The following is a 72,089-nucleotide window of genomic DNA, read 5'->3' as shown; positions in this document are numbered from 1 at the left end:
TAAAAATACAAAATATATATTTTTATATACCTTTTATTTAACTAGGCAAGTCAGTTAAGAACACATTCTTATTTTCAATGACGGCCTAGGAACTGTGGGTTAACTGCCTTGTTCAGGGACAGAACGATTTTACGTAATTAATGACATACATTGAAGGTTGTGCAATGTAACAAGAATATTTAGACTTCGGTATTTTATCTAACGAGTGGCATCCCTAACGGTTCCGTATTTCACTGAAATAAACGTTTTGTTTTCGAAATGATAGTTTCCGGATTTGATCATATTAATGACCAAAGGCTCGTATTTCTGTGTGTTATTATGTTATAATTAAGTCTGATTTGACAGAGCAGTCTGACTGAGCAGCAGCAGGTCCGTAATCATTCATTCAAACAGCACTTTCGTGCGTTTTGCCAGCAGCTCTTCGCAAGCACAGCGCTGTTTGACTTCAAGCCTATCAGCCTAATGGCTGGTGTAACCAATGTGAAATGGCTAGCTAGTTAGCTGGGTGTGCGCTAATACTGTTTCAAACTTCACGCGCTTTTAGATTTGGAGTAGGTATTCCCCTTGCGGCTTTTGTGGAGCGATGGTAACGATGCTTCGAGTGTGGCTGTTGTCGATGTGTTCCTGGTTCGAGCCCAGGTAGTGGCGAGGAGGGGGACGGAAGCTATACTGTTACACTGGCAATACTATAGTGCCTATAAGAACATCCCATAGTCAAAGGTATATGAAATACAAATGGTATAGAGAGAAATAGTCCTATAAATACTATATTAACTACAACCTAAAACCTCTTACCTTGGAATATTGAAGTCTCATGTTAAAAGGAACCACCAGCTTTCATATGTTCTCATGTTCTGAGCAAGGAACTTAAACGTTAGCTTTTTTACATGGCACACATTACTTTCTTCTCCCACACTTTGTTTTTGGATTATTTAAACCAAATTGAACATGTTTCATTATTTATTTGAGGCTAAATGGATTTTATTTATGTTTTATATTAAGTTAAAATAAGTGTTAATTCAGTATTGTTGTAATTGTCATTATTACAAATAAAAATAAAATAAAATTAAAAAAAAAATCGGCCGATTAATCGGTATCGGCTTTTTTGGTCCTCCAATCGGTATCGGCATTGAAAAATCATAATCGGTCGACCTCTAACACAGACAGTTGTGAAGAGGGCACGTCAGAGTAACTTCCCCCTTTGGCATGGGCCTTCAGATCTTCAAAAAGTTCTACAGCTGCAACATTGAGAGCATCTTGACAGGCTGCACCACATACAGCAACTGCAAAGCACCCGACCGCAAGGCACTATAGAGTCGACCGATTATGAATTTAACGCCGAAACCGATTATTGGAGGACCAAAAAAAGCTGATACCAATTAATTGGAAGATTTGTAATAATGACAATTACAACAATACTGAATGAACACTTGTTTTAACTTAATATAATACATCAATAAAATCAACTTAGTCTCAAATAAATAATGAAACATGTTCAATTTGGTTTAAATAACGCAAAAACAAAGTGTTAGAAAAGAAAGTAAAAGTGCAATGTTTCCCATGTAAAAAAGCTTATGTTTAAGTTCCTTGCTCAGAACATGAGAACATATGAAAGCTGGTGGTTCCTTTTAACATGAGTCTTCAATATTCCCAGGTAAGAAGTTTAATGTTGTAGTTATAGGACTATTTCTCTCTATACCAATTGTATTTCATATACCTTTGACTATTGGATGTTCTAATAGTACTTTAGTATTGCCAGCCTAATCTCGGGAGTTGATAGGCTTGAAGTCATAAACAGTGCAATGCTTGAAGCACAGCAAAGAGCTGCTGGCAAATGCAGGAAATTGCTGTTTGAATGAATGCTTGCCGAGACTGCTGCTGCTTACCACCGCTCAGTCAGACTGCTCGATCAAATCATAGACTTAATTATAATAACACAGAAATACGAGCCTTGGGTCATTAATATGGTCAAAACCAGAAATTATAATTTCAAAATCAAAACGTTTATTATTTCAGTGAAATACAGAACCGTTCCGTATTTCATCTAACGGGTGGCATTCCTAAGTCTAAATATTGCTGTTACATTGCACAACCTTCAATGTCAAAATTATGTACAATTCTGGCAAATTAATTACGGTCTTTGTTAGGAAGAATTGGTCTTCACACAGTTCGCAACGAGCCAGGCGGCCCAAACTGCTGCATTTACCCGGACTCTGCTTGCACAGAATGCAAGAGAAGTGACAATTTCCCTAGTTTAATTTATTTTATGTTAACAGGCAATATTAACTAAATATGCAGGTTTAAAAATATATACTTGTGTATTGATTTTAAGAAAGGCATTGATGTTAATGTTTAGGTACACAATGGTGCAACGACAGTGCTTTTTCCGCGGATGCGCTTGTTAAGTCACCCATTTGGCGAAGTAGGCTCTGATTCAATTATAAATTACCGCATCAATTATATGCAACGCAGGACCAGCTAGATAAACTAGTAATATCATCACCCATGTGTAGTAAACTAGTGATTATGTTAAGATTGATTGTTTTTTATAAGATAAGTTTAATGCTAGCTAGCACCTTAGCTCCTTGCTGCACTCGCATAACAGGTAGTCAGCCTGCCACGCAGTCTCCTCGTGGAGTGCAATGTAACCGGCCACAATCGGTGTCCAAAAATGCTGATTACCGATTGTTATGAAAACTTGAAATCGGCCCCAATTAATCAGCCATTCCGATGAATCGGTCGACCTCTACTATAGAGGGTACGGAGCACAGCCCAGTATATCACTAAGGCCAAGCTCCCTGTCATCCAGGACCTCTACACCAGGTGGTGTCAGATGAAGGCCCCCCAAAAAAAGTGTCCAAGAATCCAGTCACCCAAGCTACCGCACAACAAGCTGTACCAGTGCACAAAGTCTGGAACCAACAGGACCCTGAAAAGCTTCTAGCCTCAAGCCATAAGACTACTAAACAAGACTGCTAAATAGCTAATCAAATGGCTACCTGGACTTACCGTCTTTTGCACTAACTAGGAACACACACTGGACTCTACCCACACACTCACATATGCATACTGACGCCATACACACACCACATACGCTGCTCCTGTCTATTATTGATCCTGTTGCCTACTCACTTACCCCATAGCTATAGCTACCTCAATGACCTTTTACCCCCTACACATAGACTCGGTACTGGTACTCCCTGTGTACAGCCATGTTACATTTACTCGTTATGGTCTGTGTATTTAGTCACTATTTCTATTTATTCAACTCTGCATAGTTGGAAAAGGACCCATAAGTAAGCATCTCACTGTTAGTCTACACCTGTTGTTGACAAAGCATGTGACAGATCAAATTTGAACTTATCTTCAATGTATGAATCGTAATTAGCAAAAAGCCGGTATCACATTGATAGCTAACATCTTGAATTTCAGAATAGCAATATTCAGAGAACACCTGAGGAGCTCACCTGTTTGATTTCTTGCACAGATCTTAAATCAAGAATAATATATCCAACACACTCTTTCACAGATGTGGTTGTATCAACAGCATAGCACTGTAGTTTGATGGGTGTGCGCTGGAGTCTGGGGGTACAAAACATTGACATTACAATCTTCAGTTGCATGCATGTGTACTAGAAGTAGCCTTGTGCATCAGCAATCAAAGTGCATAACTGCAAGGAAATGAACCATCATGAAAGTAAAATTAAGTAACTGGGCATCAATAGTATCTAGAGAGAAGGTATGTAGTTATGAATGACCTGTGCTGGTGCAAGGTCCTGCGATCAAGTTCCCAGGCTAACTCTGTGCAGAACTGAGGCTGCTCCTTGTGATCAACAGGGTCTGTAGCCAACTGCTCTCCATCAAACTTTGCATGTACTATAAGGTTGTGGCGCTGGCTCTTTGGGAATTGACGACCTGGGTCGAGCAAAAAATATTTCAAACAGACATGCTTGTAGCTTCTAAGTGGCATACAAGAATGTGCTTAGCTAAATGTACACCATGGCTAGCCATCTAACCAACCACTTCAATAAAAAGCTTATCAGCTAGCAAAATGTAGCTAGCTAGATTTAACAGTTAACTAGCTGGCGTTAACTAAACATTACCGTAATGTGCTTGCTAACTAAAGTTACAAGATAGCTAACTAGCTAACGTTAGTTAGCTACGTTAACGTTGAAGAAACAAGTGAGAAAATTAGCTAGCTAGCTACCAGTATCTTTTGGCTGACGTTAGCTACAATACATACGCTTAGTGAATATTGCAGTACTAATGTTTAGATAAATAAAGAAAATACAAGACGGATTGACTTTGACCAAACGTTACCTTCAAGAATGGACACCACGATGAGAAGTTGGTCGGACTTCGATGCCATAATGGCATTTGTGTAAGTTAGACTGGCTAGCTAGCTTTATTTTTTAACAAAGTGTTTCTGGTTGTCTTGCTAGACTTATCTAGCAATGGCTGTCAGAAATATGTTTCACCAGGGAGTCTGCCCGTTGCATACCCCGCTTTGTTGTTATTATTTGCCGCCACCCCTTTCGTTCAAAATCGGAAGTTTCGAATGAGACCTCGGGTGTATTCATTACGCCGATTCTGTTGCAAATCGTTTCGTCTGTAGCAACCGTTTAACTCCAAACGGAAAACGTTTTGGAACGTTTATATTGGACACATTTAGGTAGGTCCTCCTCTGTTTCGTTACATTTGCAGAATCGCATAAAGCCTCATGTCCAGAAGTTGCACAAACTATGTGTTCCGGCTGAAGTCGTATTGTTAATGAAGCAGTCCGCAACGCTGGGTTGGTGATGCTGCGGTGCGTTCTGTATACCGCAAGAATTCAGTATTTTCAACTCGTGCGTTGTTACAGATGTTCATAAAACAGCCAAACCAGCTAACTACAAAGCTAACCACTTTGCTAGATCGTTTAGCTAATTGCCAGCACCTATCTTCCACTTTCCAGCTAATTCTTTCACATTCAACTAACCAGGTAATCCAATCATATTGGCAATGTGTCTCCATGCAACATTTTTAGCATGGAGATCCCGGTAGAAATCGACGCAGCGAAAATAACATTATCAATACTGCAAACGATTCTGCAGCCTTGCGAGACACATGTGCATCAAGGACGGATATATTCAACTTGTGGACATCGGGCATAAATTAGTTGAAACTAAAATATGCTGCTACTTCGCTTCGCTGATTGGTCAGTTCACAGCGCTGGTAAAGCCTCTTCTGATTGGCTCGCTTCACCAGCCTGTTGAGCCTGAAAGGGAATCACGCTGGTGGTGCGAAATAGATTTACCTCAAAAATACATTGAGATATATGCAGTGGCGATTTTAGTATGTAAATCTTGGTGGGGCAAACAAAAAAATGGGATGCATGCCAGCAAAGCCACAACACTAAACAATACATTAATTGCACTATAACGGTGACAGACGGTGCCTACATAAAGCTGTTCCAACAGCAGTCCCAACACCTTACCACTGCTACTGTTAATTCCGCCTCATTTTAATTGCATTCAAAAAAATAGCTAATATGGCTGACTTGCTTAAACAAATGTGGTTCCTACTACAATTGAGATGTACAAACTATGGCATAAGGGGACGACAAGCGGATAAGAGGCCATCCGTAATTTCGTTTCAGTCATTAATGAGCGAGAGACGACGGACAAAAGGGTGATACCTAGTCAGTTGTACAACTGAATGCATTCAACTAAAATCTGAATAAGAGAGGTGCGGGAGGCTGATCCACGTCTTCGGCGCCCGGGGAACACAGGGTACTTAAGGGGCAAAACAGCCCGGGCATTCGATCGAGCAACCTTTCGGTTACTGGCCCAACGCTCCAACCACTAGGCTACCTGCCCACACGTTATCAGTATAACAATTTGTTCAGAACTTTTGAAATGTACAGCGACAGAAGTCTGAACACGGGCCGTTCTTACATACAAACAGACAATGAAAGCTCTTACAATATGCGATGATTACATTTCTCTAAAACAGGTAATAGGTAAACAAGCACACACCAGCGACGAACGATGTGTTACAACAATACAACGTTGGTGAAAATAGACTAAATTATTAGGGTGAGGCACATGGGCTACGAACAGCTTACTACACAACATACACTTAGTATTACTTTCTCAGCTACAGTATACATATCTCCCTTGCATATTGCATAATTTATGCAGTAGCATACAATACATTTTTGGACTCACCTTGGCCCCTGCTGATTTTGTACGTTTGCCCACTGATAAAGAAATGATCCGTCTATAATTGTAATGATAGGTTTATTTGAACAGTGAGAGACAGAATAACAACAACAAAAATCCATAAAAATGCATGTAAAAAATGTTATAAATTGATTTGCATTTTAATGAGGGAAATAAGTATTTGACCCCCTCTTTCTAGCTCCCAGGGGTCTTGTATGCAGTTAGTTCTAAACTTGCGACTGCCTCCTGCCTACTCTTTACACCAGTAACAATAATGTAGATTAATAAACGCATAGACATTTGATTTACAGTCCTCACACAATTTTTTATTTATTTTACCTTTATTTAACTAGGCAAATCAGTTAAGAACAAATTCTTATTTCAATGACGGCCTAGGAACAGTGGGTTAACTGCCTTGATCAGGGGCAGAACAACAGATTTTTACCTTGTCAGCTCGGGGATTTGATCTTACAACAAACGCTGTGTCAGTGTTAACATTCTTGACCGCCTTTTTTCTCTGACTACCCTGCTGTGTTTTGTCCATGTATTCTCCATCTGTATGGATGTGGAGGTGTGATTCTGCGGGCTGATGCGCAAGAGGGAAATTTACCAAAGGCAATTATGTAGGCTCTCTCTACAGAGTTGCACAACTCTGTCTCCTGTACTGAGAAGAGGTGCTCCACTGGTGAAGCTCTGCAAGCATGGTCTGTGTGTCAGTATCTGTAGCAGTGGTCAGTGTGTGTAGCAGCGATGGGCATGTTGCTGAAAAATAAGTGCTTGGTGGTTCAGCTTCGATTGATGTAGCTACCTCATGCTCAGTTTGCTCCTCTGTTATCATGTGATAAACATTTTGACAGACACACTTTTGCCCAAAGCTACTGGTGTTACATGAACAATAACCATTTTCCATATTGACAACACCAGTACTACCTTCGTCCAAAAATACAGTTAAGACTGTTTCTATCAAGCAGGTCTGATTTCCTCTCCACTATCACCTGAGCAAGTTTTTGCCATGTTTCATTCACTGACTGACAACACTATGTTTGCAAAGTTTAAGTACTTGCACACATTTCCTGACTGAGAGGCTCTGCATTCACGTGTGAAGTTCACAAGATCAACAAGGTATGCCTAGTGGTTAGAGCATTGGGCCAGTAATCAAAAGGTTGCTAGATCAAATCCCAGAGCTGACAAGGTAAAAATCTGTCGTTCTGCCCCTGAACAAGGCAGTTAACCCACTGTTCCTAGGCCGTTATTGTAAATAATAATTTGTTCTTAACTGAAAACTTGCCTAGTTAAAAAGCTAAATACAGATGCTATTGCAGTCAATCACCAGGCCATCACCCACTACATTTCTCATCATCTTGGCAACTTCAGTGACAAAGGGGTCCTTCCTGGCAGGTTTCATGCGTCCGATAATTGTCAGGTGATCTAAGTTAATATGTCAAGAAGATGGTCCTCCCGAGTGACGCAGCGGTCTAAATGACAACAACTTTTTTTTGTTGCTTCCAGCCTACAGACAGAGACTAAAACAAGAAGCTCCCACACTCAGGTCTGTTCAACGCTGGTCCGACCAATCTGATTCCACGCTTCAAGACTGCTTCGATCACGTGGATTGGGATATGTTCCGCATTGCATCCAACAACAACATTGACGAATACGCTGATTCAGTGAGGGAGTTCATTAGAAAGTGCATCAGCGATGTTATACCCACAGCAACGAATAAAACATTCCCAAACCAGAAACCGTGGATTGATGGCAGCATTCGTGGGAAACTGAAAGCACGAACCACTGCTTTTAACCAGGGCAAGGTGACCGGAAATGACCGAATACAAAAAAGTGTAGCTATTCCCTCCGCAAGGCAATCAAACAAGCTAAGCGTCAGTATAGAGACAAAGTAGAGTCGCAATTCAATGGCTCAGACACAAGAGGTATGTGGCAGGGTCTACAGTCAATCACGGATTACAAAAAGAAAACCAGCCCCGTCGCGGACCAGGATGTCTTGCTCCCAGACAGACTAAATAGCTTTTTTGCTCGCTTTGAGGACAATACAGTGCCACTGACACAGCATGCTACCAAAACCTGCAGACTCTCCTTCACTGCAGCCGACATGAGTAAAACATTTAAACGTGTTTACCCTCGCAAGGCTGCAGGCCCAGACGGCATCCCCAGCCGCGTCCTCAGAGTATGAGCAGACCAGTTGGCTGGTGTGTTTACGGACATATTCACTCAATCCTTATCCCAGTCTGCTGTTCCCACATGCTTCAAGAGGGCCACCATTGTTCCTGTTCCCAAGAAAGCTAAGGTAACTGAGCTAAACGACTACCGCGCTGTAGCACTCACCTCCGTCATAATGAAGTGCTTTGAGAGACTAGTCAAGGACCATATCACCTCCACCCTACCTGACACCCTAGACCCACTCCAATTTGCTTACTGCCCCAATAGGTCCACAGACGACGCAATCGCACCCACACTGCACACTGCCCTAACCCATCTGGAAAAGAGGAATACCGATGTGAGAATGCTGTTCATCGACTACAGCTCGGCATTTAACACCATAGTACCCTCCAAGCTCGTCATCAAGCTCGAGACCCTGGGTCTCGACCCCGCCCTGTGCAACTGGGTACTGGACTTCCTGACGGGCCGTCCCCAGGTGGTGAGGGTAGGTAACAACATCTCCACCCCGCTGATCCTCAACACTGGGGCCCTAAAAAGGGTGTGTTCTGAGCCCTCTCCTGTACTCCCTGTTCACCCACGACTGCGCGGCCATGCACGCCTCCAACTCAATCATCAAGTTTGCGGACGACACTACAGTGGTAGGCTTGATTACCAACAACGATGAGACGGCCTACAGGGAGGAGGTGAGGGCCCTCGGAGTGTGGTGTCAGGAAAATAACCTCACACTCAACGTCAACAAATGATGATTGTGAACTTCAGGAAACAGCAGAGGGAGCACCCACCTATCCACATCAACGGGACAGTAGTGGAGAGGGTAGTAAGTTAAGTTCCTCGGCGTACACATCACGGACAAACTGAATTGGTCCACCCACACAGACAGTGTTGTGAAGAAGGCGCAGCAGCGCCTCTTCAACCTCAGGAGGCTGAAGAAACTCGGCTTGTCACCAAAAGCACTCACAAACTTCTACAGATCCACAATCAAGAGCATCCTGTCGGGCTGTATCACCACCTGGTACGGCAACTGCTCCGCCCACAACCGTAAGGCTCTCCAGAGGGTAGTGAGGTCTGCACAACGCATCACCGGGGGCAAACTACCTGCCCTCCAGGACACCTACACCACCCGATGTCACATGAAGGCCATATAGATCAAGGACAACAACCACCTGAACCACTGCCTGTTCACCCCGCTATCATCCAGAAGTCGAGGTCAGTACAGGTGCATCAAAGCAGGGACCGAGAGACTGAAAAACAGCTTCTATCTCAAGGCCATCAGACTGTTAAACAGCCACCTCTAACATTGAGTGGCTGCTGCCAAAATACTGACTAAATTCCAGCCACTTTAATAATGGAAATAGATGGAAATTCATGTAAAAAATTGATCACTAGCCACTTTAAACAATGCCACTTAATATAATGTTTACATACCCTACATTACTCATCTCATATGTATATACTGTACTCTATATCATCTACTGCATCTTTATGTAATACATGTATCACTAGCCTCTTTAAACAATGCCACTTAATATAATGTTTACATACCCTACATTACTCATCTCATATGTATATACTGTACTCGATACCATCTACTGCATCTTGCCTATTCCGTTCTGTACCATCACTCATATATCTTTATGCACATATTCTTTATCCCTTTACACATGTGTTGTTACGCACGCCTCTATGAAGAGGGAACGCAACACCCTGCTACAACTAAACTCTCTGTGAAGCGAAAGAGGTATGGACTGTAGGTGCGAGTAAGAATGACAACAGGCAGAATGTGGTACCGTTTTACAAGGACTTTATTCCTGTACACGGTAATATGGGGAAAAGGGGCTGGACGGAACCAAAGCAAAGAAAGTAAATCTCAAAGCCCCCCCCTCTCCTCTCTTACCTGCCTACACACTACTTACCTAATTTAGCACCACCTGGTGCCCTAACCAAAATACAGGGAGTGGTCCGCCCAGGTCTTACCTAGTGTGCCTAGACAATGAATATACTACGGGTATATCTATGCCCGCGGGCCTCTTGCCTAAGCACTCCCAAGGTGCCTTCCCCTTCTCCCCTGGGAACAAATGAAACAGAATATTAAACAATTTCAAACAAACTAAGAAACAAAAGGACATCAACTAAGCTCTACCTGAGCAACAAACTCACAGAACATACCACTTGCCAGCAATGAACTCCCAGCAAATCAACCTCCAGCAGAAATCTCTATCACAAACAATCACTCTGCAATGACCTCAACAAAATCTCTATCACAAACAATCGCTTTGCAATGACCTCCCAGCAATGACCTCCCAGCAATGACCTCCCAGCAATGACCTCCCAGCAATGACCTCCCAGCAATGACCTCCCAGCAATGACCTCCCAGCAAATCTCTCTCAGTAATCCCTATCTCCAAAATCTCTCTCTCCTGAACAGAACACTGGCTTTTATATAGCTTCAGAAGGAATAGGTAATTGGAGACAGCTGTGTCTTGACGAGGGGGCGGGGTCAGCTCTCCAATTAGCCCTGGAGTCGACCAATCAGCTGCTTGAGGGATTTCAGGAAGCCATTTCCTGAAATGAAACACATGCAAATACACAAACTACAACACATAAACTGGGGAACGTAACAGTGTATAAGGTAGTAGTTGTGGAATTGTTAGGTTAGATAATTCGTTGGTTATTAATGCATTGTCGGAACTAGAAGCACAATCATTTCGCTACACTCGCATTATCATCTGCTAACCATGTGTATGTAACAAATAAAATTTGATTTGATTTGCATCTCAGTGCCAGAGGCATCGCTACAGATCTGGGTTCAATCCCGGCTTGTGACGCAGACAGCTGTGACCGGTAGACCCATGAGGCAGCACACAATTGGCCCAGCATCATCTGAGTTAGGGGATTCTTTGGCTGGCCAGGAAGTCATTTTCCCATCATGCTCTAGTGACTCCTGTGGCGGGCCGGGTGCATGCACAGTGATACTGTCACCAGTTGGACGGTGTTTCCTTCAATACATTGGTGCGGCTGGCTTCCGGGTTAAGCAAGCAGTGCGGCTTGGCAGGGTCAGGTTTCGGAGGACATATGGCTCTGGATATTCGCCTCTCCCGAGTCCGTACGGGAGTTGCAGCGATGGGACAAGACTGTAACTACCAATTTGATTACACGAAAAAGGGGTAAAAAGTACAAAAATAATAAATAAATAAATATGTCAAGAGAATAATGACTCATGACATACAATAATATAAATGCAACATGTAAAGTGTTGGTCCCATGTTTCATGAGCTGAAATAAAATATTTCTCTCAAATTTTGTGCACAAATTTGTTTATGTCCCTGTTAGTGAGCATTTCTCCTTTGCCCAGATAATTCATCCACCTGACAGGTGTGGCATATCAAGAAGTTGATTAAACAGCATGATCATTACATACGTGCACCTTGTGCTGGGGACAATAAAAGGCCCATCTAAAATGTGCAGTTTTGTCACACAACACAATGCCACAGATGTCTCAAGTATTGATGGATTGTGCAATTGGCATGCTGACTGCAGGAAAGTCCACCAGAGCTGTTGCCAGAGAATTGAATGTTCATTTTTCTTCCATAAGCCTCCAACATCGTTTTAGAGAATTTGGCAGTACATCCAACCAGCCTCACAACCGCAAACCACGTGTAACCATGCCAGCCCAGGATCTCCACATCCGGCTTCATCTGCGGGATCATCTGAGAACAGCCACCCGGACAGCTGATGAAACTGTGTGTTTGCACAACCAAAGAATTGCTGCACAAACTGTCAGAAACCGTATCAGGGAAGCTCATCTGCATGCTCGTTGTCTTCACCAGGGTATTGACCTGACTGCAGTTTGGCGTCTTAACCGACTAAAGTGGTCAAATGCTCACCTTTGGCGTCTTATGGCGTCTTGCGAGCAAGCGGTTTTCTAATGTCAACATTGTGAACAGAGAGCCCCATGGTGGTGGTGGGGTTATGGTATAGGCAGGCATAAGCTACGGACAATGAACACAATTGCATTTTTTCGATGCCAATTTGAATGAACAGAGATACCGTGACGAGATCCTGAGGCCCAAATTTAAATAAGAGTTATATATAGTAAAGACACCAAGAGACAACAATGTATAAAACTTTAGGCAACCGTGTACCTCTCGGTGGTGGGGGCTCCCATGTGATGAGCTAAATAGAGGGAGCACTGGAGGAGGAAATCACGCCATTTGGATGGAGTCCTGTCATATACAGTGGGGAGAACAAGTATTTGATACACTGCTGATTTTGCAGGTTTTCCTACTTACAAAGCATTTAGAGGTCTGTAATTGTTATCATAGGTACACTTCAACTGTGAGATACCGAATCTAAAACAAAAATCCAGAAAATCACATTGTATGATTTTTAAGTAATTCATTTGCATTTTATTGCGGGCACAACCCGTCCTGGCTGGATGGTTACTTTCGCCCGGCAAATGCGGGGCTGTGCAGATGCACCAGAAACACAGAGCCGAGGATATCTTCGGCGCAGGATATCCTGGGCCGAAGAGACGCATTGGAGGCCAGGAGCGCTGAGCCTTCACCATCTGTCCTGGCTGGATGCCCACTCTAGCCCGGCCAATGCGAGGAGCTGGAATATAGCGCACCGGGCTGTGACTACGCACTGCACCAGTCACACGCTCCCCATGGTAAGCACGGGGGGTTGGCTCAGGTCTAACCCTGACAATCTCCCTGTGTGCCTCCCCCCAATTTTTGGGGGGAGCTGCCTCTCGGGCTTCCGTGCTAGCCATGACCCCTTGTAAAATTACTCCCTCCTTGCTTCCTCCGTCTGCTCCCATAGGAGGCGATCCCTCCCAACCAGGATCTCCTCCAACGTCCAGGATCCTTTCCCATTCAAAATATCCTCCCGTGGCCATTCCTCCTGACCACGCTGCTTGGTCTTTTTGCGGTGGGTAGTTCTGTAACGGCCGTCGTCGGATAAAGAAGGAGACCAACGTGCAGCGTGGTAAGTGTTCATGATAAATGTATTACTCCAAACACTCAAACAATATAACAAAGTGTGAAAACCGAAACAGTCCTGTCAGGTGCAGACACTAAACAGAAAGTAACTACTCACAAAACCCAAACAAAAAAGGACAACTTATATATGATCCCCAATCAGAGACAACAATAGACAGCTGCCTCTGATTGGGAACCACAGCAACATAGAAATAAAGAAACTAGAATGCCCACCCTAGTCACACCCTGGCCTAACCAAGATAGAGAATAAAAGCCTCTCTATGGCCAGGGTGTGACAGTGTAATGATGGTTTGCCAGGATCGGTGGTTAGTAGACCGGCTGTGTGCTTAGGGTCGTTGTCCTGTTGGAAGGTGAACCTTCGCCCCAGTCTGACGTCCAGAGCGCTTTGGAGCAGGTTTTCATCAAGGATCTCTCTGTAATTTGCTCTGCTCATCTTTCACTCGATCCTGACTAGTCTCCATGTCCCTGCATGCTGAAAAACATCCCCACAGAATGATGCTGCCACCACCATGCTTCACTGTAGGGATGGTGCCAGGTTTCTTCCAGATTTGACGTTTGGAATTCAGCCCAAAGAGTTCAATCTTGGTTTCAACAGACCAGAGAATCTTGTTTCTCATGGTCTGAGAGTCCTTAAGGTGCCTTTTGGCAAACACCAAGCTGGCTGTCATGTGCTGTAGAGATGGTTGTCAACTTCTTGGTCATCCCCCTGACCAATGCCCTTCTCCTCCGATTGCTCAGTTTGGCAGGGCGGCTAGCTCTAGGAGGAGTCTTGGTGGTTCCAAACTTCTTCTATTCAAGAATGATGGAGGCCACTGTGTTCTTGTGGACCTTCAATGCTGCAGGAATGATTTGGTACCCTTCCCCAGATCTGTGCCTCGACACAATCCTATCTCGGAGCTCCATGGACAATTCCTTCAATCTCATGGCTTGGTTTTTTTTCTGACATGCACTGTCAACTTAGGGACCGTATATAGACGTACATCTCCAATCAATTTAATTTACCACAAGTGGACTCAAATCAAGTTGAAGAAAAATCTCAAGGATGATCAACGGAAACAGGATGCGCCTGAGCTCAATTTTGAGTCTCATAGCAAAGGGTCCAAATACTTATGTAAATTAGGTATTTCTGTTTTTTATTTTGAATAAACCTGTTTTCACTTTGTCATTATGGGGTATTGTGTGGAGGTTGATGAGATTATTTTAAAAAAAATTAAGCTATAAAATGAGATGAAGGTGGTTGTGAGAATGCCAAGAGCGAGAAAAGCTGTCACCAACACAAAGTATGGCTGCTTTGAAGAATCTTAATTATAAAATATATTTAGATTTGTTTAACACTTTTTTGGTTAGTACATAATTCCATGTGTGTTATTTCATAGTTTTGATGTCTTCACTTTTATTCTACTGTCACGTTCTGACCTTAGTTCTTTTGTTATGTCTTTGTTTTAGTATGGTCAGGGCGTGAGTTGGGTGGGTGGTCTATGTTCATTTTTCTATGATTTGGTATTTCTGTGTTTGACCTGGTATGGTTCCCAATCAAAGGCAGCTGTCAATCGTTGTCCCTGATTGAGAACCATACTTAGGCAGCCTGTTTTCACCCTTGAGTTGTGGGGTGATTGTTTTCTGTTGAGTGTTTGTATCTGCACCAGACAGAACTGTTTCGTTCGTTCGTTCGTTCGTTCGTTCGTTCGTTCGTTCGTTCGTTCGCTTTGTTGTTTTTTGTTCAGTGTTCATTGACTTTATTAAAAAGATGGACACTTACCATGCTGCGCATTGGTCCTCACCTTCTTCCACCACCAACGGCCGTTACAGAATCACCCACCACTCAAGGATCAAGCAGCGTGGTAACATAGGAGCAGCAGCGCTATAAGGACTCATGGACATGGGAGGAGATTCTGGACGGAGAAGGACCCTGGGCACAGATTGGGGAATATCGCCTCACCAAGGCAGGCAGCGAAAGCTGAGCAGCGTTGGTATGAGGAGGCAGCACGGCAGCGCGGTTGGGACGAGAGGCAGCCCCAAAAATTTATTGGGGGGGGGTGAAGTCAGGTAGGAGACCTGAGCCAACTCCCTGTGCTTATTGTGGAGAGAGGTGGACCGGGCAGGCACCGTGTTATTCTGTGAGGCGCACGGTGTCCCCGGTGCACAGGCATATCCCGGTGCGTTGCATAGCAGCGCCTCTTATCGGCCGGGCTAGAGTGGGCATCGAGCCAGCTGCCATGAAGCCGGCTCAACGCATCTGGTCTCCAGTGCGTCTCCTTGGGCTGGGGTACATGGCACCAGCCCTACGCACGGTGTCCCCGGTTCGCCAGCACAGCCCAGTGCAGTCTGTTCCTCCTCGCCACACTGGCCTGGCGACGGGTAGTATCCAGCCAGATAGGGTTGTGCAGGCTCGGTGCTCGAGACCTCCAGTGCGCCTCCACGGTCCGGTCTATCCGGTGCCTCCTCCACGCACCAGGCCTCCGGTGGCAGCCCCACGCACCAGGCTGTCTCTCCGTCTCCTTCCTCCAGGTGCTCCCGTCTGTCCTGAGCTGCCGGAGTCTCCCGTCTGTCCTCAGCTGCCAGAGTCTCCCGTCTGTCCTGAGCTGCCAGAGTCTCCCGTCTGTCCTGAGCTGCCAGAGTCTCCCGTCTGTCCTGAGCTGCCAGAGTCTCCCGTCTGTCCTGAGCTGCCAGAGTCTCCCGTCTGTCCTGAGCTGCCAGAGTCTCCCGTCTGTCCTGAGCTGCCAGAGTCTCCCGTCTGTCCTGAGCTGCCAGAGTCTCCCGTCTGTCCTGAGCTGCCAGAGTCTCCCGTCTGTCCTGAGCTGCCAGAGTCGCCCGTCTGTCCTGAGCTGCCAGAGTCGCCCGTCTGTCCTGAGCTGCCAGAGTCGCCCGTCTGTCCTGAGCTGCCAGAGTCGCCCGCCAGTCAGGAACTGCCAGAGCCGTCCGTTACTCCGGAGCTGCCGGAATCGCCCTTCACTCCGGAGCTGCCGGAATCGCCCTTCACTCCGGAGCTGCCGGAGTCTCCCGCCTGTCCGGTGCTGCTGGAATCTCACGTTCATTTGGGACCCGTTGCTAGGGTCCCCAGTCCGAGGTCGGCTGCGAGGGTCACCGCTCGAAAGGCGCCACGGAGGCAGGCTAAGAAGCAGGTAAAGACTATGTTGGAGAGGATCCGCCACCGCGGACAGACACCCACCCAGACCATCCCCTATAGGTTCAGGTTTTGTGGCCGGAGTCCGCACCTTTGGGCGGCCGTTTTCACCCTTGATTGTTTTCTGTTGAGTGTTTGTATCTGCACCAGACAGAACTGTTTCGGTTTCGTTCGTTCACTTTGTTGTTTTTTGTTCAGTGTTCATTTACTTTATTAAAAAGATGGACACTTACCATGCTGCGCATTGGTCCTCACCTTCTTCCACCACCAACGGCCGTTACATCTACAATGTAGAAAATGCTCAAAAATTAAGAAAAACCCTGGAATGAGTAGGTGTGTCCAAACTTTTGACTGGTACTGTATATGAACTCCCAAATATTTAAAATAGGAAGCGATTCGGATTCCATAAATAGAGAAGGAGTCCACCTTTTGGGTCTTGAGAGGAAGTAGGGCTGATTTGGTTAAATTAATTTTAAAACTTAAGATGAAGCTGAATTTATTTATGATCTTCAATGCATTTGGGAGCGACTGAGACATATCGCCTAGTTATAGTTAAATATTGTCTGTATATAATGAGATGAAGTGATTCATACATTTGAGAGAAATGTGTGTTATTTCCTTCGATTGACGAATTGCCTGGGCCATGGGTTCCATGGATAATAAGAATAGCAGTGGCAAAATTGGATTTCCTTGTCTGCTGCTTCTCGTGATTCTGGACAGTGCAGAGCAGATGTTGCCCGTAATAACTATGGCTGAGGGATTGGCATATAGTATTTTAGTCATATTAATGAAATTGGAGCTATTTCCCATACATTCCAAGCAGTGGCGATTTTAGCATGAAAATCTTGGTGAATAAAAAAATGATTTTTAAATATGTGTATGTCCATTAGGGTCCTTGTGTAATGTGATATTGTACCCGCTAGCCCTAGCCCAAATGTCCTTTGTATATTCTTTATATATTACTGTGTTCCCCATGTGCTTTTGTATTGAGTTGATGTTAATAAAAAATACATATAGACATATAAACAATTGAAGTCAGAAGTTTACATAGGTTGAATTCATTAAAACTTGTTTTTCAACTAATCCACACATTTCTTGTTAACAAACTATAGCTTTGGCAAGTTGGTTAGGACATCTACTTTGGGCATGACACAAGTCATTTTTCTAACAATTGTTTACAGACAGATTATTTCACTTATAATTCTCTGTATCACAATTCCAGTGGGTCAGAAGCCCGGTTCATCCTTGGGAGCAATTTCCAAATGCCTGAAGGTACCATGTTCATCTGTACAAACAATAGTATGCAAGCATAAACACCATGGGACCACACAGCCGCCATACCGCACAGGAAGGAGACGCATTCTGTCTCAAAGAGATGAATGTACTTTGGTACGAAAAGTGCAAATCAATCCCAGAACAACATCAAAGGACCATGTGAAGATGCTGGAGGAAACAGGTACAAAAGTATCTATATCCACAGTAAAACTAGTCCTATATCAACATAACCTGAAAGGCCGCTCAGCAAGGAAGAAGCCACTGCTCCAAAATCGCCATTAAAAAAAGCCAGACTACGATTTCAACTGCACATGGGGACAAAGATCGTACTTTTTGGAGAAATGTCCTCTTGTCTGATGAAACAAAAATAGAACTGTTTGGCCATAATGACCATTGTTATGCTTGAAGGAAAAAGGGGGAGTCTTGCCAGCCGAAGAACACCATCCCAACCGTGAAGCACGGGGGTGGCAGCATCATGTTGTGGGGATGCTATGCTGCAGGAGGGACTGGTGCACTTCACAAAATAGATGGCATCACGAGGAAAGAAAATTATGTGGATATATTGAAGCAACATCTCAAGACATCCGTCAGGAAGTTAAAGCTTGGTCCCAAATGGGTCTTCCAAATTTACAATGACCCCAAGCATACTTCCAAAGTTGTGGCAAAATGGCTTAAGGACAACAAATTCAAGGTATCGGAGAAAGCTCTAGTATCACAAAGCTCTGACCTCAATCCTATAGAAAATGTGTGGGCAGAACTGAAAAAGCATGTGCGAGCAAGGAAGCCTACAAAACTGACTCAGTTACATCAGCTCTGTCAGGAGCTGGGCCAAAATTCACCCAACTTATTGTGGGAACAATGAAGGCTACCCGAAACGTTTGACCCAAGTTAAACAATTTAAAGGCAATGCTACCAAATACTAATTTAGTGTATGTAAACTTTTGACCCACTGGGAATGTGATGAAAGAAATAAAAGCTGAAATAAATAATTATCTCTACTATTATTCTGACATTTCACATTCTTAAAATAAAGTGGTGATCCTAACCGACCTAAAACAGGTAATTTTTACTCTGATTAAATGTCAGGAATTGTACAAAACTGGTGTTTAAATGTATTTGGCTTAGGTGTATGTAGACTTCCAACTTCAACTGTAAGTTCCCAAAGGTTACAATGCAAGTCAGCTCAAATGCCAAGCCTTGAGGTTGAAGGAATAGTCTGAGACAGGATTGTGTCAAGGCACAGATCTGGGGAAGAGTAACAAAAAATTTCTGCAGCATTGGAGGTCCACAGGTGAACCTTCAAGACTCTTACTAGAGCTGGCTGCCAGGTCAAACTGAGCAATTGGGGGAGAAGGGCCTTGGTCAAGGAGGCGAACAAGAATCCAATGGTCGCTCTGACAGAGCTCCAGTGTTCCTCTGTGGAGATGGGAGAACCTTCTAGAAGGACAACCATCTCTGCAGCACTCCACCAATCATCTTTATGGTAGAGTAACCAGACAGAAGCCACTCCTCAGTAAAAGGCACATGACATCCTGCTTGAAGTTTGCCAAAAGGCACCTAAAGGACTCTCAGACCATGAGAAACAAGATTGTCTGGTCTGATGAAACCAAGATTGTACTCTTTGGCCTGAATGCCAAGCATCACATCTGGAGGAAACCTGGCACCAACACTACGGCGAAGTAGGAAACTGGTCAGAATTGAAGGAATGATGGATGGCGCTAAATACAGGGAAGTTATTGAGGGAATCCTGTTTCTGTCTTCCAGAGATTTGAGACTGGGACTGAGGTTCACCTTCTAGCAGGACAATGCCCCTAAGAATACTGCTAAAGCAACACTCGAGTGGTTTAATATGTTGGCTCTATATGTAATAGCAATTAACATTTAGGAGTGACAGACAGAGGCACAGATGTACTGTCAGTTCCTTCATATGTTAGCTCTATATGTGATAGGAATTAACACTTAGGCGTGACAGTGATAACAGAGGAGCACAAGAATAAGCAGGAGGACTATTTATTAATTACTTTATTTTATTTATTTAACCTTTATTTAACTAGGCAAGTCAGTTAAGAACAAATATTTATTTACATGATGGCCTACCAAAAGGCAAAAGGCCTCCTGCGGGGGCAGGGGCCTGGCATTAAAATAAATAAATAAATACAGTATAAATATAGGACAAAACACACATCACAACAAGAGAGACAACACAACACTACATAAAGAGAGACCTAAGACAACAACATAGCAATGCAGCAAGACATGACAACACAGCATGGTAGCAACACAACATGGTAGTAGCGCAAAACATGGTACAAATATTATTGGGCACAGTCAACAGCACAAAGGTCAAGAAGGTAGAGATAGCAATACATCACACAAAGGATCCACAACTGTCAGTAAGAGTGTCCATTATTGAGTCTTTGAAAGAAGAGATTGAGATAAAACTGTCCAGTTTGAGTGTTTGTTGCAGCCCGTTCCAGTCGCTAGCTGCAGCGAACTGAAAAGAGGATCGACCCAGCGACTATGTTTCACTGGTTACTGGTACAGTAAAAGTTGAGAAACGCTGTACTATAGATGACTATGGTATCGACCTTGTGAGAAGAGGCTGGTTTGGCTGGTTTGGAAGAGAGTTTGGCTGGTGAAAAGGTTTGCTGGTTACCCTAGGACCATTGTGTGGGTATCCATGAAGTCAGTTGTGGGTTTACTGTCAGGGTGTTAATGCTTTTTAGCGATGCTTGGTTATCTAGAGTAACTTTCCAGTTGTTTCCTACATTTGTAACTTTATTAGTATTACTGGTATCCTGCAGCTAATTCCCTTGCATATTTTGAATGGTCTACTGCTGGTGCATATTGTGTATATACAGTGGCGTGTATTCACGGATGTCAAGGGAAGCCAGGCTTCCACAAGTACAGTACTTGACCAATAAATAAATTGCAATTACAAAATAATTGATTTCATCTCTCTGTGTTTTAAGAATTTTCCTTCAATTCACAAATGGCTGAATCTCACAGGAGAAATCGTCTGCGTGAGGGAAACAGCACCGCTCTGTCTCAGTATGTGCCCATGTATCTGATTCTGTCTGGACCAAAAGAGTATAACATATTTCCGCTGTAACATTTTATTGATTCATGCCAGCAAGCATTTGGCGTCCCTTGAAAATAAAATAAAATAATTTGCCAATCAGTGTTGAGCTGAGCTTAACTGTGGGTTGTTCTGGTGCAGCAAAAGGCCCTTAAGGGAGGCCAGTTTTCGATTTGGCCTCAGACCAATCAAATCACTTTGATTTGTCATTTTGTGTTGATGTCCTGCAGTAGCTTGCTTGCTAAATCGGCCCTTTCCCAAGCCATGGATGGGGATTTGGACTTGTGGTTTTGACATAATTTTCTGTACAGGCCAATGAATATGATGGCAATTCTGATCTAACCATAAGTTAATATATTGTGACACAGGCCTGAGACGATTGAAGTTCAATATGTAGCCTAGTAGGCTCACATTAACTAGCTAGCTAACTTAGCTGGTTCATTGTCGCCCATGCAAGGAAGTCATGTTAGCATGTATTTTAGCTAAATAGCCTATATATCACACACTGATCTGTTTCAGTCTTGTGCTTGTCTCCACCTCCCACCAGGTGTATCCCATTTGTTCCCATTATTCTCTGTGCATTTATACCGGTGGTTTTTGTTTGTCTGTTGCCAGTTCGTCTTGTCAAGCCAACCATCGTGTTTTTCTAGTCCTCCCCGTTCCAACCTTTTCTGCCTGCCCTGAGCCCGCCTGCCATACCATTCTGCCTGCCGTCCTGCACCCATCTGACTCTGACCTGGTTTACACACTCCTGCCTGTTCTCAACCTGCCTCTTGTTTATGAATAAATATCAGAGACGCAAACCATCTGCCTCCGCATTTGGGTCTTACTATGACAACAAAAAGTGTACTGTGTGACAGAACCATGGACCCTTTTGCCAACTGTTAAGCGGAGTGACACAGGGGAACCCAAGAGCAGACTCAGATGAGGAAACAGGGATGAATGAACCAAAATATGTATTGTTACGCAGGGAGATATGGAGTGCAGATCCGGGGAAGCTTGGATGAGTGGCAGAAAAACCAGATGTGGAGACTGAGATTGGAGTTAACTGAGTAGACAGGATAAACAGGTCCTGAGGGGAATCCAAGGTAGTGGTGGTGAATAAAATCCAGAGCAAGGTAGTTTGGTGGTGAGATGTGGAACAGGAGACAAAGGAGCCAGAGCGATAACTGTAATGAGAGGATAAACAGTGTCAGGCAGGGAAACAGGCACAGCAGCGTAACGGGATCTTGAATAATCATAAATGGCTAGACTCAGGAACTGTCCGATCAGAGATTATGATCTGGCAGAGTTGAAGTTGCAGCTGGGCAGGGACCTGCTCTGACTCCAGCACACAATCAAACAGAGAGGGAGAGGGAGAGAGAGTGTCCAGGGGGAGTAACTGCAGGTCAAGAAGACACCGGATGAACACCAGAGGGCATAGCAGGAGCAGATGTGACAGCCAACATTAAAGAGAGGAGGATGTCATTGTCATTCAACTAGTCTTCAAGTAGGGTGAGTCAAAAAATGTTGTTTTACTTGCACACACACACACACGCATGCACACACACACACACACACACACACACACACACACACACACACACACACACAGACAAAAATCAATGCCATGGACAGCCAAATAATATTTAGCAACATTGATTGGACTAAATAGATGTTTAAACTAAGCATACAGTACCAGTCAAAAGTTTGGACACATCTACTCATTCCAGGGTTTTTCTTTATTTTTACTATTTTCTACATTGTAGAATAATAGTGAAGAAATCCAAACTATGATATAACACATATGGAATCATGTAATAACCAAAAATGTGTTAAACAAATCGAAATATATTTATATTTGAGATTCTTCAAAGTAGCCACACTCTTGGCATTCTCTCAACCAGTTTCATGAGGTAGTCAACTGGAATGTATTTAAATGAACAAATGTGTCTTGTTAAAAGTTAACTAGTGGAATTTCTTTCCTTCTTAATGGGGAGATGGGGGGGGGGGGGGGGTGATCCGGAGGGGGGAAAGGTAAGTTGGAGAGCCATAATCATTATACCTAATTCTCTGTTATAAAAATGTCTAATTCACTGCATAGATTATCTAAGCATAACTTTAGAGGGCCTATTTGCCTGGACCCGTCAGTGTGCCCACTTGCAAAATACAGCTGACAGATCTTATGGGGAAGCTTGGGCTTGAAAATGAAGTTTAGTAGTTAATTTAAAATAAAACAAATAAAAAACAGGACAAATTTGTGCCCTTGTGCCCCCTAGGGCCATGACGCCTCTGTCATTACCTACTCTGAGAGAGCTGATTTACTTCCTACTGGTTGCTGATGAAGGCCAGGTCAGTCTAAGCCTCTGAGTTGATCTGAGGCTTCTGCACACAGAGCAGTGATGAGGAGCGCAGTGAAGCTGATCTTTGTCTGCATGATGCCCCCAGTGCTCAGTCAGTGTGGAGTGGAGCTGACCCTGCTGCTGTTCTTAGGACCACCAACTACATGGCCCCTCACCCCTGTGTTCCACAAAGTTTGCTGCTTCAGTGTCTTTAGATATTTTTGTCAGATGTTACTATGGAATACTGAAGTATAATTACAAGCATTTCATAAGTGTCAAAGGCTTTTATTGACAATTACATGAAGTTGATGCAAAGAGTCAATATTCGCAGTGTTGACCATTCTTTTTCAAGACCTCTGCAATCCGCCCTGGCATGCTGTCAATTAACTTCTGGGCCACATCCTGACTGATGGCAGCCCATTCTTGCATAATCAATGCTTGGAGTTTGTCAGAATTTGTGGGTTTTTGTTTGTCCACCCGCCTCTTGAGGATTGACCACAAGTTCTCAATGGGATTAAGGTCTGGGGAGTTTCCTGGCCATGGACCCAAAATGTCAATGTTTTGTTCACCAAGCCACTTAGTTATCTCAATTGCCTTATAGCAAGGTGCTCTATCATGCTGGAAAAGATATTGTTCTTCACCAAACTGTTCCTGGATGGTTGGGAGAAGTTGCTCTCGGAGGATGTGTTGGTACCATTCTTTATTCATGGCTGTGTTCTTAGGCAAAATTGTGAGTGAGCCCACTCCCTTAGCTGAGAAGCAACCCCACACATGTATGGTCTCAGGATGCTTTACTGTTGGCATTACACAGGACTGATGGTAGCGCTCACCTTGTCTTCTCCGGACAAGCTTTTATCCGAATGCCCCAAACAATCGGAAAGAGGATTCATCAGAGAAAATGACTTTACCCCAGTCCTCAGCAGTCCAATCCCTGTACCCTTTGCAGAATATCTGTCTGTCCCTGATGTTATTCCTGGAGAGAAGTGGCTTCTTTGCTGCCTTTCTTGACACCAGGTCATCCTCCAAAAGTATTCACCTCACTGTGCATGCAGATGCACTCACACCTGCCTGCTGCCATTCCTGAGTAAGCTCTGTACTGGTGGTGCCCCAATCCCACAGCTGAATCAACTTTAGGAGACGGTCCTGGCGCTTACTGGACTTTCTTGGGTGCCCTGAAGCCTTCTTCACAACAATTGAACCGCTCTCCTTGAAGTTCTTGATGATCCGATAAATGGTTGATATACTGTAGGTGAAATCTTACTGGCAGCAATATCCTTGCCTGTGAAGCCCTTTTTGTGCAAAGCAATGATGACGGCATGTGTTTCCTTGCAGGTAACCGTGGTTGACAGAGGAAGAACAATGATTCCAAGTACCACCCTCCTTTTGAAGCTTCCAGTCTGTTATTTGAACTCAATCGTCATGACAGCGTGAACTCCAGCCTTGTCCTCGTCAACACTCACACCTGTGTTAACGAGAGAATCCCTGACATGATGTCTGCTGGTCATTTTGTGGCAGGGCTGAAATGCAGTGGAAATGCTTTTTGGGATTCAGTTAATTTGCATGGCAAAGAGGGACTTTGCAATTAATTGCAATTCATCTGATCACTCTTCATAACATTCTGGAGTATATGCAAATTGCCATCATACAAACTGAGGCAGCAGACATTGTGAAAATGTATATTTGTGTCATTCTCAAAACTTTTGTCCACGACTGTACACACTGCTCTTACCTAAACAGGAAGGTGGCAGTCAAATCCCTTCTGTATCTTCAATGTAAACTCTACCCAGAACAAAATGAAAATGTCACAGTCAGATGGAGAAGAACAAACAATCCAAAGCTTGCATGTAAATCCTTTTGAGCTTCTCCAAGCTGTTGGCCCTTCTGCACTCTTAATCCTTTCTAAGCTTAAAATAAGAAATAACTTAACCCCCTAAAATTGCACCTAACCCCCTACAATTGCTCCAGGGGTGCTGCGCTGCACTGCGGTTAACCCATTTATTCCAGCCTCTCTGGGTGTTTGTGTCTGTGTGTCTTGGGGGTAGGGTTGTGAGCATAAAGACACATTTCTGTTCTATGCAAGTTAATCGAAAATAAAGTACATCTTATATCCGCCTTGAACTCTGTATCACTGCGGTTCCATTTCTTTTATTTGTTTTTTTCAACTTTGGTGATGGTAGTATTATTATTAACTCGTGTGTAGGACAAGGAATAAATACAAAAAACACCTGGAACCAAAGGGGTTCTACCTGGAACTAAAAAGGGTTCTTCAAAGGGTTCTCCTATGGGGACAGCCAAAGAACCATACGAGTGTTGTGAAACAAATGTGAAACCGAGCAGAAATCCATCGGGATTTCCAGGCTAGGGGGTAGGGGCTTGGGAGGTTAACTTTGGCTTGTTGTAGAATTTGTGTTTAAAGATTGGTGTTTAGGTTGACTTTTTTTTAAGTCTTCTTCCATTTCAATAAAACTTAAACACATTACAAATACATTACAAAAAAATGTAATGATAAAAAAAAAACAATTAGGCTGTTATATTTGGAAAGTGAACAAATGTAAAACTATATGTCATTTTGTGATGTCCGTGACCTTTTAAAGGACAGTCGCCCGAGTCCGGTTGAGGAATACGACTTCAAATCTAAACGAGAAAATCTAAACAAAATCTAAACGAGACGGAGTAAAATTGATTAAAGATGGAAGAGCAGCTAATGGAGAATGATTTTTGAAAATGCATAGCGAGAAATTATATGTTTCATTGGTAGGAGTTGAATGACATATCGCTGTGTGTTACTGGATGGAAAAATCCTGTACATGTGTAATGCATTAGTGTCCTTTTGTAAAATTTCAGGACTCCAACCTTTGCCGTGTCACTATAGGAACAATGGAGTCCAAATCACATGACATTTGAATACTTGCTCCTGCTAATATTTGTTTTCCCCCTTGACAGCAGGTGTGAGTATAGGCAAAGCAAAGGCTACAGGGGTAGAAATACACTATATATACAAAGGTATGTGGACACCTCTTCAAATTAGTGGATTTGGCTATTTTAGCCACACCGGTTGCTGACAGGTGTATAAAATCGAGCACACAGCCATGCAATCTCCTTGGATAAATGTTGGCAGTAGAACGGCCTTACTGAAGAGCTTAGTGACTTTCAACGTGGCACCGTCATAGGATGCCACCTTCCCAACAAGTCAGTTCGTCAAATTTCTGCCCTTCTAGAGCTGTCCCGGTCAACTGTAAGTGCTGTTATTGTGAAGTGGAAACGTCTAGGAGTAACAATGGCTCAGCCACGAAGTGGTAAGCCACACAAATTCACAGAATAGGACCACCGAGTGCTGAAGCACATAACACATGAAAAAGGTCTGCCCTCGGTTGCAACACTTACTACCGAGTTCCAAACGGCCTCTGGTAACAACGTCAGCACAATAACTGTTTGTCGGGAGCCTCATGAAATGGGTTTCCATGGACAAGCAGCCACACACAAGCCTAAGATTACTATGCGCAATGCCAAGCGCCGGCTGGACTCTGGAGCAGTGTAAACGACTATTCTGGAGTGATGAATCACGCTTCAACATCTGGCAGTCCACCGGACGAATCTGGGTTTGGCGGATGCCAGGAGAACGCTATCTGCCCCAATGCATAGTGCCAACTGTGAAGTTTGGTGGAGGAGGAATAATGGTCCTGGGACGTTTTCATGGTTCGGGCTAGGCCCCTTAGTTCCAGTGAAGGGAAATCTTAATGCTACAGCATACAATGACATTGTAGACTGTGCTTCCAACTTTATAGCAACAGTTTGGGGAAGGCCCTTTCCTGTTTCAGCAGGACAATGCCCCCATTCACAAAGCGAGATCCATACAGTAATCCTTTGTCGAGATCTGTGTGGATGAAATTGACTGGCCTGCACAAAGCCCTGACCTCAACCCCATCGAACACCTTTGTGATGAATTGGAACGCCAACTCACTAATGCTCTTGTGGCAGAATGGAAGCAAGACCCCGCAGCAATGTTCCAACATCTAGTGGAAAGCCTTCCCAGAAGAGTAGAGACTGTTATAGCAGCAAAGGGGGGGACCAACTCCCAATTAACGCCCATGATTCTGCCAATGATACAACTCAATATTAGGAAAGTGTTCCTAATGTTTAGTATCCTCAGTGTATATCGAATTTGTTTCCATTATTTAAAAAATTGGCTTGCACATCTATTTAGTGGTGCCAAATTCTTTTTACATTTTTTAAGCCATTCTTATCTTTGAACCGCCAAAAATTGCATAATGGTTTTTACATGGACAAAGTTTTACACAATGCTGTTCCAAGTTACTGCTCTTGTGTTACACATAATGACAATAGACAGCAGTAGTAAGGGAAAAGGAAAGGGAAGGGAAAGGGAAAGGGATACCTAGTCAGTTGCACAACCCCTTTGAATCATAGACCCTGTGTCTGGAAGATACATTTTGCACCATGAATAGAAGTGCATTATACAGTGCCTTCAGAAAGTAATCATACCCCTTGACTTATTCCACATTTTGACATGTTACAGCCTGAATTAAAAATGTATTAAATAAATAAAACATCTCATCCATCTACACACAATACCCCATAATGACAAAGTGAAAATATGTTTTATAAAATGTTTGCTAAATTATTGAAAATGAAATACAGAAATGTATAATTTAAGTAAGTTTTCACAGCCCTGAATCAATACTTTGTAGAACTTGTGAGTCTTTCTGGGTGTGTCACAACTTCCGCCGAAGTCGGTCCCTCTCCTTGTTTGGGCGACATTCGGAGGTCGACGTCACCGGCCTTCTAGCCATCGCCGATCCACTTTTAATTTTCCATTTGTTTTGTCTTTGTCTTACACACCTGGTTTCAATCCCCCAATTACCTGTTCATTATTTAACCTGAGAGGTGTTCTTTACAGTCCGGGCCACTTCGCTTCCGCTGCATTGACCCTATGACTGCGGGATCAAACTTTTCCCAGGCACCACTCCGCCCCGGGGACAACTGTACTCTGAGTCCGGAGACCAAGGCTATGGAGATTTACATTACATTGAGGCCTCCCTAGCTGCAGGGTACATCCATCCTTCTGCCTCCCCTGCCGGCACAGGATTCATCTTTGTGGACAAGAACAAAACCCTGTGCCCGTGCATTGACTACCGGGGCCTCAACTACATCACAGTGAAGAACCACTACCCGCTACCACTCATCTCTTCGGCCTTTGAGCCACTTCAGGGGGAAACCGTGTTCTCCAAGCTGGACCTATGGAACGCCTACCACCTGGTGCGGATACGGGAAGGGGATGAATGGAAGCCTGCCTATAACACACCCAAATCAAATCAAATCAAAGTTTATTTGTCATGTGCTCCGAATACAACAGGTAGACCTTACAGTGAAATGCTTACTTACAGGCTCTAACCAATGGAGCGAGGAAAAAAAAGGTATGTGTGCGTGTGTGTGTGTGTGTGTGTGTGTGTGTTTTTTATTTTTTTATTTTATTTTACCTTTATTTAACCAGGTAGGCAAGTTGAGAACAAGTTCTCATTTACAATTGCGACCTGGCCAAGATAAAGCAAAGCAGTTCGACAGATACAACGACACAGAGTTACACATGGAGTAAAACAAACATACAGTCAATAATATAGTATAAACAAGTCTACAGTGCCTTGCGAAAGTATTCGGCCCCCTTGAACTTTGCGACCTTTTGCCACATTTCAGGCTTCAAACATAAAGATATAAAACTGTATTTTTTTGTGAAGAATCAACAACAAGTGGGACACAATCATGAAGTGGAACGACATTTATTGGATATTTCAAACTTTTTTTACAATCTCAAAAACTGAAAAATTGGGCGTGCAAAATTATTCAGCCCCTTTACTTTCAGTGCAGCAAACTCTCTCCAGAAGTTCAGTGAGGATCTCTGAATGATCCAATGTTGACCTAAATAACTAATGATGATAAATACAATCCACCTGTGTGTAATCAAGTCTCCGTATAAATGCACCTGCACTGTGATAGTCTCAGAGGTCCGTCAAAAGCGCAGAGAGCATCATGAAGAACAAGGAACACACCAGGCAGGTCCGAGATACTGTTGTGAGGAAGTTTAAAGCCGGATTTGGATACAAAAAGATTTCCCAAGCTTTAAACATCCCAAGGAGCACTGTGCAAGCGATAATATTGAAATGGAAGGAGTATCAGACCACTGCAAATCTACCAAGACCTGGCCGTCCCTCTAAACTTTCAGCTCATACAAGGAGAAGACTGATCAGAGATGCAGCCAAGAGGCCCATGATCACTCTGGATGAACTGCAGAGATCTACAGCTGAGGTGGGAGACTCTGTCCATAGGACAACAATCAGTCGTATATTGCACAAATCTGGCCTTTATGGAAGAGTGGCAAGAAGAAAGCCATTTCTTAAAGATATCCATAAAAAGTGTCGTTTAAAGTTTGCCACAAGCCATCTGGGAGACACACCAAACATGTGGAAGAAGGTGCTCTGGTCAGATGAAACCAAAATTGAACTTTTTGGCAACAATGCAAAACGTTATGTTTGGCGTAAAAGCAACACAGCTGAACACACCATCCCCACTGTCAAACATGGTGGTGGCAGCATCATGGTTTGGGCCTGCTTTTCTTCAGCAGGGACAGGGAAGATGGTTAAAATTGATGGGAAGATGGATGGAGCCAAATACAGGACCATTCTGGAAGAAAACCTGATGGAGTCTGCAAAAGACCTGAGACTAGGACGAAAATTTGTCTTCCAACAAGACAATGATCCAAAACATAAAGCAAAATCTACAATGGAATGGTTCAAAAATAAACCTATCCAGGTGTTAGAATGGCCAAGTCAAAGTCCAGACCTGAAACCAATCGAGAATCTGTGGAAAGAACTGAAAACTGCTGTTCACAAATGCTCTCCATCCAACCTCACTGAGCTCGAGCCGTTTTGCAAGGAGGAATGGGATAAAATGTCAGTCTCTCGATGTGCAAAACTGATAGAGACATACCCCAAGCGACTTAGAGCTGTAATCGCAGCAAAAGGTGGCGCTACAAAGTTTTAATTTAAGGGGGCTGAATAATTATGCACGCCCAATTTTTCAGTTTTTGATTTGTTAAAAAAGTTTGAAATATCCAATAAATGTCGTTCCACTTCATGATTGTGTCCCACTTGTTGTTGATTCTTCACAACAAAATACAGTTTTATATCTTTATGTTTGAAGCCTGAAATGTGGCAAAAGGTCGCAAAGTTCAAGGCGGCCGAATACTTTCGCAAGGCACTGTATATACAATGTGAGCAAATGAGGTGAGAAGGGAGGTAAAGGCAAAAAAGGCCATGGTGGCAAGGTAAATACAATATAGCAAGTAAAACACTGGAATGGTAGTTTTGCAATGGAAGAATGTGCAAAGTAGAAATAAAAATAATGGGGTGCAAAGGAGCAAAATAAATAAATAAATTAAATACAGTTGGGAAAGAGGTAGTTGTTAGGGCTAAATTATAGGTGGGCTATGTACAGGTGCAGTAATCTGTGAGCTGCTCTGACAGTTGGTGCTTAAAGCTAGTGAGGGAGATAAGTGTTTCCAGTTTCAGAGATTTTTGTAGTTTGTTCCAGTCATTGGCAGCAGAGAACTGGAAAGAGAGGCGGCCAAAGAAAGAATTGGTTTTGGGGGTGACTAGAGAGATATACCTGCTGGAGCGTGTGCTACAGGTGGGAGATGCTATGGTGACCAGCGAGCTGATATAAGGGGGGACTTTACCTAGCAGGGTCTTGTAGATGACAGGTGTGTGTGTGTGTGTGTGTGTGTGTGTGTGTGTGTGTGTGTGTGTGTGTGTGTGTGTGTGTGTGGGTAGGTAGGTAGGTAGGTAAATAAATAAAACAACAGTAAAAAGACGTTTGAAAAAAGAGTAGCAAGGCTATATACAGACACCTGTTAGTCAGGCTGATTGACTATGCATATATGATGTACAGAGAGTAGCAGAAGCGTAAAAAGAGCTGTTGGCAGGTGGTGGGACACATTGCAGATAGCCCGGTTAGCCAATGTGCGGGAGCACTGGTTGGTCGGGCCAATTTAGGTAGTATGTAAATGAATGTATAGTTAAAGCGACTATACATATAAGATAAACATAGAGTAGCAGCGGCGTAAAAGAGGGGTTGGGGGGTCACACAATGCAAATAGTCCAGGTAACCATTTTGGTTACCTGTTCGGGAGTCTTATGGCTTGGGGGTAAAAACTGTTGAGAAGCCTCTTTGTCCTAGACTTGGCACTCCGGTACCGCTTGCCATGCAGTAGTAGAGAGAACAGTCTATGACTGGGGTGGCTGGGGTCTTTGACAATGTTTAGGGCCTTCCTCTGACACCGCCTGGTGTAGAGGTCCTGGATGGCAGGCAGCTTTGCCCCAGTGATGTACTGGGCCGTACGCACTACCCTCTGAAGTGCCTTGCGGTCAGAGGCCGAGCAATTGCCGTACCAGGCTGTGATGCAACCGGTCCGGATGCTCTCGATGTTGCAGCTGTAGAACCTTTAGAGGATCTCAGGACCCATGCCAAATCTTTTTAGTTTCCTGAGGGGGAATAGTGCCCTCTTCACGACTGTCTTGGTGAGTTTGGACCAATCTAGTTTGTTGTTGATGTGGACACCAAGGAATTTGAAGCTCTCAACCTGTTCCACTACAGCCCCGTCGATGAGAATGGGGACGTGCTCGGTGCTCCTTTTCCTGTAGTCCACAATCATCTCCTTAGTCTTGGCTACGTTGAGGGATAGGTTGTTATTCTGGCACCACCCGGCCAGGTCATTGACCTCCTCCCTATAGGCTGTCTCATCGTTGTCGGTGATCAGGCCGGCACTATTGTGTCGTCAGCAAACTTAATGATGGTGTTGGAGTCGTGCCTGGCCATGCAGTCGTGGGTGAACAGGGAGTACAGGAGGGGACTGAGCACGCACCCCTGGGGAGCTCCAGTGTTGAGGATCAGCGTAGCAGTTGTGTTGCTACCTACCCTCACCACCTGGGGGCGGCCTGTCAGGAAGTCCAGGATCCAGTTGCAGAGGGAGGTGTTTAGTACCAGGTTCCTTAGCTTGGTGATAAGCTTTGAGGGTACTATGGTGTTGAACACTGAGCTGTAGTCAATGAACAGCATTCTCACATAGTTGTTCCTTTTGTCCAGGTGGGAAAGGGCAGTGTGGATTGCAATAGAGATTGCATCATCTGTGGATCTGTTTAGGCGGTATGCAAATTGGAGTGGGTCTAGTGTTTAGTGAGCCATTACCAGCCTTTCAAAGCACTTCATGGCTATGGATGTGAATGCTACGGGTCTGTAGTCATTTAGGCAGGTTGTCTTTGTGTTCTTGGGTACAGGGACTATGGTGGTCTGCTTGAAGCATGTTGGTATTACAGACTTAATCAGGGACATGTTGAAAATGTCAGTGAAGACACCTGCCAGTTGGTCAGCACATGCCCGGAGCACACGTCCTGGTAATCCGTCTGGCCCCGCAGCCTTGTGTATGTTGACCTGTTTATTAACCTTTCTGATCTCCCCATCCCGGATCCGGGATCGTGAATACAGACTCAAGCTCATTACCATAACGCAACATTAACTATTCATGAAAATCGCAAATGAAATGAAATAAATATGCTAGCTCTCAAGCTTAGCCTTTTGTTAACAACACTGTCATCTCAGATTTTCAAAATATGCTTCTCAACCATTGCAAAACAAGCATTTGTGTAACATTACTGATGGCTAACGTAGCATTTAGCATTAGCATTCAGCTGGCAACATTTACACAAAAAAACAGAAAAGCATTCAAATAAAATCATTTACCTTTGAAGAACTTCAGATGTTTTCAATGAGGAGACTCTCAGATAGCAAATGTTCAGTTTTTCCTGAAAGATTATTTGTTTAGGACAAATCGCTCCGTTTTCTGCGTCACGTTTAGCTATGAAAAAAACCCTTTATCCAGGATTGTGTAAATCTATCAGCAAGCTCATTAGCATAACACAACGTTAACTATTCATGAAAATCGCAAATGAAATGAAATAAATATGCCATCTCTCAAGCTTAGCCTTTTGTAAACAACACTGTCATCTCAGATTTTCAAAATATGCTTCTCAACCATAGGAAAACAATCATTTGTGTAAAAGTAGCTAGCTAGCGTAAGCATTTAGCATTAGCATTTAGCGTTAGCATTAGCGTTAGCATCCAGCACGCAACATTTCAACAAAAACATAAAAGCCTTCAAATAAAATAATTTACCTTTGAAGAACTTCTGATGTTTTCAATTAGGATACTCTCAGTTAGATAGCAGATGCTCAGTTTTTCCAAAAAGATTCTTTGTGTATTAGAAATAGCTCTGTTTTATACATCACATTTGGCTACCAAAAAAAACCCGAAAATTCAGTCCTCAAAACGCGAACTTTTTTCCAAATTAACTCCATAATATCGACTGAAAACATGGCAAACGTTGTTTAGAATCAATCATCAAGGTGTTTTTCACATATCTCTTCATTGATACATCGTTCTTGGACACATGGTTTTTCCCCTGAATCAAATGGTAAAGTAAAAGCAGCTGGCAATTGCGCACCGAATTCCACGCAGGACACCAGGCGGACACTTGGAAAATGTAGTCTCTTATGGTCAATCTTCCAATGATATGCCTACAAATACGTCACAATGCTGCTAAGACCTTGGGCGAACGACAGAAAGTGTAGGCTCATTCCTTGCGCAATCACAGCCATATAAGGAGACAATGGAAAACAGAGCTTCAGAAATTCTGCTAATTCCTGGTTGATGCATCATCTTGGTTTCGCCTGTAGAATGAGTTCTGGGGCACTTACAGACAAAATCTTTGCAGATTCTGAAACTTCAGAGTGTTTTCTTTCCAAAACTGTCAAGAATATGCATAGTCGAGCATCTTTTCGTGACAAAATATCGCGCTTAAAACGGGAACGTTTTTTATCCAAAAATGAAATAGCGCCCCTAGAGATCTAACAGGTTAAAGGTCTTACTCCCGTCGGCTACGGAGAGCGTGATCACACAGTCGTCTGGAACAGCTGGTGCTCCCATGCATGCCTCAGTGTTGCTTGCCTCGGAGCGAGCATAGAAATGATTTAGCTCGTCTGGTAGACTCGTGTCTTGTGTCTTCCCTTTGTAGTCTGTAATAGTTTGCAAGCCCTGCCACATCCGACGAGCGTCGGAGCTGGAGTAGTATGGTTAAATCTTAGCCCTGTATTGATGCTTTGCCTGTTTGATGGTTCATCGCAGGGCATACCGGGATTTCTTGTAAGCTTCCAGGTTAGAGTCTCACTCCTCTCCCCTCTAATCAGTGGCCAACCGGCGTACACGGTGAGGCGTCTCGTGAAGGTTCGGCCTCGAGGCAGGGGATTCCTGTACCTAGTTGACTGGGAGGGTTATGGCCCAGAGGAATGGTGCTGGGACGTCCTAGACCCAGGCCTCATCGCTGATTTCCAACACCAGAACCCCGGACAACCAGGTGTGCGCCCAGGTAGGGAGGGTACTGTCGCACCCTGATCTGTTTCACCTGTCTTTGTTCTTTTCTCCACCCGCCTCCAGGTGTCGCCCATCTTCCCCATTATCCCCAGTGTATTTATACCTGTGTTCTATGTTTGTCTGTTGCCATTTAGTTTTGTTCGTCAAGCCTACCAGTGTTTTTCACCTTGCTCCTATCTTGTTCTAGTATCTGTTTTCTAGTTTCTACCATTTTCCCTGCTCTAACACTGAGCCTGCCATTCTGTACCTTATGGACTCTGATCTGGATTACTGACCTCTGCCTGCCCTTGGCCTGTCGTTTTGCCTCCCCTGTTCTAGAAATAAACTTTTGTTACATCGACACTGTCTGCATCTGGGCCTTCTCTTGAAACGTCTCCAAGAGCTTTCCACACGAATTGTTCAACATTTGTCCATTATTCTTTTCAAAATTCTTCAAGCTCTGTCAAATTGGTGGTTGATCATTGCTAGACAAACATTTTCAGGTCTTGCCATAGATTTTCAAGTAGATTTAAGTAAAAAATGTAACATTCACTGTCTTCTTGGTAAGCAACTCCAGTGTAGATTTGACCCTGTGTTTTAGGTTATTGTCCTACTAAAAGGTGAATTCATCTCCCAGTGTCTGGTGGAAAGCAGACTGACACAGGTTTTCCTCTAGGATGCATGTTTTAGAATATTTCTATTCTGTACAGGATTCCTTCTTTTCACTCTGTTAATTAGGTTAGTTTTGTGGAGTAACTACAATGTTGTTGATCCATCCATTCTCCTATCACAGCCATTAAACTCTGTAACTAATTTAAAGTCTGCATTGGCCTCATGGTGAAATCCCTAAGTGGTTTTCCTTTACTCCGGCAACTGAGTTAGGAAGGACGCCTGTATCTTTGTAGTGACTGTGTGTATTGATACACCATCCACAGTGTAATTAATAACTTCACCATGCTCAAAGGGATATTCAATGTCTGCTGTTTTTACACATCTACCAATAGGTGCTCTTTGTTAGGCATTGGAAATCCTCTCTGGTCTTTGTGGCTGAAACTGTTTGAAATTCACTTCTCAACTGAGGGACCTTACAGATAATTGTATGTGTCGGGTTCAGAAATGAGGTAGCCATTAAATAAAAATAAACACAATTGCACACAGAGTGAGTCCATGCAACGTAATATGTGACTGAAGTACATTTTTACTCCTGAACTTATTTAGGCTTGTCATAACAAAGGGGTAAATACCTATTGACTCGAGACATTTCAGCTTTTCATTTTTTATTTTTTTGTAAAAATGTCAAAGAAATTTCACTTTCAAGTGTGTGTGTTTTTGTCACTGACCCACACAATCTAAATGTTTATTTATTACTCAGGCTGTAACAACAAAATGTGGAAAAAGTCAAGGGGTGTGAATCCTTTCTTAATAAGGCACTGTATACGGAACAAAAATATAAATGTAACAGGCAACAATTTCAAAGATTTTACATAAATGTTGGACAAAACTACACATTTTAGATTGACCTTTTATTGTCCCCCAGCACAAGGTGCACCTATGTAATGATCATGCTGTTTAATCAGCTTCGTGATATGCCACACCTGTCAGATGGCTGGATTATCTTGGCAAAGTAGAAATGCTCACTAACAGGGATGTAATCAAATTTGTAAAATGTACAGATGCCCCCTGACACAAGCCCCCTTGTTTTACCTTCTGCTCTGGAAGAGAGTGTATAGTGCATGGGCATTATTAAGGACAAAATAGACAGAACACATAAGGTGTATATAAACACCCTTTAATTCTGATTGCCACACATATGAATTAAGGCATAAACAGTATAAAAAAGCAACAGCAGTTTCCATGTTTAATTGATTCCAAAGTAACTTGATACACTGTGTGAATTACACTGATCATGCAACTTCATTGAAGAGTTTCTCTAGAGATGTCCATACTTGTAAACAGAGTTTGTAGCACTATTCAAGTAATAAAACAACCACTGTGACTATGCAAGTAATGTGCTGTAATGTAAATCACAATACAATGCATTGAAATGAAAACAAACATAAATAATAAGCATTTAATACTATGTCATGTAACTATACAGAATATATACACCACAGTTCTATGGCACTGGTAAAATGTGAAGATTTACTCTCACACAAGACAATACAATCAACAAGTGGCTACAGTCAAGTACAGTATACAAATGTAATTAAGTAATACTGGGAGGACCACTTTATAGACTCTTGCACTTCAATTGCAGTTTCCCAACGGAAAAAAACATTGGGATAATACAAATTTCAGTACATTCAACCATATGATTTACATTACGATACATGTGCATATAAACTTTGTAGCATGGCAATTTATGGCTGATTCTATGACACTATGGGGTTTGTCACGTGTGTTTTCAGACAGGCATCCAAATGCAAAATACTTAAGTCTTGTTACTTGATACATATCTCCACCAATATTACAATACCACTACTCTGACTCTTATAAAATATTGATTAAATCGCAAATGAAATTGGTCTCTGCCTCCCATAGAGGCTATGAATATAACACCATGGAATTGATGCCTGTAAATCTTCTTATCCTCATGTGAGCCAGTCACATGGTTTTACTTCTTCCCTTCATTATCTGTAGAAGCAGAGTTCATGAACACCTTATTTGATTTTAGAATGATTTTATATACAATACCTACCTCTCACAGTAAAGAAAATTGACTAAAGTTAACTAAATCTACTTCATGTCATTATTCAGTACTGATCCTTTTCTCTTTTGACAAAAGGATCAAACAATAGGCCTATCATAGAGAGGGTATGGATTGGGCAACTAAGAGGACATACCAGTTGAAGATGAGTGTACCAACACCTTCTGGCTGGAAACCAGGGCTCTAGAGCTTATCCCTTCAAAAGAGAGATGAGAGATCTAGCTATATCTAATGAACTATTGTGCTTTAGTGTAGGTAAAGAAAACAACATGTTATAGACATAATAAGCATGCCTTCCTCTCAATCACAGACGTATTGTTTTTAGAAATGAAACATATAATATTTTCAAAGTAAAATATTTTTTTCACTTTACATTTCAATCATTCAGGAAACGTTTGTTTACCTTGGAAAATGTCGTACTGCCCAGACATGAGTGGGTAGCTCATTCCAAGATGTGTATGATGATGAGTGTGAAGGTGCCTGGCAAAGGGAACATGGTTCCTCTCCCGGTCAGTCTCTCTCTCTCCTTCAAGGGATCCTTTCTCACCAGGCTATTGACAAAAAGGGTGATTCTTTACTCAAATATGTCTTTGTAGTACTGTATATACAGTATGTATTGCACACTAATATCATAATTTCAACAGCATGTCACAGATCACACTTGCAATAGGGCTAGTATCTCACAGATGCTCATTTCAATTTCCTCTCTCTACCGCCATAAACTGATGCATGTTCATTTCATGGATTCCCTTTTGCTTTATATTTTTCAGTCTCAATTCTGCCTATACTTGATGGACACTCACCGCAGGGGATTTGCCATGGTATGGCAGATTGTGGTGTTGCAGAAGCTCAAGGGCAGTAGACTCACTGGCTGGCTTACTGCTCACACTACGGCTGTTCTGAGTCAAATCTGACTCCTCTCTGCCTGCTGTTTTCCCATAGAGAGGATAGTGGAAACCTAATATGTACAGTACAAAACACAATTGAGAAAACAGCCCTTCAATAAATTCATTCACAATGCCAGGCCAAATAGCAATCTCTTTAACGAGACACAAACTTGGCATGAATCTTGAACACGTGATATAATCCAAAATCTTAAATACACAAAATATGATGAAGCAAAAAAATTCACGCAAACAACTCGATTTCAGTTTCTATTGCCCATTGTAGTCATAATTTCTCCAACCATATAGACTTACGTGGGTAGTTATGCACCAGGGTGGGTGACTTGACCGTGTAAGAGTTGTTGCTGGGGTCACACATCTGTAGGTATTGGTAGGAATGCTGGTACTGGATATAGGGTTGTTGTTGGGGGTTCATCGCTGGTGATACAGCCACCCTGGCACTCTGTGATTCCTCAGACATTACCCCTATTGGCTGCTGCTCCTCTAGCCTATCACAGTCCTCTATGTCTGATGTAGTGACGTTCTGGTTCGTGGCCTTTTTGAGCTCTACTCCCAACTTTGTCACTGGCTCAGAGGGCATCTCCCACTCCTTAGACATGTCAGCATTTAACTCCTCTGAGCTCTGGCTAAGCTCTTCACTTTGCTGCTCCACATTATTGGATTGATTTGGGCGGGACCAGCATTGGACTTCTGCATGCTAAATCGATGAGGAAAAGTGTTGTTTGTGATGGGTTTTCTTAATATTTAATTGAATACCAGTAATCCCAGTTTGTGAATTGACAAGTCAATCCATCAACTGCAAATTCAACATTTGTATCAAAACCAACTTTTCTTTTCAAATGTTCCTTACTTAGCTACTTATGTTAAATGTTTACATTTACATCTAAAATTGGGTTACGTCCTTTAGTAGAATGGCCATCTTAGATTTGACCGATAAAATAAAACTTATCTTCCTAATCTGTCTTCTTGAAAATATTTGGCAAAAGGACATCTACAGTACCACATAAACAGCCTTTACCTGGACTAAAGGTTTACATAATGCAACAATCTGACAATCTGACCTTCACAACAGTCGTACACACCAACATCCAAATAGCTAAAGACAGAGTGAAAAACTTACATTTGAAAATGATACATTTGAGTCCAGATCTGTCTGATTATTTGGATTCATGGATGATTTCATTTCATCACTGTCTTTGACAAGTCCCTGGTTTTCTGTCATATTGACAAGCATCGGCTTCCCTTGTGGCTGTGTGGTCAGAGTCTGGGGCCGCTCATCCATTTCTGCAAACGAGAGCCCAGGTTTGGCACAGCACGTTTTCACAGAGTCTGTCCCCTTAGATAATACAGATGTCGAGGTTATCATGTGTTTCAACTCATCTGTTTCTCGGTTTGCTTGACCTCCTCTCTGCTTGGTGATTTGCTGCTGATCACAGCACTTGGATGCAATTAAGAGTTTTTGATCCATGTAAAGACCTCGTGCATACTGGCCGTAGTACAAGGACTGGGCAAGAGCCGTGTGTGTTTGTGTCATCGCCATCTGAAGCTGGGACTGCGAACTTGAGTTGATGACATCAGTCTTCTTCGAATCAAATAATTCCGGGGTGTTTCTCCCCTCATTGTCCTCCTTTTTGCATTTACTGTCTTGAAGGGTGGAGGTCTTATGGAAAGCAGCTGTGTTTGACTGGCCGGTCTGCATGTAATTCTGAATATAGTAGGGGTCATATCCGTGGTAAAAAGGAGACTGGGGGTCTTTGACAGGCCCTGCAGGAATAGATGCAGCTGGAGGAGTCTTTGGATTTAGATTGGGATTGTTGTTTGAGTTCATCTCAGAGGCTGAGATGGACCTTGGACTTTTGGACCTAGTGTCTGAACGGCAGTCTGAACCCCCATCATCACCTGCATCTGATATGTCTGAGTATGCCGGGCTGTTAGTTTTGGTGGTGGTGCCATCTCCACTTTCAAGGGAGCCACAGTCCAGTCTTGAAGAGCTACCTATGGAAGGACTAGGAGAGTTGTCAGTGAACGTGTACACTTTGTCAGCCTCAGCTCTGATGCTGGCCATTCTACTCTCCTGAGACTCCGTTAGACTGTTCATGACGTCTTGTTTGCTCAAGTGCTCTTTCAGAAGGCTTCCAGAAGGTTCTTTTCCCACCACCTTTCCCTCGTCCATCTTTAGTTGAATGCTATCGCCATTAGAGGTCCTTGTGTCTTTATTGTGTTTGTCTTTTAATCTTCGTTTGTCTTTGTTCCTGGTCTCCTTGCAAGTGACTAGGGTTGTTTTACCCAGACTTGGCTCTACCATGATGTTTAACTTTGGCTTTATGGGTTTAAGTGAGAGGTTCTTTGTTGTGGTGACACCAACAGCTACTGATGGGGAAGACTGCTGTGGGTTGGCTTCTGTTGTGTTAGTGGAGAACACAGTGTTGGGGATTGCAATCAGCTTTGGGGGAGCAGGAGCTATAGGCCTGTTGGTTCTAGATTTAGATGAACACTTCTCAACTTTCCCATTAACCTTTTTCACTTTATCACACACTCCCTTCTTATCGATCAAACCCTCGGCTTCAAGCTTAGGCATCTCCACAGAGGAGTTCCTATCAGTAACAAGGCAATTTTCCAGTACCACAGTCATGTTCGAGATGATTGGCAAGTTACTCAAGTCATCAATGAGTCCCTCTTTGATCAATGAATTCCTCCTCATTTTAGAATTCGCCATGGGACTATGATCACTATTGAACATTAATCGTCTGCTTTTTGGAGACCCTATTGTAGAAACCTTATATAGGGGGCTGGGCTTCTTTGATGAGCTATTGGTTATATCGGAGCAGTCGAAAGTCATGTTACTGAGGGACTCCTCACAGTCAGACAGTCTGTCCTCAATCTCAGCCTCAAACTCTGGCTTCCGGTCCACATCTAAGTGTGCATGTGTCTGGTGGTACCGCAGCCCATTGATATGCTTGTATTTCTTGTTACAGTGAGGATGGGGGCAGTCTATCAGAATGGGAGAGGTACATGCCGAATCGTTAAAGGTAGGATCCGACTTTCCCTGTGGAGTGGAAGGAGCACTCCGGGACTTGGCACGGATCCTCTTCCCGTTTCCATTTTTCATGTCATCTGTGACTAAACTCAAATCCAGATCAGTCGGTGGTTTGTTTTTCCTCTTCCCAGATGGGATGGAGTTTGGCTTGATCTCCTCAACTGTGAAAAAGGGAGGTGTTCTGCAGTTATTGATCAGATTAAGGCTCCCTCTTCGGCCCTTGCTGTGAATGCCCCCACCACGGCTCTTATGTGGCAGCCCTCGGACCTTGGCAAGCCCAGGTTCAACACAGGGTCGATCCGGGATGGCCAGTCGCATCCTTTTACCACGGCCACGGCCACCTGGCAGATCAGGGTCACTGGATGGTGACTCACAAAATCTAGAAGAAGAAAATATATACATATATATATATATATCTATACACTACCGTTCAAAAGTTTGGGGTCACTTAGAAATGTCCTTGTTTTTGAAAGAAAAGCTCATTTTTTGTCCATTAAAATAACATCAAATTGATCAGAAATACAGTGAAGACATTGTTAATGTTGTAAATGACTATTGTAGCTGGAAACGTCTGATTTGTTATGGAATATCTACATAGAAGTGCAGAGGCCCATTATCAGCAACCATCACTCCTGTGTTCCAATGGCACGTTGTGTTGGCTAATCCAAGTTTATAATTTTAAAAGGCTAATTGATCATTATAAAACCCTTTTGCAATTATTTTAGCACAGTTGAAAACTGTTGTACTGATTAAAGAAGCAATAAAACTGGGCTTCTTTAGAATAGTTGAGTATCTGGAGCATCAGCATTTGTGGGTTTGATTACGGGCTCAAAATAGCCAGAAACAAAGAAGAACTTTCTTCTGAAACTCGTCAGTCTATTCTTGTTCTGAGAAATTAAAGATATTCCATGTGAGAAATTGCCAATAAACTGAAGGTCTCGTACAACGCTGTGTACTACTCCTTTCACAGAACAGCACAAACTGTCTCTAACCAGAATAGAAAGAGGAGTGGGAGGCCCCAGTGCACAACTGAGCAAGAGAAGCCCCGGTGCACAACTGAGCAAGATGACAAGGACATTAGAGTGTCTAGTTGGAGAAACAGACGCCTTCGAAGTCCTCAACTGGCAGCTTCATTAAATAGTTCCGCAAAACACCAGTCTTAACATCAACAGTGAAGAGGTAACTCTGGGATACTGGCCTTCTAGGCAGAGTTGCAAAGAAAAAGCCATATCTCAGACTGGCCAATAAAAAGAAAAGATTAAGATGGGCAAAAGAACACAGACATTGGACAGAGGACCTCTGCCTAGAAGGCCAACATCCCGGAGTCTATTTCTCAAACTAGACACTCTAATGTCCTTGTCATCTTGCTCAGTTGTGCACCGGGGCTTCCCACTCCTCTTTCTATTCTGGTTAGAGCCATTTTTAGCTGTTCTGTGAAGGGAGTAGTACACAGCGTTGTACGAGATCTTCAATTTCTTGGAAATTTCTCGCATGGAATAGCCTTCATTTCTCAGAACAAGAATAGACGAGTTTCAGAAGAAAGTTCTTTGTTTCTGGCTATTTTGAGCCTGTAATCGAACCCACAAATGCTGATGCCCCAGATACTCAACTAGTCTAAAGAAGGCCAGTTTTATCACATCTTTAATCAGAATAACAGTTTTCAGCTGTGCTAACATAATTGCAAAAGGGGTTTTTAATGATCAATTAGCCTTTTAAAATGATAAACTTGGATTAGCTATCATAACGTGCCATTGGAACACAGGAATAACAGTTGCTGATAATGGGCCTCTGTACGCCTATGTAGATATTCCATTGCAAATCAGACGTTTCCAGCTACAATAGTAATTTACAACATTAACAATGTCTACACTGTATTTCTGATCAACTTGATGTTATTTTAATGGACCCCCCAAAAAATGTCCTTTCAAAAACAAGGGCATTTCTAAGTGAACCCAAACTTTTGAACGGTAGTGTATATATAGTAAACCATACAAAAAAAATCTATACAAAATTGGTGTATGACACAGAAATAAAATCAATCAATCAAATCCATCAAAAATTACATAAGTACTCATTCTTGATTACTTGCAATGGTAACGACATGCGACAAACATAGTCACTGACAGCTTTCTTGGCAACAGAAAAGGCTAAAACAAAATAGGCTACTCATATACTATTTTTCAATACCATACAACAAATGATGAATATTTCTTATTACCTGGGTGGTGCCCAGTCATGCTTGGTACAGTCCAAAAGAGTCCCCACATAGGTTCTTTTTCTCCATGTTACATTGACTACAAGGACCCCTACAATTCAAAAAGCAAAAAGGAGCATGTTACATTAAAGACATTTTCAAATGATGTGCTTTGAACTGTGGCATGGATGGAGGTCCAGTTGACAACCATGATGGCATTGTGATAACTTTTTATCAGATGAAATGACATCAGACTGATAGATGGGATCCTCTTTTTGTGGCTTTTATGAAGGCTTGGTCTACGTCCCAAATGGCACCCTATTCCCTATATTGTGCAATTATTTTGACCAGGTCCCATGCAGTACACTATATATAGGGAATAGAGTACAATGTGGGATACAGCCTTGTTCTTACCACAGCACCAAGAAGGCTGAATTATGTCATTTACATTTTTTTTTACACAAAGAATGAATAACATTTTAAAAGCCAAGATTTCTCCAAGACAACCAAAAGTCGAGAATGAAGATATTCGAGAATCAAATAGATATTGCACATTATTATTTCACTGTACCGAGTATATTCAAATGCTTTTACAGAAGTGATTTGTATGAAAACATATTACACCTTTATCTTGCCTTGGCAAATGGCCGTATAAAGTAGTTTGGATTCTAGTCTAATTTTCTTGAAAGTAAACACTAAAATCTGTGAACTGCAAACCGAAATGTCTTGTTGCTGTGACAATTTGAATGAGCTCTGCAATTGAAGGGTTTATGTCCAAAACACAATAAACGCCAACTTTTCAGATGTGCATTTTTTCATCTGAAATTAATGCTCATGGGTCCCTTTCTATGTGCATGAATTAGGGCTGTCATCAAACTTTCAATCACTTAGTTTAGGTGTGCTTTAAAATGTGTTTTATTGCTAAATGTGATATCCAGCACACTCGTTTTTTCCCCCCAAGATGCTCTATATCCATTGTCCAGGTGGATGGAACGTTCCATATGGTTTTCGCAGCTGGTGCAAAAGTGAGTCATTTTGTGAATCATTTCCATGATATTTGTCTGTCCAATCATAAGTTACGTTTCTCTAAATATTTTTTCCACACTTAGAAATGTAATCGCATTCAATTTGGGTTAGGGGGCTCCCGAGTGGTGCAGCGGTCTAAGCCACTGCATCTCAGTGCTAGAGGCATCACTACAGACCCTGGTTTGATTCCAGGCTGTATCACAACCAGCCATGATTGGGGGTCCCATAGGGCGGCTCACAATTGGCCCAGCGTCATCTGGGTTAGGGTTTGGCTGGGGTAGGCCGTCATTGTAAATAAGAATTTGTTTTTAACTGACTTGCCTAGTTAAATAAAATAATGTAGGCTAACCCCTGGCGGGCTGTGTAACTCAGACAATAAGAATCCATCCATCCAACCTTGATCAGCAACTTAATGCAAACGACTTTCAATGTCCTTATTCTTCCTTAAATCCTTCCCTGAAATGTATAGAATGCAATTCAAAAAGATTGATTTATCCTAATGATAAGAAACCTGTAAAACCCCCATACAATTTTTCAAAAAGTTGCTTTTTCCATAAAGAAAACACACATTGTATATACACTGTTCATCCCCTGGATACAATAAATCACTAATGTTATATTTGTACAATATAGTTCAAACAAAGGACTATTGTATTTATTTATGGATTGATACTTTATTACATGTAACTGTTTAAAACCCAATCGGGATACTTGTTCTACTGGAGTTCTGTTGTTTGGAGTGGATATATATTATTTGTTTCTAAAATAAAATGACCTTGCAATGTTCAGTATTTCAAACAAAATCATGTCCGTCTTTTCACTAGCCCCCCCAAAATAACTCTCTCTTTCACAACATGTGTTTTTCAATTCATATACATTTACCAACATTCCTGAAAATAAAATCAAACCCCTCAATTTTATTTTGATATGCATACATCAAAAATCTAGCTCACAGTCGGGGACATTAAGATGGTGGTCTGCAATTAGCATTTGCCTAATCAATATGCACTCGGCATCTCTGCAGCCCTCGAACGCTAAGGTGTCTTACTAGGGAGGTCCCATGGCATAGCTTCCAAATAAGACGGCAACAGCCTTTCTCTTCAAATCCGAGTTTTACAGGAATAATAGGCCTCTTAAAAACAGAACACACATCAGATGAATTCTCTCATGGTCTGTTACACTGTTACATCAGCAGAGATCCTTTAATTAAAACCAGCCTTGAATACAAAAGCATTTTCTAGCTCACAAATCACTTTGTTGGCCGTGTGCAAAGACCAAATTCTGTTTTATAAGTGACACTCTAGTACTCAAGTGAGCCAGCAATGTTGCTTTCTTCAGTGAAGTAGATTAAATCAAGCCTCTCGGTTTTGGGCTACTGTAAATACGGTTATGTTTACATCTCCGCAAGGCTAAGGCCTACCTTTGATCAGATGATAATTATTAATACTGGCTTACTGTTAATAATATTACCGTGGAATAAACTGTTTTATGCCCACTGATATAAGCGACTGTACAGCCTTTCATTCATGGTCAATCATGTACATGCTGAACCACATGGTGGAATGCTGAAATTTTAGGAGAGCTGGAGGAATGGAATCCTCACCTTCCTCAGTCTCATGCCACACAATGCCCTCCAGGTTGACACTGGTGCCTGGCTGACAAGGGCCAGGGCGACATGAATCGGTGTCTGGCCCTCCATCTTGTGTGTTGGTTCCTATGGATCTGGTCCTCACCAGAAGTTGCTTTGAGATGGGTGAAGAGAAGGGGGCATTGGACATTGGGCTTTGAGGGCCGGGTGGCGGGGGTGCAGGCACTGTAAACATTGAATCCACCTACGGAAAGGAGGAGGAGGAGTCAAATATCACCTCTGACTTTTCAACATAAAAGGCCCAAAGCAGCCGTTTTTACATCAATATCAAATCATTTCTGTGTAACAATTATCTTAGCTTTTTAGCAAAAAAAAATTATCAAGCAAGACTTTTACTAGGACTGTCTTGGAGTGGTTTGAGTGGGGAGGGGAAACTTAAAACTAGCTGTTATTAGGAGAGAGCTTTGGAACTCTCTTTGTTATTGGTCTATTAACCAATTTCCCGCCTGGTGATGTCATCATGCAAGCCGAAACTCCCACCCATGCAAACAGGCGGATTAGAAGGTCCTGTATAGATTGAATTTTCTACCAGAAACTATCAGAAAATAACACTGATCACATTTGTTTCACATGTTACAGTGTTCGTTTCACCAGCTGTTGTACAATACAGTGGCTTGTGGAAGTATTCACCCCCTTTGGCATTTTTCCTATTTTGTTGCCTTACAACCTGGAATTAAAATCGATTTTGGGGGGGTTTGTATCATTTGATTTGCACAACATGCCTACCACTTTGAAGATGCACATTTTTTTAAATTGTGAAACAAACAAGAAATAATACAAAAAAACAGAACTTGAGCATGCATAACTATTCACCCCTCCAAAGTCAATACTTTGTAGAGCCACCTTTTGCAGCGATTACAGCTGCAAGTCTCTTGGGGTATGTCTCTATAGGCTTGGCACATCTAGCCACTGGGATTGTTGCCCATTCTTCAAGGCAAAATGGCTCCTTCCACTTCAAATTGGATGGGTTTCCGTTGGTGTACAGCAATCTTAAGGTCATACCACAGATTCTCAATTGGATTTAGATCTGGGCTTTGACTAGGCCATTCCAAGACAATTAAATGTTTCACCTTAAACCACTCGAGTGTTGCTTTAGCAGTATGCTTAGGGTCAATGTCCTGCTGGAAGGTGAACCTCCATCCCAGTCTCAAATCTCTGGAAGACTGAAACAGGTTTCCCTCAACAATTTCCCTGTTTTTAGCGCTATTCTTCAATTCTGAAGAAGCTCTGCAGCTCCTTCAGTGTTATCTTTAGTCTATTTGTTGCCTCTCTGATTAATGCCCTCCTTGCCTGGTTTATGAGTTTGGTGGGCAGCCCCCTCTTGGCAGGTTGGTTGTGGTGCCATATTCTTTCCATTTTTTAATAATGGATTCAATGGTGCTCCGTGGGATGTTCAAAGTTTCTTATCTTTTTTTATAACCCAACCTTGATCTGAAATTCTCCACAACCTTGTCCCTGACCTGTTTGGAGAGCTCCTTGGTCTTTATGGTGTCGCTTGCTTGGTAGTGACCCTTGCCTAGTGGTGTTGCAGACTCTGGGGCCTTTCAGAACAGGTGTATATATACCGAGATCATATGACAGATCATGTGACACGTAGATTGCACACAGGTGGACTTTATTTAACTAATTATGTGTCTTCTGAAGGTAATTGGTTGCACTAAATCTTATTTATGGGCTTCATAGCAAAGGGGGGGAACGCACCGCTTTTCTGTTTTTTATTTTGTGTTATGTTTCTCATTTCACTTCACCAATTTTGACTATTTTGTGTGTGTCCATTACATGAAATCCAAATAAAAATCTATTTAAATTACTGGTTGTAATGCAACAAAATAGGAAAAACGCCAAGGGGGATGAATACTTTTGCAAGGCACTGTATGATACAAAACACAGAAAAAAAAAGAATTTTGATTGCCTTTAAGCATCCTGACCTTTAATTCATAAATAATCTCATATCTATGTTCATCATAGGGATGGTAATAAACAAAGGAAAGTGTTGTTTTCCAAAGCCTATTGGTAATTTCATAAAATTACAAGCAGCTATTGACAATTAATCTTCAAAAAAATATATGTATCTTTGAATACCAGTGATGTACACATTTCAGCAGTTTAATTAAATATTCGATGAAAATAGCATTTCTGCATGACCTGAAAAACAAATGAAAAAGAACAAGCAATACTATTGCTTTGTGTTGTAACTGCAAAAAGATTGCCATTCATGTATTTTTGCTATTTAGGTTTATATGCAGTGCTGAACATGTTTGTACTTCTGACTAAATGTGTTATGTCATTTTTAAATGTTAATGTATGCATATAACATCATTTGAAAGAGAAGTCATTCCTACAGGGTTGTTTGTGTCTGATCAGATACCTATGAAGGGACAAAAACAAAGACTGATGCATGCTCCCCTGCTTTGATTGCAAGATGCAATGCCACAGTCCTGTACCCTCCCTCCCTCAGACAGAATCACTCAGCAAACGTCTCAAACATTGACCACAATGATGAGTCAAAAACCTAGGGCTTGTCTTCATCACGAATGCCTTGTCTTGTAACCATAAAAGCAACACAAGCGTTCATTGTTACAGGCTATGTGTGATTTTAATATGCAGCACGGTGAGGAGCTGATGGCCAAGAGCAGGGAGAAAAGATGGCTACCGTTCACACACTCCACTTCCCCTGCTGCTGAGTGAAAAACACTGATTACTGGTGGCATCTGTCATGAAGAAAGATAGGCGTCTTCTCTTGTAACAAATTAGATTAAATCGTTATAAAAAAAACAACTGCCTATGTAGGTTGGGACTTTGTGGTGTCCCTACTAAGCTATTTAAGATAAATCAAATGAAAAGACTCAGGTAAAAATTGTGGAGAGTGTGGGACTGTTCCCTGAGAACAATCATTGGTGGGCAACAGCCTCCAATAGCATTAACATTAACCATAAATTACAGAAACTGTAAAAGGATACGCATAAGAAATTAGTACCCGAAGAAACTTCCCTTCCTTTTGCTGTGGAGTTTCGGTTATATTATAAACAAAACAGAGGACATGCTAATAAAATAAACTAATCGGGTTAGGATACAACTGATGGGTCTGAGATTATGGTGATTCCCCAGGTTTACATCTGGTTATAGCCTTTCACATGTCACAGCTATGCAAAACCTCTCTGCTTGCATGTGTGCTTAGGGTACCTTGTCATTATATTCATTATTAAATCATTGTCCATATTGTAAATAACATCATATATTGTAAATAATAGTGTGGTAGTGTTTTGTAGCCACATCACTGTACATTATATATTCGTTTGTCATTCTTAGCCTATATTTTGGGGGGATGTTCTGGCCTGGGCCCTTGGAACTGCATTCTTGAACAGCTGTGTGTATTCTGTGCACATAAAGGATTACCATGATATAACTGTATCTCTATTAGGCTGCTACCTTACTCATGCATAAAACATCTGCCAAGTAATCCTGTTAGGCTACCTTTCTTATGAAAAAAATATTCCACGGCAATTAAGATAATACGATAATGATTGGTAGCCTACATGTTTTAAAACGTGCATTAAGCTTACCTTTTCTGTTCTCAGTTTCTTTGCCGTTGTGACAGTGTCGTCATTCTTCCTCACAACAATAGCGCTGCCCTTTATTCCACAATCCAAACCGTTTTTGGTAATGTCTTCCATTCTGCCCCCTGCACAATGACACGGATTCGCTTTGCTTCCGAGTGTGCATAAATGGTCAGGTATAGAATTTAAGATGGGACTTCTTTGACCATCATGTTTCTCTTTCCTCGTCCTGAAAGCATCCCTCTCCCTTTTCCAGCCTCTGATTAGATTTTTTCCCTTTTTTTCCTCTTTGCCTTTGGCGCATGAAACGGTTACATCACTCGACTTTGGGTTGCTGACCGCCTGGCCCAGTGCTGAATTCATTTCAAATGCCTCTATGGGGCGTCCTCTCAGCGATACCACACAGTGCGAGGACCGACGGCTCAAAACCCTTAGAAGTTTTGCTTCGTTTGAATCTATATTTCCTCGATTCCTTGCTGAAGTGTCCCTGGATTTGAACGGAGGGAATTGTTAGTCTGTCTGATAAAGCAGATGCGTTTGAACAATTGGACAGCTCCTCACAATCCGTCATCGTCCCATTTTTTCCTTTAAAAAATCCACTAATCTCCTGTCTTTGTCGATCTCTCCTCAAATCAGCATTCAAGTCAATTCTCAAATTGCCAACCGCAGTCACTGACGGGAGTAGTAGGCTGCGTGTCAGCCTAGCTGGTTAACAGTATTCTATTGTGAAATTGACTGACTTGAATTATGACAGAAAAACGGTGATACCCCTGACTTCACAAAAGGAAGGCATAGTCAGATGCCTTCTATCCTGTATAAATCGTCATTAGGCTACCTTCGGTTCAGTGTAGACCTACAGTATATCTCATTTAATGAATAGAATATTTTTTTAAAACAACCAAAAGTATTGTGGTGTAATATACCCCATGGGGTTATGAGGACACCTCCTGTTGTGCAAAATTGCTCAATGTATCCTGCCATAGCCCGATGGTGTCTCAAACCTGGGTACCTTAGCCATAACACCAAGATGTCACAGGCTAAGGCCTACTAAGATATACTAAGGTCGCTATATTCCCTTTTCCTATTCTAACTGTTTGGGAAAGGCTGCAGGTAAAATAAAAGGAATCTAATCGAAACCAGCACACACGTAAATAATGTTTCAGCAACCTGGACAGTACCGCAATCTGTGCTAGGTAAAACAAGGATCAGCGATTTCAGCAACACGGCCAATGGACAGAGCCGCACCCAGCTCAAAACCCATAAAGATTCAATACACCTGTGTTGTTCAATCTAGCTGCTAGTTGGGCTCTGTGCCTTCTGGCAGACCTTTGCCATGCTTTGCTATTGTTCCCTAATCCCCTGAATTAGAAATGTAAACTAATAGTGAATAAAAGTAGAAGATTATTGCTCAATATCTCCCCCCATAGGTCCTTAAGCCTGGGTTTGCCTGGGTAAGCGTATTTGGGGCGTATCCTGACTGGGACTTGAAACTGGATGTCCTGCAACTGTCAGTCAAACACCTTAGCCATTACATCAAGAGGTCCTAACCTCTTGACAAGGGCACTGGGGGTTGTGATAGGGCCACTACAACTGTAACACATATGATTTCACACTGTTGACACTAACATGCAAATAATTATGTTTGTGAGATTTCTATACATTAACTTATAGCTTATAAGCTACCAACATGGCCAAATGAGTATTCTACAGAAAAAGGGTGTGACTTCTCCCTAGTGTGCCTCATGGCATTGTCATATTGAGTCTACCATATTGCCCAGCCAACCACTTGACAAGAATTCCCCTCTGTCTGCCAAGCCTTGCATCCGAGCAACTGTGTCAAACCACTTATAAACTATAGATATTTTTCTTCTCTTTAAGCCCATCACGCTCTAGAATAAAGCTCAACAGTCAACAGCTAGCAAACCATTAGATTCACCTCTCAAATAGGGAAGTATCCAGGGATGCCTAACAAAACAATACCTGTCAATAGTCACTCCTGTTGTCCCTATAGCAGGGATTTGAAGTACTAATTCAATATTGAATGTGATTGTGTATATATGGCTGTTCTAACATTACTGTACAGAGGAAACCACAATTGACTGAATTGATGTATAAACTGCTTTTGCACAATGACAGATATTGGGTTTAATATCACATATCTTTTTGTATTTACCACTTACAGTGAAGTGAAAAGGCTTTACTCCATTCCATTTAAAACAATTATTCTAATTTATCATTATGTTGGTTGTCACTGTAGTCCTTTCCTAAACATTGATAACTATATTAATGAAATATCAGTAATTAATTGAAGTTAACATCTTCAAAATGCCTTTGTCTGGGACCAGGTGTACATGAACCTGTTAACATTTCTAATGCTGCCTATGAGTGGTCAATCACTTACTGACACATAACAAATATGGGGCAAGTGTCACGAATATTACCGAGGGTGACTCCCCTTCTGGTTCGGGTGGCGCTCGGCGCTCGTCGTTGCCGGTCTACTAGTTGCCACCGATCCATTGTTCTGTGTTCGTTTGGTTTTGTCTAAGTGGTTTCACCTGTTTCTTGTTTGGTTGTTAGGGTGGGGTTATTTAAGTTAGTTCAGCCCGCTTCTGTTTGTGCGGGCTTGTTCATCTGTATTTGTTAGAGTGGTTTGTGTTTTTGCATTTTTGGGTTTTTTCGCTGTCCTTTTTTTTCTTCACGTGTTGTTTGCCTGATTTTTGTTTGTGTGATTTTCTGGACATTAAAGCGTGTTTTTCCCGTATCCTTTGCTCTCTGCGCCTGACTCCACACCTATTCACTCATTTACCGTTACAGCAAGACTCAGTTGTTGTAGTTCAGCTGTCAGATCACTTATGCAGAAGCCCATCAGAGCAGTATTCGAATTGCAACCTCTTATCTCTTCAATGGAGAAATATCTTAAGATAAGATAATATCTTATCTTAACCCTTGCCTGTCCGCCTACCCCTGGGCTGGTGTTGTAACGGTATGTTATTTGACCTTTGTCAGTAGGCTGTGTGTCTGTTTGATGCTTTATATCTACATAAGAAAACCTGTAACATCATGCTACGTTTCTGAGACAATCATCCCTTTCCTCCACATGTTTGTATGTGCTAAAATGGCGAGATTATCAAGACTGGAAGTCTTCTGTATGATTTATATGCACACCAACATAATGCCAACACAAAACTATACAGAGGGTTATTTGAATTTCAAAGTACAATGGGTCAGCCTGCCATCTACTGTAGGTTTACACAATACACACTTGTTGAAGGGACTTTGTCTTCCATCTCAGTTCAGTAAGCAAATATTACGGTAGTCTAGGCCTACTTATTAGGCATATTGTGTTGGGTCAGTTATAAAACTATCTTATGCATTTTCAATTTGGCCAAAATACTTTCATGGGGCAGGTGTTATACAGTATGTGTAACAGTTTTCCTTCTCTACTGAGGAGGAGTAGGAAAGATCGAACCAATGTGCAGCGTGGTAAGTGTCCATATTTTAATGAAATATAAACGAACACTGAATACAAAAGAACAAGAGAAATAAATGAAAACCGAAACAGTTCTGTATGGTAAAACACAGACATAGAAAACAACTACCCACAACCCATAGTGGGAAAACAGGCTGACTAAGTATGGTTCTCAATCAGAGACAACGATCGACAGCTGCCTCTGATTGGGAACCATACCAGGCCAAACACAGAAATACAAAACCTAGAATACACAACATAGAATGCCCACCACAACTCACGCCCTGACCAAACTAAAACGGAGACATAAAAAAGGAACTTAAGTCAGGACGTGACAGTACCCTGCTCCCAAAGCTGCGGACTCCGGCCACAAAACCTAAACCCATAGGGGAGGGTCTGACCCCACTCCACCATAGTCTTGGCCCACCTAAGTGGCGCCTTTGGAGCGGAGACCCTCGCCGCCGACTTCGGACTGGGGACCCTTGCAGCGGGCCCTGAATAGACGGGAGACTCCGGAAGCGCCGGACAGGCGCTAGACTCCGGCAGCACCGGAGTGCAGGGCGACTCTGGCAGCGCCGGAGTGACGGGCGGCTCTGGCAGCGCCGGAGTGACGGGCGGCTCTGGCAGCTCCTGACTGACGGGCGGCTCTGGCAGCTCCTGACTTACGGACGGCTCTGGCAGCTCCTGACTGACGGGCGGCTCTGGCAGCTCCTGACTGACGGGTGGCTCTGGTAGCTCCTGACTGACGGGCGGCTCTGGCAGCTCCTGACTCATGGGCGGCTCTGGCAGCTCCTGACTGATGGGCGGCTCTGGCAGCTCCTGACAGACGGGCGGCTCTGGCAGCTCCTGACAGACGGGCGGCTCTGGCAGCTCCTGACAGACGGGCGGCTCTGGCAGCTCCTGACAGACGGGCGGCTCTGGCAGCTCCGGACGGTCTGGAGAACCTGGAGGGAAGAGACGGAGAGACAGCCTGGTGCGTGGGGCTGCCACAGGACCTACAGGAGGCCTGGTGTGTGGAGGAGGCATCGGATGAACCGGGCTGTGGGGGAGCACTGGAGCTCTGGTGCGCACCCTTGGCACCACTCCTCCAGGCTGGATGACCACTTTAGCCAGGACCCTCCAGAGTGCAGGCACAGGTTGAACCGGGCTGTGGGTGAGCACTGGAGATCTGGTGCATACCACTCGCACCTCTACCTTAGGCTCAATACCCACATTCACCTGGCATGGGCGGAGTGCAGGCATAGGACGCACTGCACCCTCCCAGCGCCCCGGAGACACAGCACGCAGAGCCGGTGCAGGATACCCTGGGCCGAAACGTTGTACCAGAGACCAAACAAGTTGGGCCGGCACAATACGCCCTGGCTGGATGCCCACTCTCGCATGGCACTTGCGGGGGGCTGGCCTATAGCGCACCGGGCTATGAGCGCGTACTGGCGACACAATTGTATTTCTATGTTGGCCTAGTATGGTTCCCAATCAGAGGCAGCTGTTTATCGTTCTCTCTGATTGGGGATCATATTTAGGTATTTCATTTTTTTAGGTATTTCATTTTGTGCTTTGTGGGATCTTGACTATGTATAGTTGCCTAGTAGCACTGTTAGCGTCACGTCACGTTTCGTTTGTGCTTTTTTGTTTTTTTGTTGAATTTCGATTTATTAAAATATGTGGAATTCTACGCACGCTGCGCCTTGGTCCAATCATTATGACTAACGTGACACTAAGGTGCATGTCAGCAGTAGACCTATCTCTTGAAGCGAACAATGATAACCAAACAACCTCAAAACGATTTAGTGGCACCCGAGGAAGTTAAAAAACGTACTAAAGGAAACCTAAAAAATGACGCAAGAGATTATTAGTACGTTTATGTCCATTCATTTTAGCTAAAAAATAGGCTACCTTATTTCGATCAATTTTAAAATGTAGTCAAATCAATATTTACGTGGTCTTAATGTTTTATTTTGATTTCGAACAATGATATTAAGAATAACTTTTATTAATTTACATTTTAATCTCACATTCACTTAAGTAGGCTATTTGATGTTCAAAGAGCTCCTTATTTAATAATACTGAATGAACCTTTCCATATTTGTATGTCATTGAGATTGTGGTGATGAGCTAATTGTCAAACATGGAACCATATGCGCAGGATAGCCTACTACACGGTAACAATAACTCTTAACTTTGTAATAGCCTAATCTTTATTGACTTCATTAATATCTTATAGTTCAGATGCAGAAAATGTGGGAGAGGACAAACATGTGGGAGAGGACCGATTATCACAGGAAGTCATCTTTTCACTAACAATGGTAGTGAAGGAATTAGAGAGAATTGTCCTCGTTATTAGTAATGCCACTTCTTGAACTGAAGATAATATAGCATTCTAATAGTGTTGGTCTTCTTTCAGCTCTCCAAGACCATTGGTGACCCGTCGTTCAGGGCAGGTAAGGCAGAGCCACACTTGTTTTGAGCCCCACCTGTTTTGAGCCCAATATCAGTTTGAAACCAATGTAAATAAAAAAAAAAGTATAATTGAGTTAATGAAGCTGCATACAATAATTTTCTATTTTTTTTGCTTTCTTGAGTAAGGCAGGTATTTCAGCCTAGCTCAGTGCTTTCTGTGACGGTGGGACAGCCAGCGGAAAATAAGGAGCGTAGGGGTAGGTAATGTTCTCTAGTTGCGTCAGTGATTGGCTCAGTGTTCTGTCACTCATGGGGACACTACGTCACCGCAAAATCTATGGGGAGAGCTGGAAAATTCTAGCCCCTGGGTGCTGCCATAGATTTACATTAGAAGTACTCATCCAAGAAGGCTCAAGGTCATTGGCCACAGATAAAATGACGTCAAATCACGTAATATCTACCGTAGCTTTGATCGGACTGATGATGCCAATATCATACATTCAAAATCTTAGCTAGCAAGCTAAACAAGCAGTCATCATCATGAGTCACGTTGACAATCTACTGGCAAATAGTTTTCAACACTTGTCACATGAACAGAAATTATAGATCAAATGTATCCGTGTTTATCGGCCATTAGATATAACACATTAACACAAGTTGGAAATCACAAATTCAACAATGAGGAATCAGCGGCTAACTGCAAGCGTTGCTAAACAATCACTAGCCTGCTATTCAGTGAAGTGGGTGTGTGGTCCAAGTCTGGGTTTAAGGGTCTCTTTTCCAAGCTTAAAAGATGAAACATTCACATGCAACACCATAGGTCAGAAAAGGTTAAATACATTGGCCGCGTTCAAAACAACTTCAAACTCGGAACTGGGTAAAAAAACGAGCTCCGACTGGGAAAAAACTGTCATCCAACTCGGAATTCCAAGTGAGGAACTCTGGCCTCTTTCTAGAGCTCCGACCTGAAGATCACTGACGTCATGATTCGACCTTGTTTTTTTTCCAGAGTTTCCAGCTGTCTTGAAACCACCATAAATCCAGAGAATGCCAAACTTTGATAAGAAAGTTTGATGAGAACATTTGCTGCGTCACCTTCCTGTTCAAGTGAGCACAGGCAGAGTTGCAAAGAAAAAGCCATATCTCAGACTGACCAATAAAAGTAAAAGATTAAGATGGGCAAAAGAACACAGACACTGGACAGAGAAACTCTGCCTAGAATGCCAGCATCCCGGAGTCGCCTCTTCACTGTTGACGTTGAGCAAGTAGCTCGGTGTTGTAGCTCGGTGTTGTCTCATGAAACACATTCCAGACACTGGTTATGTCACGAATCCCGTTTCCTGAGTCTGTTTTTTGCCTATGTTCTGTCCTGGAGAGTTTTTTCCGGCGTCCTGGAACGCACCCTGTCTGGTTGCCGGGCAATGTAGCCAGTTGGGGTTTCTGATTACCCGCACCTGTATCCCATCAGCTATCTGCACACCTGGTCCTGATCATCATCTCTCCTCTTCATAAGCCCGGACCTGACATCCATTCCCTGCCGGATCGTTAGCCATGAACAGTATGTTGTGCCAGAGTATCAGCCTCAAGTTGGATAGAATTTGTTTTGTTGTTTGTTACGTATTGCTTGCCTTGAACTTACCTCCGTTTGTTCTGTCTTCAGTTACTCACCCGGATCATTTACCCCATTCCCGCCTGGTCGTTGGAGGATTCCGCTTCCCCATTGGATCCACCTATTTACTCCCATCAACTCACCACCGCTACCCGCTACGCCACCTGGATATATCTACCCATTCACATTCACTTGTAAATAAATACTCACCTTCTTCCTACTCTCCTTGTCCTGGTCTGCTTCTGGGTTCGATTTTGAAGAATCGTGACAGGTTATTGCTAGTATTATCAAACTGTGATTTGACAGAGAAATATCAGCTAACTCTAACAGGAACAGAAACAATAACATCTAGGGAAAGAACCAAAAGGAGTGACATATATTGACGTATATAGGGAAGGTAATCAGGAAGGTGATGAGGAGCGGGAACCTGACAAGCCGGCCGAGGCGGCTCAGGCACGGGAGCCTGCTGAGCCGGCTGAGGCATGAAACCTGACGTTCCGGCTGAGGCATGGAAGCCTGACGAGCCAGCTGAGGCATCTACGGTTGCAACACTCCTACACTAACAACAACAAAAAACACTCCCTGATGCTTCGTTTTGGTGAGGTGTTATTCTGTAATGTGTATGCTGGGAGTCGGGAAGAAGGTTCAGGGAGTGAATATTTTAATAAATAAACAAACTTGGAACCTAAAAAGAAACACGAGTAGCGTACAGACATGAAACAACAGAACAGACAAAATAACGCCTAGGGGAAGAACCAAAAGGAGTGACATATATAGGGAAGGTAATCAGGCAGGTGATGGAGGCCAGGTGAGTCTGATGAGGCGCTGGTGCGTGTAACGATGGTGACAGGTTTATGTAATAATGAGCAGCCTGGTGACCTCGAGCACCAGAGAGGGAGTATATGTGACACTGGCTAACATTAGATGAGCTAGCCAGCTGCAGATAGCTATCCCCAAGCTATGCTAACTAGCTGCTGTCAGCTTGGCTAAACTATTTGCCTATCTCTACTTTAGTGTGCTTTTTTGTCTTAAGGTTAGGGGTAGGCGTACGATAAGCAGTGTGGTTTAAGGTTAGGTATAAAATCCCATTTTAAGAAGATACATTGTAGAAATATGCGAGATTTATCACTTTGTGGCTGTGGTAACTACGAACAACCTGGAATTAGCTTGACCCGAGTTACTGCCTTGATGACACAGACGGCTTCATCAACAACGGTAATATGTGTTATGTGAAAAGTTCAATAAAAAAAATACCCGGTTTAATAAACCAGTAGGTTAATCACCCAGCCAAGCAGATACAAATAGTATAGTCATTTTAGTTGTGGAGTGCATTATCAAAAAACATTGTCCTTTCTTTATAACTTCATAACCTGAGGAAGTACATTGCTGCAGTTGTTCGGGAGATGTCCAGTTTGCAGCCAAACATGCAACATAGAGAAGACTAGTAAGGGGACCCTCGTGCCTCACCAGACATGCTATCTCTGTGAGCATCCTATACTGTAAATGGAAAAGGAAGCATACTTGAATCAGGTTTGTGACATTTGATCTGGTGAAAGGTCAAAACAGTTTAGAGTTCTGTCCCAATTCAACTTTATAACCTAGCCTGGTGGAACCAGCCTGATCACTGCGTTTATAATTTTATTTCACTTCACACATAATGATATCTGAAATGCAGCGATCAGGTTGGTTCCTTCCACCATGCTAATCATAATCACCATTTATAATGTATTCAGTGCTCTGTGTGTGTTTGTGTTTGTGTGTGACCAACCAGTGTCTTTGATGAAGGGACAGGAGCTGATCTAAGCTGCCAGGCCCATCAATAGATCTAGGGTACCGTATCACCACTTCCTGTAGTCTGATCTCAAGTTAATTGTTTGCCGTAAATAGTTCAATATAACAGGCAGAAGTACACAATCGTAATTTTTTTGTTGTTGTATTGGGTGTATCTACTGATGGCCTGTATAGGTCCGGAAAGATATTTGTTTTTTTTACTCTGCCTGCAAACACGCTGGATGCTTGAGAATCCATTGAAGAGATTGAACGATTCATGAGCTCAATGAAACTTGTTGCAGGTTTCAGACGATTCAAGCTCTGTTTCGGATAACAAACACAATCAACAAAACAAACCAAAGCCAAGTTGGCCAAGCGGTATCAAAGATGGCACCAAAACCATCCCCAAGCAAGAGGGGGCGCATGGGGAGAGGTTCATGGAGATGGATGTTGACTTGCTGAAATCCATCAATGAAAGGCTTACCAAACTTGATAGCTTGGATATACCCTGAGAGGACATCAATGCATTATGTGCTAGTCTACAATTGAGCCAATGTCAGATTGATGATTTGAGGTGTTAGGTTCTTATTTTTCAGAGTAAATAACCCACGGACACTAGAGAAGCTTTAACCAAGTTTAATTATTCCGAAAGGTTCTGTACAGATGTATTCAGACAGCAAAACATTTCTCTCCATCACTGTTATGTACATCCTACTTAAGACACTCCCTCTCTCCAATCCTTACATGTTATGGCTCTACAGGAAGCTAATAAAGGAGGGTAACAGGATACCAAACCTTTATTGCTCCCTTAAGAGAATCTGTCCTCACCTCCTGACCTCAACCGCTCCTTCATCTAATCCACAGATGTCCACCTGTCTCCCCTGTTTCACACATTGCTCTCCTCTCATCCAACACATTCCACAGCTATCTGTCTTTCTACAGAGACGCAGTCTCTTTCACTCCTCAATATACTATGCTTCTGATCTATCATGTCTTTAATATCTCAATGTTCAAAATGTCGAATCCAACAAAGGAAAGAGAACATGAAGCTGAAAGGTACTGTAGACTCTATTCATGGCGAGGTGGAGGTGGTGCAAAGGGAGAACAAACAGCTTAAAGAAACCTTGCTTGATGTACATACAGTGTCAATCAATGCGGGAACATCTTATCTTCTCAGGGATACCAAAGAATGACAACAGCAGAGGCTGTGAGGAAACTGTCCGAGACTTTATGTCAACTCAACTGAAACTACCCACAGATGTCAAGCGTAATGTCACTTTCTCCAGAGTCCATAGAATGGGTAACGCCTCTGGGAATAGGCCACGGGCTATTATTGCATGTTTTGAACATTTTAAGCAAGAGGAAATGGCGAAGAGCAGGGCCAGAGAACTCGAGACACGGCTTTTGGAATGAATGATCACTTCCCCACAGAGATCAATGAAAGGAGAAAAAAAACTGTATCCCATCATGAAAGAAAAGCGTTGCCTGAATCAATGAGTCTCCTTGGTGCTGGATAAACTTTACATCAACGGGAACTGTATCGGGACTCTAGAGTAACTCCCTGGCTATTTTAATCCAATGTTCAAATCTGAGTTTGTGTGATGTAGTGTATCATGACGACTTCATCTATAACGAATACATGCTCTATTGTCCTTCACTTGACAAAGAAAGGACTTCATATTGCCCAGGTTAATATATGTAGCCTTCCTAACAAAATACATTTGTTTTTTAAAAACTTGGTTAATATAAATAATATTCTTATTTTAGCTTTAACCGAAATGCATTTGGATGCATCCGTTAATGATGGGCAAATTAACATTCATGGATATAGCCTAAGGGACAGGAATAGGAATGGTGGTGGAGTAGCATTGTACATTCAGAATCATATACCTTTCAAGAGGAGGGAGGAACCTAATGTATGTCAAGTAGAGGCTCTATGGTACCCATATCCAGGCACCCATATTGGTAGGATGTGTGTACAGACCTCCTAGCTCTAAGTTGTTGTCGTGTCTTTGGCTATGCCGGATTAAGTGATATGACATGCTATTCTATAAAATCATTTCTCTGTAATTAATATTACCTGATTGAGCTAATCATGTAAATGTAATTAACTAGAAAGTCGGGGCACCACAAAATAATATTTATAGAGCAGTTATCTTCCGAATAAACTCTTAAAGACCTAGTAATATTTTACATCAATAGCAGTCAACATTAATCGTCACCTTATTTCAGTCTTCTCTGAAAGTTGTAAATTCTTGGTTATCTTCACGAACCCTGGCTAACAAGTTGAATCAGCAATACAAAATTGGGTTTAATTATTTATTTACTAAATACCTAACTAATCACACAGAATTACATATACACAGAATGAATCATATCTTGATTACAAATGATCTCATAAAGGAAAACGTCCCTAGCGGACGGAACAGATATGACAGCTGGTTACACAAACTAATAGGGGGCTTGGTTTGAGTGAAAGAGCGAGAAGACTGAGGAACAAAGGGAGAAGCGATGTCTCTATCTTAAATACAGTATCTTATGCATTCTAATTACCACCCATTTGGAAAAGGAAAATGCAATAAATATTTACTCTGAGCTGCGCTTCGGTAGGTTGGTGGTAGATGGAAGGCCGTGTTGCCCAACAGAGCCCTTTGTCCTTTGAAGAATGTCTCTGCTGGTAAATTGAATACGTTGTAGTAACGTAGTTGTGTGGTAGAAGGGATACTCTGTCTGTTCTTTCCTAGCCCATGTTTGCAGCTGCTGTTGCTAACTCAACGGCTAGGAAGTATCACTCCTGTAGTGAATAAGAGTTCAAAGTTCATACCATTCGCTACCAAAGCTCACGCTGAAGTTGGCTTCGTTCTGTAGTTATTATCTGAACCATTCTGACATTGGATCGTCATCCTAATGTACTCGGAACAGGAGGTTACATTTTCATCAAGGCTTTATATAGTGGAGGGAGAAGGGTGTGTTTTCATAGTTTTATAACCCATGTCTCTTCACAGGGGCGGGCCACTGATTGAGCAGAGCCTTAACTAGTGAATGTAACACAAGTCAATTGGAAAGTAAGAATTTCGCATTTGAATTGTTTGGATTGATTAAGAATTGGCTGATGCATTTTCTACATTTGGCGCATTACAGGTTCATCTTAAAATATTAGACATTAACTGAGTGTTAAGCAGAGGTTGGTATTAAAAAATATAGAGTAATATTGTTAGGGTAGACTACACTATATTTTTCTAGTATGGAGGGAATTATCATGGTTTGGTTTCTTTTGTTTTCTAAACCTTACGATGGGTGACAGTGATGAAGACATTGATATTGAGGATTGATGTAAACTTAATGGGTGTTGACAGTACGTGAATGGTAATATGTTATTCATGTTTTTTATAGCACTTTAATGATGCGATATTTTTGTAATTTGAAAAGCTGAGGTTTCAATACAAGGTTAAATGATGAGTAGAGGGATTGAGCCATGAGATTGTAACAAAGATTAGCTGCAGTTGAAAGCAAGCAGGCAGTGGGACATTTCAATTAGAGGTATGAGAAACATTCTTTGACAGTTTCTGATTATTACTGCTTGGTTTTATAGTTAGGTAACGCCAGTGAATTTGAGCAGGAAGTTAATGTATTCTAAAATTGTATTATGTTTCCATTACATGGAACAGTGTCCAGTAATTCAAGAAGATTGAAATAAGTATTGAATATTAAGCTAATAAAACAGCACCAACTTTTTGAAGGTTCTACATTTGTTATACCACAGGTTTATATTTTTACTAAATTAATGCAAAGATTGCAATGATTAGATTACCGGAAAGGGGTTATGCGTTTGTTTATTTTAGACTGTGTCGATTCCACTTAATGAAACACTGTATTAGTGCTCCCAAGTGGCGTAGTGGTCTAAGGCACTGCATCTCAGTGCTTGAGGCATCCCTACAGACACCCTGGTTCAAATCCAGGCTGTATCCCATCCGGCCGTGATTGAGTCCCATAGGGAGGCGCGCAGTTGGCCCAGCATTGGCCAGGGTAGGCTGTCATTGTAAATAAGAATTTGTTCTTAACTGACTTGCCTAGTTAAATACAGGTTAACATGAACAATCTAAGGTGAATCAGCTTGTTGATTGGACAATGGTCTAGTAAGGATACCAGGATAATTTTACATGGTTATGGAAAAGAGAGACCAATCATATAATACGTTATGGGGGTGAATTGTGTCTAAATTAAGCGCACATAAACATTGGGGTAGATTAAAACGAACAATTCATGATTTGAAGGAGTACAATGGACTTATTATTATCATCATGTTTTGTTTGTAGTTAAAACCTTTGGGTTGCTGATTATGATATCAGTATAGTAAATGCTAAAATAAATTGACACTCTTCCAGGAGAATGGGGGTTGTCATTTTTCTCTCTTTTTGAAATGCTTCCTGAGGCTATGGTCTTGTGAGAGTTTTTTTATTGAAATTCAGCAGTTTTATAGGTATAAAGGTATCCGGATTCGGCGGTAAAGAGCAGTTACCAAATTAAATAAGGCCTGGCCCCTTTTTAATTTTTTTTGCCATATGTTTTACCACACACACACACACACCAGCACGCACACACAACGTACTGGTTATGCATATGAATTAGTGCCGAGGTATCTTAAAGGGGCACACTAATTTTTTCACACGAATCAGAAGTTTTTTTTCTGAGTTTTAATTGAACATGTGAATTATTTTGATAAAAAATGTACTGAAGAAACTTACTGTAAACCTGGGATATGAAATGTATGACATGTTTGACTGTTTTTAGATACTTGGTCTAATAGAAAAAGTAACACTTCTTTGAAGGGTTTGAATGACCTCAAACCTCTGTCCTGACTTTCTAGTGTGGTTTGATCGCCCTCACTGGAATGCCGAGTGACATTGGATGGTGATTTAAAGGTCATATTTAATACTAATTTGAAGGTAATTTGGAATACTGCTAATTACGGAGAAGTTTTATAACTAATAGGACTACGAGAAGGATAGACCTGTCTCTAGTCTATTTTTCCATTTCTTGAATCACGTTATGGGTACCATTTTTTCATTATGGAGTTATTAAGGGTAGTAATTAGAATTGGATTTGCAGTGTTGTTGTTTTTACACATTATGGTGAGTCGTGTCAAAATGGGGGAATTACACATTTCTGGAGGTTTTGGATTGAAGTTTACACACCTTGAGTGATATTGGAAGGAGTGTATTTTACATTGTTGTGTTTTTGTTTTGATAAATCTCACCAGATTGGGTCTGCTGGGTGATTGGGATAATTTCCTGATCCTATGACTCTGCCATGAGGTTGACAGTATGTTAATATGAAACATTGTTTAAACAGAATGTGATATTTTTTTACATTTTTCTTTGACATGTGCTTTAGAGATTTGCATTAAGAATATCGATAGTAGTAATAGTTTGTCATACAGTAGATCATTTGTTTGGATTTCTTGAAATGATTGTCTGGATTTCCTGAATCAGAAATGAACTGAACTGAATTGTTGTTCAGATTTGTCCTTTCTCGAGGTTATAGTGGAGATGGTATCTAGATGCATAGGAAGAATAATTTGACCAAATGGCGTGGACCTCAAAATCCCCTCTAACCAGCTGAAGAAATGGCATTCACTACTGCCCTGTCCTGCACCACTTCTATCGAGAGACCTGAGTCTGAGCCAGCAACCGGTGTACAGCATCCAGTTGAAGTATCAACAGCCTGTTTCTCTTATGAGTGAAACAGAAGTCCACTTGGAGTGAGCATGGAGAGAGAGATCCGTTCTCATATCATTGGTACACTTTGTTTGTCAATTGACAAGACAATGAGTTGTGGTGGGGTTCAGGTGAGACATTGAAATTGGGACATTATCATGGGCCATCCACTTTGAACTGTGAATATTAATAGCTATCTGAAGAAGAAAAATGAAGAAATGGCAGAAGATTGAGTGCCGGAGAGGGAAGGGGGTTGGTCAACAGTGCCCGTAATTGATTTAGACTTGTCTGAAATTGTTATTTGGGGTATCAGGGTGATGGGGGAGGTCTACACTGCAAAATGTATAGTGATTTAGGTTAAGAATGCATTGAGATACTGATCTGTAATTATAACCCTGATGAGAGAGTTAATTGGGTTAATTATAATTATATTGTATGTTAATATAAATGTACATTCTGCCAGTATTGGTGTGTGTTAAGTCGTGTACTATTATCTTTGATAAAGATAATACTCAGGAACCATAGCAGGTTGATGCTAACGGAACATAAGGCCTTATACATACTGAAATCATTATGCTTGACCTGGGTCATGTTCATTAGGCACTAAATGGAAGAAATTTATTTTTAAACCTTTTAATTTTACTTTTAAATTGAGATTATTCTCAAATGGGGGAATGTGATGGAACAATTGCATATTTACCTGATTTGTTTAATATTAATAGTTAGCAAGTAATACTTAATAAATATGACATTTCTGTTCTGTTTAATTATGTTTTTGTAAAGATGGTTTCCACTCTAGCTTCCTGCAGTTAGTCTGCTAGAGATAGCTTGAGCTGACAATGACTTGGTGATAAAAACCTAAAAAAACAGCATTCCATAGACAACTTGTGGTGTGTGTGATCCGAGGTAGAGAGAGCTGGAAGGGTTTAGAACAATGCCTTATCTTCCTGGCATCTGGGAAACTAAGCCGGGTTAGGGGTCAAACAGGCTTGCAAAATTAACACAAAGAATACATTGCTATTGTTCTGTAAATTCCGATATTTACATGAAGTGAGGCTTGTGTCACGATATTCTGGAAACTAATGGTGCCGCTTGTTAAAACAATTGTAACATTATGATAAGATGTATTTACGTCTTGTCGGGCTGAGGTGATACCCATCTTGTCTGTTGTGATCTCTCACCTGAAACAAACCGATAAGGAGGGAGATGCCAGGCAGCAAAGTGAGGAATACCCCTCTCTCAGTCATGTCTTTGTCTGCCTTGACAACTCTCATCCTTTCCCAATCCAGAGTGTGAGATTTGAAAACCCCCACCATCTGAAGAATGTTCACCAAAAAACTAATCCTGCACAAGCCAGAGTGCTGCAATCGGACTTTCCCTGAGATAAAGAAACCATTGTATCTAAAGCGTACAAAACAATAATATTGAGATAATTTCCAATAAGGTCCACAAATTGAAAATGGAGATACTCACCATTTCTATCTATGACCATGAAAACATAGTGGCATCCTGAGATCAGGGAAAGAGGATACCTCGGCAGTTGCATAGCTAAATGCATTCAACCAAAATGTGTCTTCCGCATTTAACCCAACCTCTCTGAATCATAGAGGTGAAGGGGGATGCCTTAAACAATGTCCATGTCATCGGTGCCTGTGGAGCAGTTGTTTTTGAGGGTTAACTGCCTTGCTCAAGGACAGATTTTTCCACCTTGCCAGTAAGGTTTCTGGAAACTTCCTCGGCCAAATACATTTTAGCAGCGCCCCCCACCCCTCACCGTTCTGTAGCAACTCTCTCTCGCTGCATCCAAATCATAACTAAAACATTTTATAAACTATCCAACCCAAATTTAGAATGACAGTCCTTAGGGCTTACTTTGAGTCTAGGACTCGAATTCCAGCTCCTCAATTTAGCACACATCATCCCTGTTAGAACATTCATTTATAAACAACCTTTTAATAACTCTTCTCATTACAGCCCCCCGTTGTCCCTGTTGTCCTGTCACAAGTGGCCTGGTAATGAAAGATCAGTATCTCAATGCATCCTTAGTCTAAATTGTTCCCAGTGTGTAGACCCCCCCCCCCCCCCCCCCCCCCCCCCCTGTCCATCACCCGGCACTTATCGTTTACAGTTAATCTTCCCAACGGGACATGTAACTTTTGCCTGTCACATTTCATATTTCATGGCCCTTGATAATGTCAAGGGCAATTTTAATATCCAAGTAGATACACCTGTTTCTCCCACGTACAAGAGTCTCTCACCTGAGCCGTTCTCTCTCTCCACACTCACTCCACACGCGCTCTCAGCACTATGGCCCCAGTTTATGGCTTGGACCCAAATAGGATTGTTAAAAGTCACTGTCTCTCATTGCACGCCTTTGTCGCTCTTTCTTCAGCTGGTTAGGGAGAGTTTTGAGGTTTATACACATTGTTTGTGGTTAAATTATTCCTACCATGCATTAAGACACGACCTGACGTCACCTTCCATGATAACCTCAAAAAAGCACAGATCACAACATCAGTTTAGCTCAATTAATTTCTGTTTCAGGAAATCCAGACAAGCATTGACTTTATGACGAATTATTACATTAACCTTTTCTTAATAACATTATCTCTACGACAAATGTCAAAAAGCATAACAACATACTGTTACTGATAAAACCATTTTCAAAATTAGTCCATACTCCCTTACTCTACTGGCGGGCTCTCGGAAGAGTTACCAGATCATGAAGTTAGCACCTAACCTCTCGCAAAATCCCCCACTCCAGTATTCCAATCTGGTGAAATTTGCATCGAAACAAAAACACAAAATGAAATCAGCAATACCTATATCACAATCCATTTGAAGTAACTGTCATCCCTTATTAACATATATTTTCCCTTCTATATGCAGACTGAACACAGTACCTCTGTATATTTACCCAAAGACCAGGACCCCAGGGAACTGGTAGTTTTCACCTTTCAAACAAGTGATTCAAAAGCAACATGTTAAATTTAAAAAAAATGAAATTCGAAATACTAATCAACTTAGAATTACAACTCTTTATAACTCGCTACAGAAATAACAATAATCTCCTAAAGTAATGGTACAATTTGAATAGAGACTGGTGTTTCCCATTCATTTTATAATTAAATCCCCCTATTCCAATCATTTCTAGTGAGATTGATCAGACCTCACCAGAAAAAGTTGGGATACAGAGAATTCGACACCAGTCAAATGTTTTCTATCCCTTTTCTTCCCTGTCCTTCAGAAACCATTTAAATACATTTTCAAAACATTTCCATCCTTCTGTATACCCAATTTAACTGAATTGAAAAGACCCCATCCAATAAATCCATGAACAGGCCTCACTTATTATCTGGAACTCGTTTATGGCCTAATCCAGATACGTTACTACCTAAAACTGACGAATATCACTAACTGCTCTCCCCCCACAGTCTCCGAGGACCTTGCAACGAAAAATAACGAAACCCCCTCTTTTGGAAAAGAGTGTACATTTCGTTAGCATTCACAGTGCTACATTTTAATCAGCAATCCAAAAGTATTAATTATAAACCAAACCTGTTAATTGTAAATCCACTGTCCTTATTTAGCATGTACTACCCTTAGACACGGAAACATTATCTCGCCACCGAGTCTAACGATTCACTGGTCTCTTTTCCCCATGATTCTCTATAACCACCGCACCACATAAAAAAAATGTAAGGTTAATTTTAGGTTTGGTAACTCCTATACTAATTCCTCGTGACCCCTCCACCCTCATTCCGGGTTTATCGTGATGCATTTTTTGTTGATAGGCTGCTGACATCAAAACGCTGGTATATTGAGCTTTTTATTCTGGTTTTATGTCATTGTGCCAAGTCATAATTGCCTCCCTGAATTCTTTATTTGATTTGAATTCGCCTTCAGCGGGGAAATTTGCCCAATTTTATCCAGTTTGCTCATTTTTTCCCATAATCGAGCCGAATTGGTAGAATGCTGGTGCGCTTCTTTTAGCGCCTCCATGAATGGCTATATTAACCCTTTCACATGTGTGTGATCATTCTACAATGGTCCCTGAAGCGTACGATCACACCCGTGTGATTAGAACGCTTATTTAGAAAGGCCAGCTTCGAATGATGCAACAATCAGTTTTTGAGCTGGCCACATTTTTTTCAGAAACTATTTACACAAACACAGTCCTTACAAAGTTATGTCCAGAATGTGAGCAGTTTATTTTGGATGCAATGTTCAGATATTCACAGAAGTATCCATAGCATAACACGATCATCAAAACTGGAAAAATGTAGGCTACATTTGCCCTAGCTGTAACGGTAAATGAGTGAATAGGTGTGGAGTCAGGCGCAGAGAGCAAAGGATACGGGAAAAACACGCTTTAATGTCCAGAAAATCACACAAACAAAAATCAGGCGAACAACACGTGAAGAAAATAAGGACAGCGAAAAAACCTGAAAATGCAAAACACAAACCACTCTAACAAATACAGATGAACAAGCCCGCACAAACAGAAGCGGGCTGAACGAACTTATATAACCCCACCCTAAGAACCAAACAAGAAACAGGTGAAACCAATTAGACAAACTCAAACGAACACAGAACAAAGGATCGGTGGCAGCTAGTAGACCGGCGACGACGACCGCCGAGCGCCACCCGAACAAGGGAAGTCACCTTCGGTAATATTCGTGACAGTACCCCTTCAACCTACGGAAATCTCTGTCCGCCTCTGCTGACCACTGCAAGCGCACCGGCCCCCCCTTCAGCAGTGATGTGATAGGAGCTGCTACTTGACCAAAACCCCGGATAAACCTCCGGTAGTAATTGGAAACCCTAAGAACCGCTGCACCTCCTTTACCGTGGTTGGAGTCGGCCAATTACGCACGGCCTTGACGCGGTCACCCTCCATTACCACCCCCGAGCTGGAAATGCGATAACCCAGGAAGGAAACGGCTTGTTTGGAAAACTCACATTTCTCCGCCTTCACATACAGGTCATGCTCCAGCAGTCGTCCAAGAACCTTGCGCACCAAAGACACATGCGCTGTGCGTGTAGCGGAGTATATCAAAATATCGTCAATATACACTATCACACCCTGTCCGTGCAGGTCTCTGAGAATCTCATCCACAAAAGATTGAAAGATAGCTGGAGCATTCTTTAACCCGTATGGCATGACGAGGTACTCATAATGGCCAGATGTAGTGCTAAATGCAGTTTTCCACTCATCTCCCCCCCGAATACGCACCAGATTATACGCACTCCTGAGGTCTAGTTTCGTGAAGAACTGCGCTCCGTGAAATGACTCCACTGCCGTAGCAATGAGAGGTAACTAAAACCCACCGTGATGGAATTTAGACCTTGATAATCAATACACGGACGCAAACCACCATCCTTTTTCTTCACGAAAAAGAAACTCGATGATACGGGTGACATGGAGGGCCGAATATATCCCTGTCCCAGAGCCTCGGTGATATATGTTTCCATAGCCAACGTCTCCTCCTGGGATAAAGGATACACATGACTCCTGGGAAGTGCAGCGTTTACCTGGAGGTTTATCACGCAATCCCCCTGTCGATGGGGTGGTAATTGGGTCGCTTTCTTTTTACTGAAAGCGATAGCCAAATTGGCATACTCAGCGGGAATGCGCACGGTGGAAACCTGGTCTGGACTCTCCACCGTTGTTGCACCGATGGAAACCCCTACACACCTGCCTGAACACTCATCAGACCACCCCTGGAGAGTTCCCTGTTTCCACGAAATAGTCGGATTGTGAATAGCCAGCCAGGGAATCCCCAGCACCACCGGAAACGCAGGTGAATCGATAAGGAACAGACTAATTCGCTCCTTATGATTCCCCTGCGTAATCATCTCCAAAGGAATCGTGGCCTCCCTGACCAGCCCTGACCCTAATGGTCGACTATCTAAAGAGTGCACGGGAAAAGGGAGGTCTACTTTTACTAACGGAATCCTCAACCTCTGAGCGAGTCCGCAATCTATAAAGTTCCCAGCTGCGCCTGAATCTACTAGCGCCTTATGCTGGAGAGAGGGAATAAATTTGAGGAAACAAATTAATACAAACATGTGACCAACAGGAAACTCTGGGAGAGTGTGGTGCTTACTCACCTGGGTTGACCGAGGAGTGTTCTGCCTGCCCTCTCGACTCCTAGATGAACTCCTCCAGCACCGACCGGAAGTGTGCCCTCTCCGGCCACAACTGGTACAGGAGGAGCCTCCTCCTCCGATCTCCCTAGACACGGCCCCTCCTAGCTCCATCGGGATAGGAGCGGGAGGGTCAGGAGGTGGAACAAACAGGACCCCTTCAGAACGTCCGCGAGCAGCTAGCAGATGGTCTAACCGGATCGACAGGTCTATCAGTTCATCCAGGCTAAGCGTTGTATCCCGACAAGCCAGCTCCCTGCGGACGTCCTCTCTCAGGCTACACCGGTACTGGTCTATCAGGGCCCTATCATTCCACCCTGCTCCAGCGGCCAAGGTCCGGAAATCCAGCGCAAAGTCCTGCGCGCTCCTCGTCCCCTGCCTTAGATGGAACAACCTCTCACCCGCCGCTCGGCCTTCCGGAGGGTGATCGAACACGGCCCGGAAACGGCGGGTGAACTCCGGGTAGTTGCCCTTCGCTGAGTCGGGCCCGTTCCAAACAGCATTGGCCCACTCCAGGGCTCTACCCGTAAGGCAGGTGATGAGGACATTCACGCTCTCCTCGTCCGAGGGATCCCGGCCGAATGGTGGCCAGGTAGAGGCTTAATTGAAGCAGGAATCCCTGGCATCCCGCCGCTGCTCCATCGTACTCCCTCGGAGGCGTAATGCGCAGAGCGCTGGAACCAAATCCCGCTGGTGGAGATGGTAGAGTTGCTGTTGGGAGGGTAGGTGGGGTAGTAGGGAGACCTCTCCTCTCCCAATGATCCATCCTCTCCAACATTTGATCCATCGCTGATCCGAGGCTTTGGAGGATGGACGTGTGGTGAAGGACTCTTTCCTCCATCGTGGGAAGAGGGGTGGTCGCTGCTCCTGCTGACTTAATAATATGGTGCGGGCTTCTGTAACGGTAAATGAGTGAATAGGTGTGGAGTCAGGCGCAGAGAGCAAAGGATACGGGAAAAACACGCTTTAATGTCCAGAAAATCACATGAACAAAAATCAGGCGAACAACACATGTGAGGAAAATAAGGACAGCGAAAAAAACCGAAAATGCAAAACACAAACCACTCTAACAAATACAGATGAACAAGCCCGCACAAACAGAAGCGGGCTGAACGAACCTATATAACCCCACCCTAATAACCAAACAAGAAACAGGTGAAACCAATTAGACAAACTCAAACGAACACAGAACAAAGGATCGGTGGCAGCTAGTAGACCGGCGACGACGATCGCCGAGCGCCACCCGAACAAG

At 42.6% G+C, this 72,089-nt stretch overlaps 2 protein-coding genes across 6 annotated transcripts in view; both read right to left on the bottom strand.

The window, feature by feature from the left end:
* Positions 1–5,131, bottom strand: part of LOC110526137 (centrosomal protein of 120 kDa) — a 65,831-nt gene extending 60,700 nt beyond the window's left edge. The window contains exons 1-3 of one of the 2 annotated variants that reach the window (XM_021606776.2): positions 4,321–5,131; positions 3,759–3,915; positions 3,468–3,582 (exon numbers count right to left, since the gene is read on the bottom strand). In XM_021606776.2, the coding sequence (XP_021462451.2) occupies positions 3,468–3,582; positions 3,759–3,915; positions 4,321–4,369 (321 nt within the window). In that variant the 5' untranslated portion in view covers positions 4,370–5,131. The remainder of the gene's footprint in view (positions 1–3,467; positions 3,583–3,758; positions 3,916–4,320) is intronic. The other variant, XM_036980406.1, reaches the window with a different exon arrangement.
* A 31,289-nt stretch (positions 5,132–36,420) lies between these two features.
* Positions 36,421–50,579, bottom strand: znf608 (zinc finger protein 608). Of its 4 annotated transcripts, none has more exons than XM_021606773.2 (9): positions 49,729–50,579; positions 46,121–46,349; positions 43,516–43,603; positions 39,381–41,676; positions 38,555–38,957; positions 38,159–38,313; positions 37,759–37,906; positions 37,492–37,551; positions 36,421–37,282 (listed from the first exon to the last, which is right to left on the bottom strand). In XM_021606773.2, the coding sequence occupies exons 1-9, from the start codon at positions 50,083–50,085 to the stop codon at positions 37,263–37,265; spliced, it is 3,756 nt and encodes a 1,251-aa protein (XP_021462448.2). In that variant the 5' UTR covers positions 50,086–50,579; the 3' UTR covers positions 36,421–37,262. The 4 variants fall into 4 exon arrangements, with proteins under 4 accessions (XP_021462448.2, XP_036836299.1, XP_021462449.2 ...); XM_036980404.1 differs by lacking the exon at positions 49,729–50,579 and adding an exon at positions 47,626–47,681; XM_021606774.2 differs by lacking the exon at positions 37,492–37,551 and having other exon boundaries at positions 49,729–50,577.
* Between the last annotated feature and the right edge of the window lie 21,510 nt (positions 50,580–72,089).

The sequence above is a fragment of the Oncorhynchus mykiss genome, chromosome 6, assembly GCF_013265735.2.
Source record: "Oncorhynchus mykiss isolate Arlee chromosome 6, USDA_OmykA_1.1, whole genome shotgun sequence".
NCBI lineage: Eukaryota > Metazoa > Chordata > Actinopteri > Salmoniformes > Salmonidae > Oncorhynchus > Oncorhynchus mykiss.
The sequence above is the reverse complement of the archived record's forward strand: the minus strand, read 5'-3'. Positions and strand labels throughout refer to the sequence as shown.

What these genes read in the sequence shown, in the direction of transcription:
- znf608 (XM_021606773.2), bottom strand. Translation starts at nt 50,085, where the DNA reads ATGAATTCAGCACTGGGCCAGGCGGTCAGCAACCCAAAGTCGAGTGAT. An exon ending in GTGGCATGAGACTGAGGAAG is followed by an intron (nt 43,604 to 46,120) that starts GTGAGGATTCCA and finishes TTTGAATTGTAG; the next exon opens with GGGTCCTTGTAGTCAATGTA. An exon ending in GCAGTACGACATTTTCCAAG is followed by an intron (nt 37,552 to 37,758) that starts GTAAACAAACGT and finishes TCTCTTTTGAAG; the next exon opens with GGATAAGCTCTAGAGCCCTG.